At 44.0% G+C, this 60,948-nt stretch overlaps 1 protein-coding gene across 1 annotated transcript; it reads right to left on the reverse strand.

Annotated features, from left to right (window-relative positions):
* Positions 1-16,711: 16,711 nt before the first annotated feature.
* On the reverse strand, positions 16,712-59,773 carry LOC137419631 (E3 ubiquitin/ISG15 ligase TRIM25-like). Its single transcript, XM_078786792.1, has 7 exons — positions 59,687-59,773; positions 57,372-58,040; positions 54,531-54,626; positions 52,923-52,945; positions 40,502-40,629; positions 35,863-35,922; positions 16,712-17,247 (listed from the first exon to the last, which is right to left on the reverse strand). Exons 1-7 carry the CDS (start codon positions 59,771-59,773, stop codon positions 16,979-16,981), a joined length of 1,332 nt encoding a protein of 443 aa, XP_078642918.1. The 3' UTR covers positions 16,712-16,978.
* Positions 59,774-60,948: the final 1,175 nt, after the last annotated feature.

Consider the following 60,948-nt stretch of genomic DNA (forward strand, 5'->3'; position numbering starts at 1 on the left):
AATTTCCTGTTTGGCATTGAGGACCTCCATCCATTGTTGAGACAGCAGAAGCAGCATGTCCAGAGTAGAGTGACCTGGTCTGAAACCAAATTGATGATCAGAGATCAAGCAATTGGAGAAGAGGAAAGATTTCATATCCGAAGCAATGATGGATTCCATGACTTTGCTGATAATTGGGAGAAGGCTGATTGGTCTGTAGTTGCTAGGATCTGTTTTTGCACCTTTTTTGTGCAAAGCGGTGATGTTGGCTGATTTCCAAGCAGATGGCAGTTGACCTTGAGCAAAAGAGAGGGTGAAGAGAACAGAGAGAGGGTGAGATAGAGCAGCAGAGCAGGATTTTAGGACCCGTGGGCTGATGCCGTCGGGTCCAGTTGCAGAATCAGAGTCGAGGGTTGACAGAAACTTTTCCACCTTGTCAGGAGGAAAGGACACGGAGTCCAGGAGCAGCAGGGTACGACTGGGTATGGTGGGTACAGAGAGGGATGGGTTTGGGACACAAGATTTAGAGGCAAACACAGAGTTGAGGCATTCAGCTTTTTCACGTGCGGAGTCAGCTGTGTAGCCGTTTGAGGTAAGGGAGGGGGTGGAGGGGGAACAAACACCAGAAACGGATTTGACCAGACGCCACCAGGATTTGGAAGAGGGAGACAGATAAGAGAGTTCGGTCTTGAGAATGGAGAGATATTGTTTCCTGGCTCTCCTGAGGGTGGACACACACTTGTTTCGGGCTTTGTGAAAGGAAATGAGATTTCCTTCCGTTGGATTTGCTTTCCAGGAGACGAAGGCAAGTTGTTTCTGGGCAACAGCCTCACCACAAGATTCCGTGTACCATGGACGGGAGGAAGGGTATGACAACTGAAGACGAGATGGGATAAATCTGTGCATGAGAGAGAGCAATTTACTTTGGAAGAATTCCCAGGATGAGTTGATGTCAGAGGTGGTGGAGATGGGAGACCAGTCCAGATGATTGATGGCTGCTTGAAGACCGTGCCAGTTGGCCTGAGTGAAATGCCAGACTCGTCGACGCTGAGCAGGCTCCCTGAGGATGGTCAGAGAGATGTCCACTTTAACAAGGACATGATCAGATGATCCGATCGGAGCAGAAGAAGAGCAGCAGACATTTTCAGGGAAGTTAGTCATAACCAAGTCCAGAAGAGAAGATGTTCCGTTGACTGAGATCCGGGTCAGGAAATTGACAGATTGTGTCAGTCCCAGTGAGTCGCAGAAGTCCTTTGCTGAGGTGCCATGACTGGTGAGACAGGAACCCATGCCCATCCAGGTGGCATGATGACAGTTGAAGTCACCACATATGAGGAAGAGAGAGTTGGGATGAGTGGATAGAAGTTGGTCCATGTTGTCAGACAGTGAAATGTAGATGGAGTCATCACTGTTTGGGGGACGGTACAGAACACATATGAACAAAAGGTGGGAGCGGAGAGGAAGCCGTAACCAGAGGTACTCCTGGGGGTGAGGAGGAAAGAGGGCAGTGCAAGGAGAGTGAGGAAGAGAGTTTATGATAAAGATAGCCACCCCACCACCAGGCCGAGGCTCAGGTCTATCATACCGGAGGAGGGAGTAACCAGGAAGAGATATTAAGGAATCAGAGACATCTTGAAGGAGGAAAGTCTCTGTTAAGCATATCAAGTCTGGATTGTCAGAAGCAACCTGTATGGAGAGATCAGTCAGGTTTGAGCGAAGGCCCCGGATGTTTGAGGTCCATACCGTTAATGAAGAGAGAGGGGGAGCATCGGGTACAGGACAGGGGAGGGGAGGAGTAGGGTAAGATGAAGGATGAGACTGGGAGGTAGGGAGAGTAGTTGATAGTGTGTCAGATATTGCAGAAGAGTTCCAAGAAAGGGAAGGATGAGGAGGATGAAAGGTTTGATGGTGAAGGGAAGAGGCACAGTGAGGGGCTGTTTGAGGGGGGGCAGAGGAAAGTAGAAGGTTTGGGGGGGTGGAGGTGTGAGATAGAAGGGAGACGAAGTGGGGAGGAGGCAGCTTGGAGGAGGAGGGGGGAGGAGGGAGAATTGGAGAGGAATGGTATGGGGGGAGAATTGAATGGGAGGGGTTGGGGGGGAGTTTTGAAGGGGAGGAGTGAGGGGGGAGTTTAGGAGGGGAGGGGCAAGGAGGGAGTTTTGGAGGGAAGGGGCAAGGGGGAAGTTTATAAGTGGAGGGGCGAGGGGGGAGTTTAGAAAGTGGATGATTAATGAAAGACGAACATTGATAACAAATTGGGTTTGTTGTGATTTTCAAGTTAGCAATCCGATTCAGAACGATGGAGGAGGGATGGAATGAATGTGAATTTAGACCATGTAGTGATGGAGACGTATAAGATATTGAATTTCTTTTTTTTGAAGTGGAATGAGTTGGAGAGGAAATTGAGAAAAGCCTTTTAAATAGGAAGAAAAACAGCGTGTTGTAATATACCACTGAATAAAACACAGAAGGGGAAAGGTTATACATGTTTAAATAATATTTAAACAGAACTGTGAACAATCTTATATGCACAAAAATTCCAACGGGGGGAGAGCTGAGAGGGACCACCACCAGTCACGTGAACAGGGCAAACGGTGGATGGCAAGGAGTTAATGGGGGCGGGGCGAACAGCACACCTGGACAGAAAATACAGGATGAGACACCAGTACACGTGGAGAAAGGGAAATAAATGTTTGTTTTTTTTTGTTGTTTTTTTGTTTTTTATGGGGGGGGGGGTGGGGGTTGGGATTTAGAACGTTAGACAGAGTATTATGTTCGGGGTAGAAGGGAAAAAACTAGGAGCCAAGCAAAACACGCTTAAGTTCACAAACACCGACGGGGGTACAACGACAAGGCCACACACGAGGAGCAGAACACGATTAATTAATTACGAGTTACAGGAAATTCAAACGAAAACTCACAAAAATCAAACAATATCGCATGGACGATAAAATAACGAGTTGAAATTTGACAATCTGTCTGGGGAAATGGGGGAGAAACACGTGGTCGAAGAACGAACGAACGAATAAGAATGAATAAACGAATGAGCGTAGAGAAGGGATTGGATTTTTTTTTTTTTTTGAGTTGCGATTTACACAAGGAAGTAGGCTATGGGGTGAACAGACAGGGAAAACAGAACGAAAGTTATTGGATCACAAAAACGACGGACAGCTGAGAGAAAAACAAAGCCTCAAGGTTGTACAGTGTACACTGTACAGGGCCTCAAGACACGATACGAATTAACACTATTTTCAATACAGGTATGAAAGATCCGCACCGAAAATCTTCGTCGGGACAATAAACGTACATACACCATAAAATAAATACAGTTATAACGAAAATACAATGGGAACAATTACTTAACTTCGATTTCGATGGAGAGCGTGCAGAGCTGCGAATAAACGAACCCTCGCCAGCAAGCAATTATTTGTTTTATTATTTGTTATTTGTTATTTGTTTTGTGTGTCTGTTTGTCTTTCTGTGTGATTAATGTTCGCTCTTTCACGAGCCTCGATCTTGTATACAAAAAATATATATATATATTGGAGTGATGCTGATCCGATGTAGCAAGTCTGGATGTAATGGGCCCAGAACTGAAGGTGGACTTGCGAGACAAACACACACCATCTGTGATTTACAGTAAGGATGACTCCATTTTCTAATGCTGCTTGCAGACACAACCATTGGTTATTTTCATTATTCATTTCCAGAAGTTTGTCATAGCAACTTACAGCTGATGGCACTGAACAAAAGTGTCGCCAACCAAGCCACTCAGTAGCTTTTACTTCTCCCTATATTGGGTCAAAATATGCAAAAGTCCTTCCGAAAGTGCGAGTCTTCTGCATTTGAGCTTCATCCGTGTGGGCTTTGGACAGCCCTCTCTGTCACAGGTGCTACTCAGCATTGAAAGCAACTGTTCACTGATGACCGATGCAAAGAGGTTCCATTCTGAGTTCCACACATTCACTACGGATGCGAGACTTGGACCCTTACCAAGGGCCAGGGATTGATCCTTAACTACTTCGGAACCAAATCTCTTCGGAGAATCCTTGGCTATCGCTGGTGAGACTTTGTGTCCAATGAGTAGTTGCTGAGAGAGACTCAGATGAAATTTGTTTACTCCATGGTCCGTGAGTGTCAACTGCGGCTGTATGGACATGTGGCTCGTTTTCCGGATGCTGATCCAGCTCACCAGATACCCTCAGGCCTCGTGAGTGAAGGGGGCCAACAGGCTGACCGCGTGTCTCTTTGTTTCAGCAGGTTGATCGGCATCTCAAGGAGATAGGGATGGACCAGTTGTCGGCCTGGGGTGTGGCCAGACGGAGGCCCCTGGAGTACAATCAGAGAGTGGATGCGGCGAAGCACTGCCCCGATGCATGCTCCCATACGTAACCGGCCTGTGGGGTGGGGTCCAGCCCGATCGGAAATGTTCGGGTCCTGTTGGCGGTTACGTCGATTATTATTGTTGTTGTTTTTGGAGGGAGTTACATGGCGGTCCTTGTCGATGTAAAAAAACATAGGGGAAAAATCACTGGGGAAAAACCTCGCTCCGAACTCCTGGGGCGGGTAGAAAATGTCAGAAATCACACAAAAAATCTTCCTTGATGACAAGCCTTAAATTCCCCTTGATAAAAAAATCTACATTGATCAACAAACCTTAACCAAAATTCAATAACGTTTATACAACCCCCTTATAAAAACTGCGTTCCCCGGTGGATGCCACAATACCCAACGTTACCTGCGGAGCCATCCCAATTTACCTAATCCAAATTCCCGTGGGCATTGTCCTTCTGGTAGAGTTTAGTGACATGGATCAGTGGACATTCCCCCAAACACTCAGACATAAACCCCAAAAATCAAAAGCATTCATTCCAACCTTGCAAATCCATGGCTTAAATGTTATTACACATGTGTGATCCTCAATTAGGCAGCGGGGAGGTACCAAACAACCAAGATGGTGGGGACACTTCAGGCTGTGGTGCCTGCAGTTCAAAAACAAGTCACCCGACTCACGACTTTTTCACCCAGCCCCCTCACCCCCCCCCCCCTTCAACTATTCGGTCCCTGACAAACAAACGGCACCCTCTCTGTCGAGGAGGGTATCCGCACCATCTAGGCTATCTTAGCCTCTCCTGGGTCGCTAAGGGTCTCCCTGCCATTGGTCGCCAAAACAGGCCCCCTCCATTGGGTCCCCATTTCCAGACACCACTGGCTGCCAGCGACAAATGACCTCGGGGTGGGGGGGGGGGCACAGTCACTGCTCCTCCAGAGCTTGATTTATTCCTGCTGACACACACACACCTTCCCCACCCACAAAATCCAACACATCATTCCCTCCCCCACTGCCATTCAATTCTCAAACACTGGTAGTGCAAAAATGGTGGTTGTGTTCCAAACTACCATGGCCTGCATACATCTTGTAATCCACATACACTCTCCAAACACAACTCAACCCTTGACACATAACAAACATCAACTCAACAAGACAATTCTGGTTTCCAAACCGATCCATTTACCAACGATTGGGTCACTCTCGCCCGCTCCCATTCTAATTACCCATGTCCCAATTTCTGAGAAAGAACCGAACACTTGGGACAGTAAACATCAAGGACAGTAAACCTTACCTTAAGTGCAGGTCGTTGCAGGTTGGTCGGGTCCAAGAGTATCATCCACCACTCCTAATTTCCCTTTTTCCCATTGGGCCAATCAATTATCCCCAAATTTCTCTCTTTGTCTGGCTGTACTTGCAAGCATGTGGATCCGTCTTCTCTGGTGACCTCGACTACACGACTACACTTGGCTATGACAGCTCAGTCCCTTACCGTGCGAGGGCTATCAGATAAGTTGAACAGCCGAACCGCCAACATAGGCCCACAAGTGTCAACGGGGATGCGACCCACCATTAATAATTTGGCCCTCTGTGAGGACAACATCTCCTCTGGCGTCTCCACTGTGAGGACAACGTCCAACCTGGCCAATGGGGTGAGCATCTGTTGCCAACTATGCCATTACTGCGGCATCGGAATTGGGAAGCACGATCACAGTGTGTGGCACCTCCAGCCAAGCCCCCTGCGCCTCCTCGTCATCCCACATTCTGACCAATTGCAGCCTCTAAGTACCCAACCACATGTGACTTCGCCCAAGGTCTAGTTGACAGTCGTGTTCCACCAGGAAACTCAATCCCAGAAGACATTGGTCGCACATCTCGGCCACCCAAACCACCACATTGACCTCCAGACAGCCCATCTTCATGGCCACAACCCCGCAACCCAATAATGGAGCCGTCACCCCCTTAGCCAGTTGGAGACTGGGTCCTGCTACCCTATATATTTTGTCCCAGCCTCCAACACTTTGGTCGAACACACCTGGATCAATAATGGTGCCACTGTGCAGTGTCCAACATGGCCTCACAAAGATAAGAGATGGTGGTGATCAGCTGTTTTAAAGACCTGGGGAGAGGAGAGGGGTTGAAGAGAGTGTGGGAGTTTGTGGGATATTTTGGGGACAGAGCACAGATAGAACAGGGGTGCGAGGCCAGAGAAGAGTCAATAGAAGACAAAAAGACCACCAACCTGTCTGCGGTGAGAGAGAGAGAAAGGCCCTCAGAATCAGCTTCATCGTGGGAGATACCAATGATTCTGAATGCTTTGGTTTCAACCGCGTGAAGCCGAGCAATGTTGTTTGAAGACCCAAAAGTAACTGGGCGTGCCCAGACCCAAAACACCCCAAAGACCCCAAAAAACCCCAAAGACCCCCAAAAAACCAAATATCCAAAACACCCCAAATACCCAAAACACCCTGAAGAACCCAAAGACCCTTAAATACCCAGAAGAATCAAAATACCCCAAAGACTCTTCAAGACTCAGAGTAAACAAAAGCCCCTGAAGACACTGAAGACCCCCCAAAAAACCAAAGACCCAAAAACAACCCAAATACCCAAAATACCCTTAAAGGCCCAGAGGATCCAAAAGACCCTGAAGGCCCAAAACACCATGAAGACCCAAAAGACACAGAAATGGTCAAAGATGCCTATCCCTCTGAAACGATGCGTGATGAGGGGCGCGGAGCATGCCGAGTCACGCTTGTCTTGCTAATAGGCAACAATTTACAGTTGTAAAAATCTCTAATTCTTCATTGAGACCTATCAGCCACGGAGTTCTTCAAGGATATATACTTGGGCCTCTTCTTTACCTTCGCCACAAAAGGTGGATGGATGTTATGTTTTCACCCATGTCTGTCTGTTTGTCTGTCTGTTTGTCTGTCCATTTGTGAACAATATATCTCAAAAAGTTGTGGACGGATTCGGACAATTTTTTTTTTTTTTTTTTTTGTATTCTGAATCGAGGCTCGTGAAAAAGCTAACATTTACTTCACAAACAAATCAACCAGACAAACAAAATATATAAAAAGAGGGAAATTTGGCAGAGATGTAGTGTATGTGAGAAAGACGAAATTATTAGATGTTGGTGAAGATCAGGATTCGGATCCGGCTACTCTAATTTTTTTAATGAATCATCACCATTGCGAGATATGGCCAAAAACGATACAGAGCAGGATATCTCAAAAAGTTGTGGACGAATTTGGACAAGACTTGGTGGACCGGTTGGGTGTCTGACAAGGACGATTCGATTTGATTTCAGTGAAGATCTGAATATGAATTCGGATATGAGAATTATTTATTTTTAAGTGAATCTTCACCATTGGGAGAGAGGGCCCAAAACGATACATTGTGGGATATCTCAAAAGGTTATGGATGGATTTGGACGAAACTTTTTGGACATGTTGTGTGTGTGCGTGTCAATGAAGAATCGATTCAATTTTGATGAAGGTCCAGATCCGGATCCGGCTCGTATAAATTTTTAAGTGGTTCTTCACCATTGGGAGATTGGGACAATAACGATACAAAGCAGGATATCTCAAAACGTTGTGGATGGAAGATTTTGATGAAAGGTAAATTCCATATTGTGATTTTCTGGTCTACTCTGGGATACAAAACGTAAACTGTTCACCTGGCGAAGGAATGGTCTCCACTGAGTGCTGTTCTAGTTTCTTATAATATGTTAATGCCCTACATACTTGTTTTTCTTCATTATGTTTTTTTCTTTTTTGCTGATGATACAACGATCATCTATTGCAATCCTTCTCATGACTCTTTGATCGACATTCTCAATAATGAACTCATTAAGGTTTCTTTCTGGTTTAAATCAAACAAACTCTCTATAAATCCCAATAAAACCAAGTGTATGTTTTTAGGAACTCCACCAAACCGATGTCTGATACTATTTCCTCTTTCTATATGGACAATGAACCCATTATTTTTATTCATTCGACGAAATTTATCGGTGTTCTCCTGGATGACAAACTTTGCTGGTCGAATCATATTTTATCGATTGCTGAGATTATTTCTAGAAACACGAACTTTCTGTCCAAACTTCGTACCTTCCTTCCTCCTTATATTTTATTGTCCCTCTATAATACCTGAATCCTCCCTTACCTGAACTATTGTAACATTGTCTGGGCACGCTCCAGTTACAATCAGCTGCACTCACTCTCAGTTATTGAAAATCGCGCTATATCGATCTGCACCTTCTCTCACCCACGTGACCAAACTGCACCTCTTATGACCAAACTCAACACATTCACACTTTGTCACATTCATAAATTACATACAGGGATATTTATGTATAAACAAAATAATTAACTTCTTCCACAAGTTTTTTCATCTTACTTTACAGTTGTCCATGATATCCACTCTCATTTCACGAGAGATCACAACATAACTTATTCCCACCTTTTACCCGCACATCTTACTCCATGAATTCTCTAGGTTATTTTGTGCCACGTGTTTGGAATATAAATGATGGAGCAGTGAAGGCCCCAATCGTCTGTGAGTCGGTTTAACTCTTCCTATAAACTACATTTGATCTTGTATTATTATTTGTTTCCTTTCTCGTCGTTCATTTCTTATTCACTTTTACAAGGCTCGCCTTATTGTTATTTCATTCTTTTTATTTGTTTATTCTTGTTATTGTTAATCATTGTATTTTTCACGATTTTTCCTTCATTTTTTTTCACCATTCGGTATCATAATCTAATTTATCGTTTATCATTTATATTGTTGGTCCATCGTCATAGCGATACAAGCCTTGGTTTCTGAATGAGCCTCCATATTTGCTTCCCTTATACATTATGTTGATTATATCCAAAATGAGTTTTTTAAATTCCGAAGTATTACTTCTGAGAACGATCTTCAAAATGTGTTTCAGCGTCAAATCAGGACGGCTGGGTTCGAATACCGACCCAGGTATAAACTGCCATGCAGGTGTTTCGCAGGCAGATGATTCATTAATGTGTTCATCTTCGTTCCATGGATGGTTGTAAAGCCGGACGTCCTCTGTGCTCGCATTAATTGGTGAACGTTAAATATCCCACGGTGTCCTTCACGAAGAGCAGGTAACCCACCTGGAGTGTCATTGATAGATCTCGCCCTGAGGGCACCATCTGTTTGTTCACGGTTTTGTCTCCCGATAGGTACCAGGTAAGTATGATTTGTTCATCACAGGACATGATGCGACACCTTCTCAGGATTCCGTCCACGCGTGATGACGCGACCTTTAACTTTGTGACGTCACCAAGCTTGTTGTTGAATCGTTATTTTATCTATCGGTTGTTACGTCATCACAATAATCTTTTGTATGCGATTCGTTCGCACAGGTGACATGAAAATACCACAAGGTGTACATCCTGACGTGTACAGAGAATTCTCCTCCGGTAAGTTTGTTGTGAATCAGACAGTTTTGTTTAATTGACTATTTTAATTTATTTAAGCGAACAGTTTGTTATCCTGTCGAACAGTTTGTTATATTGTCGAACAGTTTGTTATCTTGTCGAACAGTTTGTTATCTTGTCAAACAGTTTGTTATCTTGTCGAACAGTTTGTTATCTTGTCGAACAGTTTGTTATCTTCTCGAACAGCAAGGTATCATTCTAATTTCAGTTTAATGAATCACTGGTATGAATGTCTAATGTTTGTCCATTTCATATATTTTCAGGTAACCTGTTGAGGAGGTGACATGTTGGATGATGTACGAACGAGGAAACGTTACATCACATGTCAGAGGTTACCCCTGAGACGTTACAAAGAGTTACCCTTAAAGGGATCACAGCACTCTACTGTACAGTGGAGAACAGAACTGATGATGCATTTAGTGTGAGGGAAGAATTGAATGAAGAAGAAGAGCAATCTCTTGAGAAGCTACCTGGATGTCATGTCACATGTGGAAATTGTGAAAGAGTGAAATCATGACGTGTCCAACACATGTGACAAAAATGCAGCAACGAACTCTGAGATCATCAGGTGTAGATCCACCTTGGGTCATCCGGTACTAAATCCATAGACCATAGATATCAGTGCTTCGTTTGTGTGAAGGAATGAGATCGCACAGGTGAACATCAACTACTACCTGTGAGTACAAAGGATCTACACAATGTCATATGGGAGCAAGAAAGGGTACTCAGTGATGATGATATGGTACACCGTGTCCAGGTATATGGTGACAATTGTGCTGACGTGATTGATAATGAGTTCAGGTTCCAAAGTCCTGTTTGTGTACAAATATGACAGTCTCACCTGCAGATGAAACACACCTGTGATCCAGTACATGATGATGCTCTGCAATGGTTCACCTCTTACAAAGATGGTAACTTATCTGAAGATCCGAACAGTATCATCTTTCTGAGTTCACTTCACCACAAATACAGGTGCTGGTTGTCCGTACCTGGTATAGTGAATACCACTTTATACAGGTGCTCCATTCTCAAAAAGGAATGAAGAATACAATGCAGACCGTGGATCAAAGATCATGATAGTCCCACAAAAAGGTAAATCTTCTATAATTTGTTCATCAGGTATGTCAACAGGTTATCTTCTATCAAAGGTTACCTGCCTGAAGAAACGTGCAGAGGAGAGTGGTGACGAATCCACACCACAGGTGATCATCCTGAAAAGAACGTTATCTTCCACCATTCTGCTAAATCATTCCGGAATGATGTGAAGGACACCTCTGAGAAACTGAGAAGAAGAAGAATCGAGAGGGTGATCCATCGCTGTTTATTCATCGCGATGATTCTGCACCTGAATGTGTACCTGTGTCACTCTACAATCACGTGACCTGGATGGTGACTGATGCAACTCCAGAGATTTTTTTTTGTTTTTGTTTTTGTATACTGAATCGAGGCTCGCGAAAGAGCTAACATTTATTTCACAAACAAACAAACAAAACAAACCAGACAAACAAAATATACAAAAAGAGGGAGCGGAAGACAAGATGGGGAGAGAAGGGGAAGCACACAACCACAACATTTGAGAGCAGGGAGAAGTGTGGGAGGGAGAGGGCTTGGGGGCATGAGGCGTGGGAGGGGGGGGGGGGAGAGGTATAAAACACAAGGGGACCGAAATTCGCGGGGGTAGAAAAGATCAAGGTTTTGGATGGGGGAGGATAAGAGATGTTGGTGAACAGCTGTTTTAAAGACCTGGAGGGTGGACTGGGATTGAAGAGAGTGAGGGAGTTTGTTCCAGAGGTGGGAGAAAAGAGGAATGAAGGAGTGAAGGTGAGCAGAAAGTCTTGATTTTGGCAGTTTAACCATAAGAGGGTTGCAGGCAGATCTTGTGCGACCTGTAGGAATATTTGGGGGACAGAGCCCAGAGAGGGCTGGGGGGGGCAAGGCCAGAGAGGAGACGGTAGAAGACGGAAAGACCACCAACCTGCTTGCGGTGAGTGAGTGAAAGGCCCTTGGAGTTAGCTTCATCGCGGGAGATTCCAATGATTCTGAACGCTTTGGTTTCAACAGCGTGAAGACGGGCTAGGTGTGAGGCAGGAGCACCAGACCAGAGGGGAGAGCAGTGTTCCATAGAGCTGCGGATGAAAGCCATGTATGTGGTGAGGAGCTCAGGTGTGCCAAGGAAGGACTTCGCACGATGGAGGATGCCCAGTCGGCGACTGGCTATGGAGGCCAGATTTGAAATGTGGTTTTCCCAGGAAAGATCATGGCAAATAGTGAGACCCAAAAGCTTGAGTGACAGAACTTCTTGGAGAGGATTATTCAGAAAGTGGATGGGAGGGTTTTCCAGTCGGTCTTTTCGGAGAGACATCGTAAGAGTGTGAGATTTATCAGGATTGAAAGACATGTTCCATTTGTTTGCCCAGTCTGTGATTTTGTCCAGGTCTGCAGAGAGTGAGGAGGCTACAGACTGCCGATCTGAGGGATGAGGAATGAAGTGACAGAGAGTAGAGTCGTCAGCAAAAAGATAGAGAGGATTTTCAAGAGAGTCAGAGAGATCATTGATAAAGACCAGAAAAAGCACAGGGCCCAGAACACTACCTTGGGGAACTCCAGCCTGAACAGGAAGAGGAGATGAGAGAAACCCATTCAGGGCCACATGTTGACTACGACCAGAGAGGAAGTCCGCCAGCCATGCATGGAGATTTCCATGGATACCAAAGGAGAGTTTGGTGAGCAGAGCAGGGTGCCAGACCGTATCGAAGGCACGTGAAATGTCAAGGGAGACAGCTCTAATTTCCTGTTTGGCATTGAGGACCTCCATCCATTGTTGAGAAAGCAGAAGCAGCATGTCCAGAGTAGAGTGACCAGGTCTGAAACCAAATTGATGATCAGAGGTCAAGCCATTGGAGAAGAGGAAAGATTTCATATCTGAAGCAATGATGGATTCCATGACTTTGCTGATAATTGGGAGAAGGCTGATTGGTCTGTAGTTGCTGGGATCTGTTTTTGCACCTTTTTTGTGCAAAGCGGTGATGTTGGCTGATTTCCAAGCAGATGGCAGATGACCTTGAGCAAAAGAGAGGGTGAAGAGAACAGAAAGACTGAGTGAAAGAGCGGAAGAACATGATTTTAGGACCCGTGGGCTGATGCCGTCAGGACCAGTTGCAGAATCAGAGTCGAGGGTTGACAGAAACTTTTCCACCTTGTCAGGAGGAAAGGACACAGAGTCCAGGAGCAGCTGGGTACGACTGGGTATGGTGGGTACAGAGAGGGATGGGTTTGGGACACAAGATTTAGAGGCAAACACAGAGTTGAGGCATTCAGCTTTTTCACGTGCGGAGTCAGTCGTTAAGCCATTTGAGGTGAGGGAGGGGATGGAGGGGGAACAAACACCAGAAACAGATTTGACCAGATGCCACCAGGATTTGGAAGAGGGAGACAGATAAGAGAGTTCGGTCTTGAGAATGGTGAGATATTGTTTCCTGGCTCTCCTGAGGGTGGACACACACTTGTTTCGGGCTTTGTGAAAGGAAATGAGATTTCCTTCCATTGGATTTGCTTTCCAGGAGACGAAAGCAAGTTGTTTCAGGGCAACAGCCTCACCACAAGATTCCGTGTACCATGGACGGGAGGAAGGGTATGACAACTGAAGACGAGATGGGATAAATCTGTGCATGATAGAGAGCAATTTACTTTGAAAGAATTCCCAGGATGAGTTGATGTCAGAGGCGGTAGAGATGGGAGACCAGTCCAGATGATTGATGGCTGCTTGAAGACCGTGCCAGTGGGCCTGAGTGAAATGCCAGACACGACGCTGAGGAGGCTCTCTGAGAATGGTCAGAGAGATGTCCACTTTGACAAGCACATGATCAGATGAGCCGATTGGAGCAGAAGAAGAGCAGCAGACATTTTCAGGTAAGTTTGTCATAACCAAGTCCAGAAGAGAAGATGCTCCGTTGACTGAGATCCGGGTCGGGAAATTGACAGATTGTGTCAGTCCCAGTGAGTCGCAGAAGACCTTTGCGAAGAGCCATGGCTGGTGAGAGAGGTACCCACACCCAGCCAACTGGCATGGTGACAATTGAAATCACCACATATGAGGAAGAGAGAGTTGGGATGGGTAGATAGAAGTTGGTCCATATTATCAGACAGCGAGATGTAGATGGAGTCATCGCTGTTTGGTGGACGGTACATCACACATATGAACAAAAGGTGGGAGCAAAGGGGAAGCCGTAGCCAAAGGTATTCCTGGGGGTGAGGTGGAGAGAGGGCAGTGGAGGGCGAGTGAGGAAGAGAGTTTTTTTATATAGATAGCAACCCCACCTCCAGGACGAGGCTCAGGTCTCCTGAGGAGGGAGTAACCTGGGAGTGATACCAAGGCATCATAGACATCATGAAGGAGGAAAGTTTCTGTTAAGCAGATCACATCTGGTTTGTCAGAAGCAACCATAAACCAAAGAGATGAATGAGTCAGGCTTAAAATTGGAACCGAATGAGAGAAATCGGGAAAAGGTGCTCAATATGGGTCAAGGTATTTGTGCACCTGTAGCAGGTATCCCTACGAGCAATTCACACCTTTAAACAAACCAGGAGTAAAGAAGAGGTTAAAATATTGAACCGTTTTATCAATATCGTCAGGTATCAACGAGCCAGAGATGCATCGCTTCCATGTCACGGACTCGTGAGGAGGACCAGGATCAAGGTGAGCTCTTGATTCCCACAAACCTTAAAGGTGGAAAATTCACTCAAAGTGCCATTGATAACCTGGACTTCCATGAACACATACGGGAAGGGACAACAACTCGTGGCAATACCCACAACATCTATCAACATTCAGGTAACGATGACGAGGTATTGAAAGTTGTTACATCAGGACCATAAACGAAAACACCTGGTGAGCTCCATGGGTAGGAATTCAGCACATCCAGACGAAGGTGAGTGGTCTAAACTTGAGCGATCGACAGCAAAGTCGTTCATTGTGCGGCCGGAAACTTGTACAAGAACCAAGAGCGACAAATGTGTCTTGTGTCCATCAAAATGGTCCTCGTACTAAAAAGGTGTGTGGAAGCTGAAAGAGCTGGCAGGTGGGAACAGCACCTTGAGGTATAAACATGCTGCCACACCTGATATCTACTGGACACAGTAAACACGTGGCAGGTATCCCACAATACCTGATGGTGACGAAGAAGCATCCACCGCCAGATATAGGTGCAGAATTCCAACAGGTACATTTCACTGAGTGAAACCAGCGGTAAGTTCAATGGTGTTTGGACTGACGAGGCTTCAGAACAGAACCAGGTATGGTGTTTAATCATGGATTCTTCTTCTTCTTTTGAATGCGGCACAAGGTGTTGGGGTAGCGTCATTGACTGAGTGCAAGGACCTCTGCAGGTTACGGTGGATTTGTTCTGTAATTTGTTCAGGATGCCGGCGATAGCTCACCTGCTCTTCACGAAGGACACCTTGGGATCTTTACCGTTCAACAACTATTGTCGGGAGACGGGATTCCCGTCTAACGTTCATCCGAGGGACGGCACTTGCATTGATGGATCATCCCACCTGCGAAACACCGGGTGAGCCCCTACCGCACATTTATGGATCATCCTACCTGTGAAACACCGGGATGAGCCCCTACCGCACATTGATGTTTCATCCAACCTGTTAAACACCGCGATGAGCCCCTACCGCACATTGATGGATCATCCTACCTGTGAAACACCGGGATGAGCCCCCACCGCACATTGATGGATCATCCTGCCTGTGAAACACCGGGATGAGCCCAATAACGCGCATTGATGGATCATCCTACCTGTGAAACACCGGGCTGAGCCCCCTACCGCACATTGATGGATCATCCTACCTGTGAAACACCGTGATGAGCCCCCTACCGCACATTGGTGGATCACGCTACCTGTGAAACACCCTTGTTTTCAATTCCACTGCACATTGTTCGCGATTGTGACATCACAAAGCACGTTTCGTACATGTTTTATCGCAGGTTTTTCACTCACGATACAAACGTAATACCTGGGAAGATTCGTCATTCAGGTTGTAATATCAACATTCAATGGCGTCGACGTGTAAAATTAAAAAGAGAAGTGAATTGGTGAATGTTTAACATGAAGGTGTTTACCTGTTCTTTGTTTAAATATCCAGGTATAGCGAGATCGAAGTCCCCACTACCAAGAGTTGTCGGGTCGAGTTTCCCCCAATTGGAGAAATTCGAGAGTGAACCCCAACCTGCCCCTCCCGGAGTGCAATGTCGCCCTGAGGGCAGCACCTGTATGATCACGTTATAACTCCCGCCAGGTGAATATGAATTGTTAATGACAGTTAAGTACATGATGCGACGCCTTCTCTGGAATTTGCATTCACGTGATGACGCTAAATTAACTTAGTGACGTCACTACACTGGTGATGAAATGGTGATTTTATCTCTGTGTTTTGATTGGATGGAAGAGATTTCCACAAAGATTAAGATTAAAACCTACGTGAGAAACAATGAGAATGTGAACCCGTCATCGGATGAAAAGAGAGAGTAACACCCAAAAGGTCACCTGGCCATGTTTCGAAAGGTGTGATTCGTGATACCTGATGAACGTTCTGTTAATTCCATCCATGGATCCACATTCCACCTTTGATCCGATCCAAACCCACTGTCACCTTCACGATTAACGCCGGTGCTCCATTCCAGGTAAACACAAAGGGTTTCATCTACCTGGACGGACTTTCTTCACTCAAACATCCCATTCAATGACACGTATGAAGAAGAAGAATCTATTGCATCTGAGGAGAGTGAAGAGTTCGGGTTAAAGTTCATTTCACATCAAATAAGATAAACAATGAACTTATTAAGTTATATAAACTTTATTATAATATAAACAATAATCAGTAATCTCATCATCATGAACATGTAAATGATTTGATTGATTTGACCTAAAATAACCGGATCAGTTCGTGATGAAAGTTTATTTCACCAAATGTACAAAATGAACGGAACCATCCCCAACCCCAATAGCGGGTTTAACGGGGTCCGTGAATTTCCCCCTGAACACGTGCAAGACCTGCGAGTCCCCGAAACACGTCAACTCTCCCGCCTCGCAATCCAAGAAGAACCCAAACCGTTCATGATCCCCCGGGACGGACAGGAAGGGACATTGATTGTTGTGAAATGCGGAGTATTTGTTATTACATTTATATAAACACCAAGACTCGGGATTCATTCCCAACCGCTCTCTCCCCCTTTTCTCCCCATGGAGTTTAAACAGATCCCGATTTCGCACCAACGACTCTTCCCCACATCGACCTCCCAGTAATGGCGACCTGAGGAGAAACAATCACGGGAAACAACTTGTTCATCAACATCAAACCGATCAGGATGTTCCGGGTACTGATTGTCGGTCCTGGTTCGAGTCGCCGTCCTGAGATCCCCGGAGATCTTGATCTGTCGATGTGCAGAGTTTGGGTCCAGACTCGGGGTCCGTCCATCTGCGGACATGACACGGGGTCGCGGACATTGTTAGACAAACGGACAGAAACACAAACCATTTATCTTTATAACAAAAAAACTTTTATTACAACAATTGTTTTGTTTATTCACTTCACGATCAACAACTTTATTTGTTTATTCACTTCACGATCAACAACTTTATTTATTTCGCAATGAACAACTTACATTATTTATTTATTTATTTCACCGAGAACAACTTCGAGGGGAGTGGATCGGGAGGGGAGAAGACGAGGGACGAGATCTGTGAGTGAGGAGAGAGGATGAGGAGGGGACAGAGGTTGAGGGAGCGGAAGAGGTTGAGGGAGTGGAAGAGGTTGAGGGGAGAGGGGTCAGAGGTTGAGGGAGCGGCAGAGGTTGAGGGGCGGCAGAGGTTGAGGGGAGAGGGGTCAGAAGTTGAAGAGGGGGGAGGGGAGGGGAAATGAAAATCCTGCAGGTGTGACACTGTTTAACAGGTCGACACACACATTGATGAGTCACTCTGCACCTGTGAAACACCGGGATGACAGTTTATAGCTCGGTCGGGATTCAAACCCAGGTTAGACACCTCAGAGCGAGTGTGGATACCTCTCAGACATCGTGCTTCACCTGTTACTTTCATCCTCCATTTGCTTTCCAATTCCGGAGATGTCTCCATGAAGCGAACCACCGTATCACCATGGAAACCAAGTGGTTTTAGCACTCCACGTTGATTGTTTTACAGGTGTATTTATCTCACCTGGAACGAAGTTCAGGTGAGCTGGTCCGATGACGCGTCGTCCGTCCGTCCGTCCGTCTGTAAACACTTGAAACTTCTTCTCCGAAACCGCTGATGGGATATGACCAAATTTGGCACAAATGATATTTGTTGTGTTGTGACTAAAGTTTGTTCAAGGCATAAAAACATTCACCGTCTAAGGGGTTTACCGGGGGTCAAGTGGATCCGGGTTTAACCCCCAAAATAGGAATTTGCTTTTTCCTCTGAAACTACACAAACGATTTCGATGAAACTTCACCACAACCTTCATCCCCCATGATGCACCACAGTTTATTCAGGGCAATAAAAAAAAATCTGCTCCTTTGGGGATCTACGGGGTGGGAGGTGTTTCCCCGGGTGAAAGGTGTTGCCCCGGGGTGGGAGGGGTTTCCCAGGGTGGGAGGTGTTGCCCCGGGGTGGGAGGTGTTGCCCCGGGGTGGGAGGGGTTGCCCAGGGTGGGAGGTGTTGCCCCGGGGTGGGAGGTGTTGCCCTGGGGTGGGAGGGGTTGCCCAGGGTGGGAGGTGTTGCCCCGGGGTGGGAGGAGTTGCCCCGGGGTGGGAGGTGTTGCCCCGGGGTGGGAGGGGTTGCCCAGGGTGGGAGGTGTTGCCCCGGGGTGGGAGGCGTTGCCACCCTCCACCCTCCAAAGGGGTGGGCAACACCACCCACCCCTTTGATAATATAGATATAAGATAGATGTTTAGCAATCTACTGACAGCTGAGTTTCTCCATTCTGCTTGGAAGAATAAGATGAAGAAGAAGAGGAAGGGGAAGGGCCTGTGCTTTGTTTACGCCATTTCTCCAGAAGAAGAAGAATGATCATGGCCGTTTCTCTGTCATGTTTACTGAGTTTGAAGAAGAAGATATATCAGAAGCAGATCATTTCTCTGTCATGTTTACTGAGTTTGAAGAAGAAGATTTATCAGAAGCAGATCATTTCTCTGTAATGTTTTCTGAGTTTGAAGAAGAAGATTTATCAGAGACAGTTCATTTCTCTGTGATGTTTTCCGAGTTTGAAGAAGAAGATTTATCAGAAGCAGCCCGTTTCCCTGTAATGTTTTCCGAGTTTGAATAAGAAGTTTCTCGTTGAGTATGAAATGCAAAGCTCGAACCAACATGATGGAAATCCAACACGAGGTCGATGGACGTTATTTTTATACTGGAAGAGTCGACCTGTCGCTTCACTGATGGACCAATTAGTCATCATGTCTCTTGCTGCTAGAAGGGGAAGGAGTAGGGAAGAGGAGGAAGGGAGGAGGAAGAGAATGGAGGGAAGGGGTGGGAGGAGGAGGGCAGGGGGAAGGGGAGGGAGGAGGAGGAGGAGGAGAAGGGGGGGAGGGGGAGAGGAAAGAGGAGGGTAGAGGGGAAGGGATGTACTGCATTTATTTGGGGGGGGGGGGGCTTTTACAGGATCCTCAATTTGGGGGAGAAGGAAAGGAGAACAAATTTACCCATGCAAACAGAGCTTTAACATCAGCGTTGCCCAGGTAAATAGAGAAATTGTAATAACCTCTGCCACCACACATTTACATAGTGTTTATGCCTTCGCACCAGACCCCACACTTCCTCTTGATGCCGAGGGCACATTTCCGTTGTTAACCTCCCGCTCCCTCCCCCCCCATTCCCCCGCGTGATGCCGTGCCCACATTGCCGATATCACCTCCCCGCCACCCTACTGCCCACACCCACAAGTGATGCCATGGCCACATTGCCGATATCACCTCCCCGCCACCCTACCGCCCACACCCACAAGTGATGCCATGGCCACATTGCCGATATCGCCGATATCACCTCCCTACCGCAAACACCCACAAGTGATGCCATGGCCACATTGCCGATATCACCTCCCCGCCATCCTACCGCCCACACCCACAAGTGATGCCATGGCTACATTGCCAATGTTACCCTCTCCCCTTCATAAATGTGTGTTTGTACCCTGAGTCTGGAGATTGTGGCCGTGGATAAGGAACAATGGCGGACAGACAATGGTGTATATATACACTACTCACAATAAGTTAGGGATATTGTCAGGTTCTTCGGTGTGGTTGGTTTTGTGTATTAATTATGTTGAAAAAGGTTGTTGGTCCTAATTCCTATGGTCCTAACACCACTCATTTCCTATGCCATCTCCAGGCATTGCAAATCGTCATTGCCGGGCACCGAAGGGGGCTCGGCAGTGACACACGCTGAAAGAGAGTACTCAGTTTTCACTCTGGTTGTTTGTTTGTTTGTTTGTTTTCTTGTTTTCTTGTTTGTCCGGGCGATATCTCAGCCATCCTTTGAGCTAGGAAGCTGAAATTTCGGCACAGTAGTGAGCAAGTCCTTTATCAAAAATGATATTTTTGGTTTTTTGATTAATCAATTAATTGAGGAGTTATTTAATTATTAGCGATTAATTAAGTACTTATTTAATTAATTAAATTTCCTTTCTCTTCTGACCATTAACTCAGGCACCTTTTGAGTTAGGAAGCTGACATTTGGACATGCCAATGACCAAGTGATTTGGCTGCAAAGGATATTTTTGATTTATTAATTAATCAATTAATCGATTAATTATTTAATTATTCGATTAATGACAAAAAATTTTTTTTTTTTAAGTTACAGATTCTGATGAAATAGTGGTAGTTTATGTGTTCTCTGACCAAATTGATTAATAATTTAATTTTTTTATGATTATTATTTATTTCTTTTCATTATTAATCATTTATTTATTTTCTTTCTCATTTGGCCAATATCTCAGGCACCTTTTGAGCTGGGAAGCTAATATTTGGACATGAGTGACCAAGTGATGTGGCTATCAAGGATATTTTTGATTTATTGATTAATCATTTAATCGATTAATTATTTATTGATTAATCGATTAATTATTTATTGAGGAATCAATTAATTATTTAATTTTTTATTAATGACTTATTTAATTAAATTTCTGAAAGATACATCTTCGGATGAAGCACGAGTGGTTTAGTTATGCTATTTGCCAATTGATTATGAAAATATTTTGTGATAATCTTTTATTGATTTTAATTATACAATTAATCAATCAATTAGTGTACACCTCTCCCTCCCAATGCAGCCTCAATGAGCTGCACTGCGGTATTGCCGGGCGCCAGAGGCGCCCCGGCAATGCCGCTCTGTAGGATATTTAATTATTTGGCATGGGAGCTGTGTACTTTGAATGTATACACAAAGAATTAAGTTAAGCACCCCCCCCGTTTTTTTACAACCTCGCACATTACAAGGTTGTTGTCGTCAAAACAGTGTAATATACCCATGATATTGCTATATTTTCTGGAGAAGTGATATTATGGTCACATAAAAACATAACAATCATGCCGTTTTCAATATTTTATTCTGAATAATTTAAGGTGAAATTTATTGGGAATTTTAGGCATATTTTCACCTCAATTTAAGTATGGAGCTATAGGTCCATCACGGACAGTGTGGATGACGTTTATGTTTTCTAACGTACAGTCATTGTTCTGAGAAGACCTCTAGCGATCTTTGCGTCAATAACGTGTGTAGGACCCACGTGATCGGATCACTGACTCAACCCTACGTCTCATAGACCCTGTAAGCCGTCATATGCGTTGCTGTGGCAGGTTGTTCCATTCCCAATGTAATGCACGTTCCAATGATCTCACAAGGTATGATCTCACATACCTTAGAATATATGCCAATGTATACATATACACAAAGAATATATATTAGGGGGTGCTTAACTTAATTCTTTGTGTAGGTGTGCTTAACTTAATTCTTTGTGTATATGTGTATTTGTTGTACACCACTCCTTTCCTATGCCATCTCCAGGCATTGCAAATCATCATTGCCGGGCACCGAAGGGGGCTCGGCAGTGACACACGCTGAAAGAGAGTACTTAGTTTTCACACTGGTTGTTGTACACCGCTCCTTTCCGATGCCATCTCCAGGCACTGCAAATCGTCATTGCTGGGCACCGAAGGGGGCTCGGCAGTGACGCACGCTGAAAGAGAGTACTCAGTTTTCACTCCGGTTGTTTGTTGTACACCGCTCCTTTCCTATGCCACCTCCAGGCATTGCAAATCGTCATTGCCGGGCACCAAAGGGGGCTCGGCAGTGACGCACGCTGAAAGAGAGTACTCAGTTTTCACTCTGGTTGTTGTACACCGCTCCTTTCCTATGCCATCTCCAGGCATTGCAAATCGTCATTGCCGGGCACCGAAGGGGGCTCGGCAGTGATGCACGCTGAAAGAGAGTACTCAGTTTTCACTCTGGTTGTTTGTTTGTTTGTTTGTTTGTTTGTTTTCTTTATTGTTTGTTTGTCCGGACGATATCTCAGCCATCCTTTGAGCTAGGAAGCTGAAATTTAGGCACAGTAGTGAGCAAGTCCTTTGTCAAAAACTGTATTTTTGATTTTTTGATTAATCAATTAATTGAGGAGTTATTTAATTATTAGCAATTAATTAAGTACTTATTTAATTAATTAAATTTCCTTTCTCTTCTGACCATTAACTCAGGCACCTTTTGAGTTAGGAAGCTGATATTTGGACATGCCAATGACCAGGTGATTTGGCTGCAAAGGCTATTTCTGATTTATTAATTAATCAATTAATCGATTAATTATTTAATTATTCGATTAATGACCCAAAAAATTTTTTTTTTTAAAGTTACAGATTCTGATGAAATAGTGGTAGTTTATGTGTTCTCTGACCAAATTGATTAACAAGTACAGATACATTCAAAGTACAACGCCCCCATGCCAAATAATTTAATATGCTACAGCGCGGCATTGCTGGGGCGCCTCTGGCGCCCGGCAATACCGCAGTGCACCTCAAAGAGGCTGCATTGGGAGGGAGAGGTGCACACTAATTGATTGATTAATTGTATAATTAAAATCAATAAAAGATTATCACAAAATATTTTCTTAATCAATTGGCTAATAGCATAACTAAACCACAGGTGCTTCATCCGAAGATTTATCTTTTAGGAATTTAATTAAATAAGTCATTAATAAAAAATGATAAAAATCAATTGATTAATCAATAAATAATTAATCGATTAATCAATAAATAATTAATCGATTAAATGATTAATCAATAAATCAAAAATATCCTTGATAGCCACATCACTTGGTCACTGTCATTGTCCAAATATTGGCTTCCGAGCTCAAAAGGTGTCTGAGATATTGGCCAAATGAGAAAGAAAATAAATAAATGATTAATAATGAAAATAAATAAATAATAATCATTAAAAAATTAAATTATTAATCAATTCGGTCACAGAACACATAAACCACCACCATTTCATCAGAATCTGTAACTTAAAAAAAAAAAAAAATTAGACATTAATCGAATAATTAAATAATTAATTGATTAATTGATTGATTAATTAATAAATCAAAAATAACCTTTGCAGCCAAATCACCTGGTCATTGGCATGTCCAAATATCAGCTTCCTAACTCAAAAGGTGCCTGAGTTAATGGTCAGAAGAGAAAGGAAATTTAATTAATTAAATAAGTACTTAATTAATCGCTAATAATTAAATAACTCCTCAATTAATTGTTTAATCAAAAAACCAAAAATACCGTTTTGGACAAAGGACTTGCTCACTACTGTGCCGAAATTTCAGCTTCCTAGCTCAAAGGATGGCTGAGATATCGTCCGGACAAACAAACAAACAAACAAACAAACAACCAGAGTGAAAACTGAGTACTCTCTTTCAGCGTGCATCACTGCCGAGCCCCCTTCGGTGCCCGGCAATGACGATTTGCAATGCCTGGAGATGGCATAGGAAAGGAGCGGTGTACAATAATTTAATTTTTTTATGATTATTATTTACTTATTTTCATTATTAATCATTTATTAGGTTTACTCTCCATGAAATGGAGAGTAACCTATTATTACTGCTAGAGTTTTTCTTATTATTCTTCCACCCTATTTTGCACCTCTGAAAACTTCATAATTAAGTTTCTCAGCAACCGCTGGTCGGATTGACAGGAAATTTTCATCAAATGATCGGCTAGGCACGAAGAATTTTTTAATGCTAATGTTGACGTCATAGGTCACGTGGTATGGGCGCCATCTTGTAAAACACCTTCAACTTTGCCCCTCTGTATCTCCGAAACGGCTCAATGGAAAAATTTGAGGAATGGCTCATTCTAAAGAACTCTGCAATGGGAACAAAAAACATGTGTATTGAGTATATCAAAAATGCTAACGTTAAGAGGTTAGAATTCGTCAAACACAGTTTTTCTCCCCTGAAAAAGAGATTTTTCCCCCAGATGCTTCGTTAAAAAAAACTCAGATTGTGAAAATTTTCGAAGTCATACGTCACATGGTTCGGCCGCCATCTTGTTTTCCGTGAAAAAACACAAAAAACCCTTTTTCTCCGCAACGGCTGAACGGATCGAGCCCAAACTTGGCATGCGTATTCGGATACCCATGACAAACAAAAAAGCCAGCGAGCACGACGTCATCGGACACGTGGTTTCAGAGTTATGACGTTTTCAAATCTCAAACTAGAAATGGAATCACCTCCATAATTTGTGGAGGTATCGAGTGGAAACTTTACACAAATATTCCTCATGGGGGGATGTTTAATCGTTACTTGAGACGTTTTTTTAAGTCACATGGTTTGGCCGCAATAAATAATGGAAGTTAAATTTTAAAAAGCTTGTAACTCTTGAACCACTGCATGGATCGACTTGAATTTTTAAGGCAATGTAGCTCTCATCAGGTGGAACAAGTGTACAAAATTTCAAGATGATTGGATGTACGGTCGCGAAGCTAAAGTCTTTATTGTTGAAAGAAGAAGAAACACACCATTTTGTCCTCGCAGGCCATGACATCATCCGACATCAGTGCGATTGCCATTTTCAGTTTTAATTTCCTTTAAAAAACATTTTCTCTGCAATAATAGGGCCGATTGAGATAAAATTTTCACCATAGGAGGGACTCAGTCTGTAGAATATTTTAATGGTAACTATGACGTCGCAGGTCACGTGGTTCGGCCGCCATCTTGTTTTTCGTGAAAAACACGAAAACCCCTTTTTCTCTGCAACGGCTGAACAGATCGAGGCCAATCTTTGCACGCAGAATCGCATGCCCATGACGAACAAAAAAGTCAGCGAGGGCGACGTCATCTGACACATGGTTGCAGAGTTATGACGGTTTAAAGCATGAACCTTTAAAACGTAGCTCCTCCCTCATTTTTGATCCAATCGAGGAGAAAATTCACAGATCTGTTCAGCATGTCAGTCGACTAAAATGTCATTTTAGAATTTGCGATAGGTCACGTGGTTTGGCAGATATCGTTAATTAAACGATTTTTTTTTTAAAAATGGATATCTCTTGAATCGCTTTATTGATCGACGTGAAACTTCATACTGTAGTAGAAGTTATGAAGAGTAACAAGTATGCAAAATTTCAAGATGATTGGATGTACGGTCGCGAAGCTATAAGTCTTTATTGTTCAAAGAAGAAGAAACACACCATTTTGTCTTTCCATAACGTGCTCACGATAACGCGATCTCCCGCGGTCATTTGAACTTGAAAAAAAATTATAATTGCAGATTTGTCAATAGATGAGGCATATTAACAAACAAATGAAACAGATTTGCTCAAATTCTGACTATTTTTAACTCGATCGTATTTCACTGAAAGTAATGAGGGACTGAAGAAGAAGATGTCCATCCAGGACGTCATCATTATAACGCGATCTCCCGCGGTCATTTCAACCTCCAAAAAAATTATAATTCTAGATTTGTCAATAGCTGAGGCATATTAACAAACGAATGAAACAGATTTGCTCAAATTCTGACTATTCTGACTTGTTCTCAAACTCAAATGGCAGTTCTAGCGTGGAACGCGCCGCCGGTAATATATGATAATTTATGCAGCACGACATGGTCATCACGGGGAACAAGGCGCTTTTGCGGCGCAAAACGGCTCTCTCAGGGTCAAACTCGGTATCGTTGTCAGCGCACGGTTAAGCCCTGCAAGAAAAAGTTTATTTTGTAAAAATCGAGCCACGCGTTCAAAATATATGACTGGTTATGTTCGCCAGCACGTCTCTGATCGAATCGGCTCGAGTTAAAACAAACACGTCCGTTGTCGGGTCCGTCTGAGACAACCATTGGGCCTAGAATGCTGGGACTGGTCTCGTTGGATAGGCCTGGATCAGATCTAGAAACGCTGGAAGCTGCACCTCTCTGTGATAATCTTGTGGACCGCGAGAAGAGATCGTGCGACACCATCGCAACTGCTTCCAGCACTTCCGCATTTGACCATTTCATGAACACCATACGCCCCGCCCATCAAAGCGCGTACGTAATACACGAAAATACAGTGGCCCATTTGCGCTGGCCGCCACCATATATATGTCTGACCTTGCAACCTGCTTATCTTGAAAAATAAGCGTGTTTGTGTGTAGAGGGGATGTGTGTGTGTGTTTGTGTGTAGGTGGGGGGGGGGGGGGTTGGTTGTGTATGTGTGTGTGTGTGTGTTTGGGGGTAGGGGTGTGGGTGGGGTTAGGGGGGATGTGTGTATGTGTGTGTGCATGTGTGTGTGTGTGTGTGTGTGTGTGTGTGTGTGTGTGTGTAGGGGGGATGTGTGTGTGTGTGTGTGTGTGTGTGTGTGGGGGGAGGGATGTGTGTGTGTGTGGGGGGGGGGGGAGGGATGTGTGTCTGTGGGTGTGTGTGTGTGTGTGTGTGTGTGGGTGTGTGTTTGGAAAGGTGTGCATGTGGGGGGAGGGGTGTGGGTGTGTGTGTGGGAGGGGGTAGGGGGGGTGTGTGTGTGTGTGTGTGTGTGTGTGTGTGTGTGTGTGTGTGTGTGTGTGTGTGTGTGTGTGTGTGTGTGTGTGTGTGTCGGGGTTGTATCCAAGGGGGTTGTGTCAAAGCATGTCCAATGAAAGTGGGGTTGTATCACAAGTGGGGTTGTATCAAAAGTGGGGTTGTATCAACAGTGGGGTTGCATCAAAAGTGGGTGCGAGTAAACCGGTCATCACTGCCAGCAGTTTTAAAGTGGCAATTCTAGTTTATTTTCTTTCTCATTTGGCCAATATCTCAGGCACCTTTTGAGCTGGGAAGCTAATATTTGGACATGACAGTGACCAAGTGATGTGGCTATCAAGGATATTTTTGATTAATTGATTAATCATTTAATCGATTCATTATTTATTGATTAATCAATTAATTATTTAATTTTTTATTAATTATTTATTTAATTAAATTTCTAAAAGATACATCTTCGGATGAAGCACTCGTGGTTTATTTATGCTATTAGCCAATTGATTATGAAAATATTTTGTGATAATCTTTTATTGATTTTAATTACACAATTAATGAATCAATTAGTGTGCACCTCTCCCTCCCAATGCAGCCTCAATGAGCTGCACTGCGGTATTGCCAGGCGCCATAGGCGCCCCGGCAATGCCGCGCTGTAAGATATTTAATTATTTGGAAGGGGGGCGGTGTACTTTGAATGTATGTGTACTTGTTTGTTTTCTTGCTTTCTTGGTTGCCCGGGCGATATTTCAGCCATCCTTTGAGCTAGGAAGCTGAAATTTCGGCACAGTAGTGAGCAAGTCCTTTGTCAAAAAGGATATTTTTGGTTTTTTGATTAATCAATTAATTGAGGAGTTATTTAATTATTAGCGATTAATTAAGTACTTATTTAATTAATTAAATTTCCTTTCTCTTCTCACCATTAACTCAGGCACCTTTTGAGTTAGGAAGCTGATATTTGGACATGCCAATGACCAGGTGATTTCGCTGCAAAGGCTATTTTTGATTTATTAATTAATCAATTAATCGATTAATTATTTAATTATTTGATTAATGACAAAAAAAATATTTTTTTTAAGTTACAGATTCTGATGAAACAGTGGTAGTTTATGTGTTCTCTGACCAAATTGATTAATAATTTAATTTTTTTATGATTCTTATTTATTTATTTTCATTATTAATCATTTATTTATTTTCTTTCTCCTTTGGCCAATATCTCAGGCACCTTTTGAGCTGGGAAGCTAATATTTGGACAGGACAGTGACCAAGTGATGTGGCTATCAAGGATATTTTTGATTTATTGATTAATCATTTAATCGATTAATTATTTATTGATTAATCAATTAATTATTTAATTTTTTATTAATTATTAATTTAATTAAATTTCTAAAAGATACATCTTTGGATGAAGCACTAGTGGTTTAGTTATGCTATTAGCCAATTGATTATGAAAATATTTTGTGATAATCTTTTATTGATTTTAATTATACAATTAATCAATCAATTTGCGTACACCTCTCTTTCCAAATGCAGCCTATATGAGCTGCACTGGGGTATTGGCGGGCGCCGGAGGCGCCCCGGCAATGCCGCGCTGTAGCACATTTAATTATTTGGCATGGGGGCGGTGTACTTTGAATGTTTCTTTACTTGTTTTCTTTCTTGTTTGTCCGGGCGATATCTCAGCCATCCTTTGAGCTAGGAAGCTGAAATTTCGGCACAATAGTGAGCAAGTCCTTTGTCAAAAACGGTATTTTTTGTTTTTTGATGAATCAATTAATTGATGAGTTATTTAATTACTAGCGATTAATTAAGTACTTATTTAATTAATTAAATTTCATTTCTCTTCTGACCATTAACTCAGGCACCTTTTGAGTTAGGAAGCTGATATTTGGACATGCCAATGACCAGGTGATTTGGCTGCAAAGGCTATTTTTGATTAATTAATTAATTAATTAATCAATTAATCGATTAATTATTTAATTATTTGATTGATGACAAAAATTTTTTTTTTTTTACTTACAGATTCTGATGAAATGGTGGTGGTTTATGTGTTCTCTGACCGAATTGATTAATAATTTAATTTTTTTATGATTATTATTTATTTATTTTCATTATTAATCATTTATTTATCTTCTTTCTCATTTGGCCAATATCTCAGGCACCTTTTGAGCTGGGAAGCTAATATTTGGACATGAGTGACCAAGTGATGTGGCTATCAAGGATATTTTTGATTTATTGATTAATCATTTCGTCTCTTAATTATTTATTGATTAATCGATTCATTATTTATTGAGTAATCAATTAATTATTAATTTTTTTATAAATGACTTATCTATCTATAATTCCAGTAATCTCTGTGTGTGTGTGTGTCTGTATGCGACCGCTGTTTCTCGACAACTACCGGTCCGATATACTTGAAACTTGCCAGGTATATTGCTGGGGACCCGAGGATGTGCCTTTTCAAGGTTTGAAATTAATCGGACAAGTAGTTACCGAGCTATGGCGATTTCTTTACCAAACTCCGCAAGCCGTTCGCTTTGGACCAAACCATTTCATGTAAATAGAGGGGGGGGGGGGGGATTGTCACCGTACTCGCAAGCCGATCGCTTTGGACCAAACCATTCCATGTAAATAGAGGGGGGGGGGGGGGATTGTCACCGTACTCGCAAGCCGTTCGCTTTGGACCAAACCATTTCATGTAAGTAGAGGGGGGGGGGGGGGATTGTCACCGTACTCGCAAGCCGTCCGCTTTGGCTTTGCGAATGGACCAAACCATTTCATGTAAATAGAGGGGGGGGGGGGGATATAATTTTGTACGGGCATGCCCTAGTTTAATTAAATTTCTAAAAGATACATCTTCGGATGAAGCACTAGTGGTTTAGTTATGCGATTAGCCAATTGATTATGAAAATATTTTGTGATAATCTTTTATTGATTTTAATTGTACAATTAATCAATCAATTAGTGTGCACCTCTCCCTCCCTATGCAGCCTCAATGAACTGTGCTGCGGTATTGCCGGGCGCCGGAGGTGCACCGGCAATGCCGCGCTGCAGCATATTTAATTATTTGGCATGGGGCGGTGTACTTTGAATGTATCTGTACTTGTTGTACACCGCTCCTTTCCTATGCCATCTCCAGGCATTGCAAATCGTCATTGCTGGGCACCGAAGGGGGCTCGGCAGTGACGCACGCTGAAAGAGAGTACTCAGTTTTCACTCTGGTTGTTTGTTGTACACCGCTCCTTTCCTATGCCATCTCCAGGCATTGCAAATCGTCATTGCCGGGCACCAAAGGGGGCTCGGCAGTGACGCACGCTGAAAGAGAGTACTCAGTTTTCACTCTGGTTTCTTGTTTGTTGTACACCGCTCCTTTCCTATGCCACCTCCAGGCATTGCAAATCGTCATTGCCGGGCACCGAAGGGGGCTCGGCAGTGACGCACGCTGAAAGAGAGTACTCAGTTTTCACTCTGGTTTCTTGTTGTACACCGCTCCTTTCCTATGCCATCTCCAGGCATTGCAAATCGTCATTGCCGGGCACCAAAGGGGGCTCGGCAGTGACGCACGCTGAAAGAGAGTACTCAGTTTTCACTCTGGTTTCTTGTTTGTTTGTTTTCTTTCTTGTTTGTTTTCTTTCTTGGTTGTCCGGACGATATCTCAGCCATCCTTTGAGCTAGGAAGCTGAAATTTCGGCACAGTCGTGAGCAAGTCCTTTGTCAAATACGGTATTTTTTGTTTTTTGAATAATCAATTAATTGAGGAGTTATTTAATTATTAGCGTTTAATTAAGTACTTATTTAATTAATTAAATTTCATTTCTCTTCTGACCATTATTAACTCAGGCACCTTTTGAGTTAGGAAGCTGATATTTGGACATGCCAATGACCAGGTGATTTGGCTGCAAAGGATATTTTTGATTTATTAATTAATCAATTAATCGATTAATTATTTAATTATTCGATTAATGACCCAAAAAAATTTTTTTTTTAAGTTACAGATTCTGATGAAATAGTGGTAGTTTATGTGTTCTCTGACCAAATTGATTAATAATTTAATTTTTTTATGATTATTATTTATTTATTTTCATTATTAATCATTTATTTATTTTCTTTCTCATTTGGCCAATATCTCAGGCACCTTTTGAGCTGGGAAGCTAATATTTGGACATAAGTGACCAAGTGATGTGGCTATCAAGGATATTTTTGATTTATTGATTAATCATTTCATCTATTAATTATTTATTGATTAATCGATTAATTATTTATTGAGTAATCAATTAATTATTTAATTTTTTATAAATGACTTATTTAATTAAATTTCTAAAAGATACATCTTCGGATGAAGCACTAGTGGTTTAGTTATGCGATTAGCCAATTGATTATGAAAATATTTTGTGATAATCTTTTATTGATTTTAATTATACAATTAATCAATCAATTAGTGTACACCTCTCCCTCCCAATGCAGCCTTAATGAGCTGCACTGCGGTATTGCCGGGCGCCGGAGGCGCCCCGGCAATGCCGCGCTGCAGCATATTTAATTATTTGGCATGGGGCGGTGTACTTTGAATGTATGTGTACTTGTTTGTTTTCTTGTTTGTTTTCTTTCTTGTTTTCTTGGTTGTCCGGGCGATATCTCAGCCATCCTTTGAGCTAGGAAGCTGAAATTTCGGCACAGTAGTGAGCAAGTCCTTTGTCAAATACGGTATTTTTTGTTTTTTGAATAATCAATTAATTGAGGAGTTATTTAATTATTAGCGTTTAATTAAGTACTTATTTAATTAATTAAATTTCATTTCTCTTCTGACCATTATTAACTCAGGCACCTTTTGAGTTAGGAAGCTGATATTTGGACATGCCAATGACCAGGTGATTTGGCTGCAAAGGATATTTTTGATTTATTAATTAATCAATTAATCGATTAATTATTTAATTATTCGATTAATGACAAAAAAAATTTTTTTTTTAAAGTTACAGATTCTGATGAAATAGTGGTAGTTTATGTGTTCTCTGACCAAATTGATTAATAATTTAATTTTTTATGATTATTATTTATTTATTTTCATTATTAATCATTTATTTATTTTCTTTCTCATTTGGCCAATATCTCAGGCACCTTTTGAGCTGGGAAGCTAATATTTGGACATGAGTGACCAAGTGATGTGGCTATCAAGGATATTTTTGATTTATTGATTAATCATTTCATCTATTAATTATTTATTGATTAATCGATTAATTATTTATTGAGTAATCAATTAATTATTTAATTTTTTATAAATGACTTATTTAATTAAATTTCTAAAAGATACATCTTCGGATGAAGCACTAGTGGTTTAGTTATGCGATTAGCCAATTGATTATGAAAATATTTTGTGATAATCTTTTATTGATTTTAATTATACAATTAATCAATCAATTAGTGTACACCTCTCCCTCCCAATGCAGCCTCAATGAGCTGCACTGCGGTATTGCCGGGCGCCAGAGGCGCCCCGGCAATGCCGCGCTGCAGCATATTTAATTATTTGGCATGGGGCGGTGTACTTTGAATGTATTTGTACTTGTTTGTTTTCTTTCTTGGTTGTCCGGACGATATCTCAGCCATCCTTTGAGCTAGGAAGCTGAAATTTCGGCACAGTCGTGAGCAAGTCCTTTGTCAAATACGGTATTTTTTGTTTTTTGAATAATTAATTAATTGAGGAGTTATTTAATTATTAGCGTTTAATTAAGTACTTATTTAATTAATTAAATTTCATTTATCTTCTGACCATTATTAACTCAGGCACCTTTTGAGTTAGGAAGCTGATATTTGGACATGCCAATGACCAGGTGATTTGGCTGCAAAGGATATTTTTGATTTATTAATTAATCAATTAATCGATTAATTATTTAATTATTCGATTAATGACCCAAAAAAAATTTTTTTTTAAGTTACAGATTCTGATGAAATAGTGGTAGTTTATGTGTTCTCTGACCAAATTGATTACCAATTTAATTTTTTTATGATTATTATTTATTTATTTTCATTATTAATCATTTATTTATTTTCTTTCTCATTTGGCCAATATCTCAGGCACCTTTTGAGCTGGGAAGCTAATATTTGGACATAAGTGACCAAGTGATGTGGCTATCAAGGATATTTTTGATTTATTGATTAATCATTTCATCTATTAATTATTTATTGATTAATCGATTAATTATTTATTGAGTAATCAATTAATTATTTAATTTTTTATAAATGACTTATTTAATTAAATTTCTAAAAGATACATCTTCGGATGAAGCACTAGTGGTTTAGTTATGCGATTAGCCAATTGATTATGAAAATATTTTGTGATAATCTTTTATTGATTTTAATTATACAATTAATCAATCAATTAGTGTACACCTCTCCCTCCCAATGCAGCCTCAATGAGCTGCACTGCGGTATTGCCGGGCGCCGGAGGCGCCCCGGCAATGCCGCGCTGCAGCATATTTAATTATTTGGCATGGGGCGGTGTACTTTGAATGTATGTGTACTTGTTTTCTTTCTTGTTTGTCCGGGCGATATCTTAGCCATCCTTTGAGCTAGGAAGCTGAAATTCCGGCACAATAGTGAGCAAGTCCTTTTTCAAAAACGGTATTTTTTGTTTTTTGATTAATCAATTAATTGATGAGTTATTTCATTATTAGCGATTAATTAAGTACTTATTTAATTAATTAAATTTCATTTCTCTTCTGACCATTAACTCAGGCACCTTTTGAGTTAGGAAGCTGATATTTGGACATGCCAATGACCAGGTGATTTGGCTGCAAAGGCTATTTTTGATTTATTAATTAATTAATTAATCAATCAATCGATTAATTATTTCATTATTTGATTGATGACCCCAAAAAATTTTTTTTTAACTTACAGATTCTGATGAAATGGTGGTGGTTTATGTGTTCGCTGACCGAATTGATTAATAATTTATTTTCATTATTAATCATTTATTTATCTTCTTTCTCATTTGGCCAATATCTCAGGCACCTTTTGAGCTGGGAAGCTAATATTTGGACATGAGTGACCAAGTGATGTGGCTATCAAGGATATTTTTGATTTATTGATTAATCATTTCATCTCTTAATTATTTATTGATTAATCGATTAATTATTTATTGAGTAATCAATTAATTATTTAATTTTTTATAAATGACTTACTTAATTAAATTTCTAAAAGATACATCTTCGGATGAAGCACTAGTGGTTTAGTTATGCGATTAGCCAATTGATTATGAAAATATTTTGTGATAATCTTTTATTGATTTTAATTATACAATTAATCAATCAATTAGTGTACACCTCTCCCTCCCAATGCAGCCTCAATGAGCTGCACTGCGGTATTGCAGGGCGCCGGAGGCACCCCGGCAATGCCGCGCTGCAGCATATTTAATTATTTGGCATGGGGCGGTGCACTTTGAATGCATTTGTACTTGTTTTTGTTTGTTTGAAGTCTATTGATTATGTCAGTATGATTCTACCTGCTGTCCTGTCTTCTGGCAACCATTGTAATTGGTTTAAAATACTTTTAGTCAGTGCAGCATACTGGTTATTCTTCCAGGTGAGCGCCAGGTGTATTGCCCATAGTTTTTACTCTTGAAAGGAAGGAACGAAATAAAATAGACTCAATCTGAGGAGGGAGCAGGGGTGTTACACCCATTACCAAGCTGCTTGGAGTGTGCTTACCAAGCTGTTCAAGCAAGCTTTATTACACAGAAACCGATCTGTTCTGACGCAGGGCATACTTGAATTGAGTGGACAAAATGGGGGGAATTAAGACCCCAAGCTGAGCGACCTGAACGCAGGCTGACCAAAGATAAGCCTGCTAGTGTAAATTATCTTAAACAAACACAAACACCCAGTTTTCATTCATGTAATCCCTTGGAGGTGGAGAAGTATGTATGCAAAGTTTGTGGGTGGTACGTTTCATGGTTTTGGAGTGATGGAGGAGATGGGGGACGGACACACACACACACACACACACACACACACACACACACACACTTTTATTATTATAGATATATGATTCCACAATGTTTGTTGATGTAAGATGTTTATGTGAGAGATTGGGAAATATCTTACAAGTTCCTTCAGGATTGCAAATATAATCTGGGAAGAACGAGCAATTTATACCGGATTATGTTTCAGAACGAAGCAGTATTTGTCAAGAAAGATTTTGTTCTGATTAGATCGTTGGTGAGAAGGGGAGGACGAGGAAAAGAGGGGAATGGGGTAGTGGGAAAGAGAGAGAGAGAGGAGGATGGGGTAGTGGGGAAGAGAGAGAGGGGATGGGGAAGTGGGGAAGAGAGAGAGAGGGGATGGGGGTAGTGGGGATAGAGAGAGGGGATGGGGAAGTGGGGAAGAGAGAGAGGGGGATAGGGTAGTGGGGAAGAGAGAGGGGGATAGGGTAGTGGGGGAGAGAGAGGGGGATGGGGTAGTGGGGGAGAGAGAGGGGATGGGGTAGTGGGGGAGAGAGAGGGGATGGGGTAGTGGGGGAGAGAGAGGGGGATGGGGAGTGGGGGAGAGAGAGGGGATGGGGTAGTGGGGGAGAGAGAGGGGGATAGGGTAGTGGGGAAGAGAGAGGGGGATAGGGTAGTGGGGAAGAGAGAGGGGGATAGGGTAGTGGGGGAGAGAGAGGGGGATAGGGTAGTGGGGAAGAGAGAGGGGGATAGGGTAGTGGGGGAGAGAGAGGGGATGGGGTCATGGCGAAGATAGAGGGGAGGAGAGAGGGGGATGGGGTAGTGGGGGAGATGGAGGGAGAGAGAGAGGGAAGGGGATGGGGGATGGGGGATGAGAGATGAGGGAGGACAGGATGGGGATTAAGAAAGGCCTTTAATCAGCAAACACAAGTTTGGACTATCCCCTCCTCCTGGTTGGACATCGTTCAATGAAACAAACTTTGGGTTTTGTGACACTTGACAAGAGGGAAAATCGAGTTGGAAAATAACTAAGTGGAATAGAGTGAAGGAAAATATGAACAGGGAAATAAAACAGAAGAAAAAGGAAACAATGAAAAGGAGAAAATATGGAATTTTAAATAATCTGTATATGGAAGGAAGAAGAAGAACCCCCTCCCCATTTCCCTTCACTTACAAAGTTTTCTCAAGTTGTTCTGATCCAGCTCCACCTTCTCCGGATGCTCCACCAGTCCTTCTGTGGAAATGATTAAAGATTAACAAAAATTACAAGATGTGAAATTCTATTGTTTTTTTGTTTATGAAGATTTATTTTATCTTTTAACGAAAAATCTAAATACAACAAACATGGGGGAAGAGAAATGGAAATTTTGATGAAGGAAATTTTGAATTTAATTGATGTTTTTTTGAATTTGAATTTTGAATTTTTTTTTGAATTTAATTGAACATAATTTTAATTGATGAATGAAGGAAATTTCACAACATTGTTCTTACATTTCCCTCTAATGTTCTAAAATCGAGTGATCGCTAATTCGTTTTCTCCACAAGATAGAATGAATCTTTCGTTCTTCACTGGAATTAAACATCACATGATTCCAGGAACATGCGAATTATTCAAGGTGCATGTGAATGATTCAAGGTACAACATTGTCCATAGGTAAGGGAGTGAGGAAGTGAGTGAGGGAGGGAGTGAGGGAGTGATTGAGTATGAAAACACTTCAGTCATTATCGCTTGAACCAAACACTAAGTTTGGACATGAGCTTCATATCTGATGCTTCATGAAGGTGAATTAATCACATCAAAATCTGCGCTCAATAAGGGGAACTATGGGGGGTTTGACCCCCCAAATAGGTATTTGCTCTCTTCTCCGAAACTACACACACAATTTTGAAAAACCTGATCACAACCTTCATCACCCATGATGTACCAAAGTTTGTTCACAGCATTAAACATATCATAGTCTGAGAGGGTCCGTGGGGGGTTGAGCGACTGTTGCTCCTAATCCAGGTGAGCTTCAGGACCCGCGGTCCTATTTTATTTTTTTAGTTTCCCTGGATTGACCCAATGGTTGATCGATCCAAAATGGAAATGACTGAATTATTTTGTCCAGCCTTTCATAATGTTCATTGATCAGTTGTTTTTATCATAAGAATGAATAAATTATTTGAAGATGGAAGTGAGAACACCTCATCCATCTGACATGTTCCACATGACGCATCACTGTGTAATCACTGTGTGTGTGTTTCATGTTCAACACCTGGAAATATTAACCAAAAGTTTCTGCTACGTTTATGATGATCCGTGAACACTTCACTGCACAGAATTCATTTTAACAACTTTTACATAAAGATTCTCCACTTTTACAAAACCTTTACAATTACACTTCATGAGAAGAATAAAACAATGAATGAATGAATGATCAGTAACATCGACTTGGATGTTAAATTTTGCACAAACACCAAGTTCATGTCCTGGTTCCTCACAATCTCAACTAATGACCTCATTCACCTGTAAAATGTTTGTTTTCTGCACAAAATAAGATTTCTCTCCCTCACGGGCCGATCCGCCAACAATCCCGGATTACAACTTTGTGGATTTCATGTTATGAATTTTACAATTTATGAAAAATGATTTAAATGATGTTAGTCTTGTATTTCTGGCCCATAATGTTTCCTTATCATAACAAAATTAACTAGCACGGCACCTGGTAGAGCACATACCTCCACCAGGCTGAACAGTTTATGTTTTGTATCCACTGAAGACCGGATCTGGATCCAGACCTGAACCAAAGTCGAATCAGCTTGTTATTGTCGCACCCAACCAACTCATTCACCAAGTTTTGTTAAAACTCATTCACAACTTTTTGAAATATCGTGGTATGCGGGACATCGTTTTTGGCTTCACCAAATCGTATGAATTCGGCCTCGTCACACTCCCAACCTATCCACAAGATTCCGTCCGAATCCATCCACAACGTTTTGAGATATCCTGCTCACAGACAAACAAACAAGACAGAGACAGACACATAGACAAGGGTGAAAATACAACCTCCATCCACCTTCAGAAGCAGAGGGAATACGTGGAATGTAAGAAAGTTATTTCCTGGAAATTTATATTTCGGGAGTAGAACATATTTTACTTCCTCATTCGCGTCATCACCGATTTTTCCAATCACAACACTTTGATTTCCTGAATCCCTGCTGGAATTCCAACCTATAGGAAAGGATAACATGAAAACGAGATTTTAGGTGGGACGAAGAGCAAAAGCAAATTAAAATGGCCTCCAAATCAAGCTCCAGACGGTGTATCCTCCATCGCTCAAATTAATTACTTGACAAACCTGAGACTTCATAGAACATGATACTCCACGCCGTGTTCAAGTATTTACTTCAATTTTAATAATATAAACAATTTAAAGATCATTTTTAAAATCTGGAAGTTTAACGCAACTACACTGTACTAGCATGACTACACTGTACCAACACGACTACACTGTACTAACACGACTACACTGTACTAGCACGATGATGCTGTATTAACATGACGACACTGTACTAACACGACGACACTGTACTAACACTGCACTGTACTAACATGACTACACTGTACCAACGATGGCACTGTACTAACACGACGACACTGTACAAACGACGAGCACCAACACGACCACACTGTACTAACACGACGACACTGTACTAGCACGACCGCACTGTACCAGCACAACGACACTGTACTAGCACGACGACACTGTACCAACACGACGACACTGAACTAACCCGACCACACTGTACTAACACGACTACACTGTACTAGCATGACTCCACTGTACCAACATGACTACACTGTACTAAGACGACGATGAGTCACAGTTGCGGAGATGGAGGCTTTATTGATCACCGTAGACCACAGCATCAATCGGCATCTTCCAGAAGCGTATCGGTGGCCTCTTCTTCACCCTCTCACGTGGCACTCCCTCTAATCATCATCATCATCATCATCATCAACGATATTGATATTTGTGGGGCCGATGACCCCATGATGATTGTTTCCATGGATGGGTTTCACAAAGTACACTTATGCAGTACTGCGCATGTACGATATATTTATTTGGCATTGGGGGGGGGGGGGTGCATTGAATGTATCTGGACATGTTTAGATATTTGGCTACAGGATAAAAACATCTTCAAAAGCATGAAACAAGAAAATTTCACATCTTGTAGTTTTTGTTAATCTCTAATAATTTCCACAGAGGGGCCGGTGGAGCATCCGGAGAAGGTGGAGCTGGATCAGAACAACTTGAGAAATCTTTGGAAGTGAAGGGAAACGGGAACAGGGTTCTTCTTCTTCGCTCCATTTACAGATTATTTAAAATTCCATATTTCCTCCTTTTCATTCTTTCCTTTTTCTTCCATTTTATTTCCCTCTTTATAGAACGGCTTCGGGGTCACGACCAAAATAAATCTCTTGCTAGATGTCGACATATATCATGGTTATTGAAGGTATTATGAAGGTGATTTGTGTTATAGTGTTAAAGTTTATAATTGATTCAATTTGAATAAATATTTAAAGGTATATTTATGAATTGATTCAGGATTTTACTGCCGTTTTCCCCAGTGTCTATTACATCACCCCATCTAACACGTTACATTAGTTCTTCATGCCTGTTGTTTATGTGATTTTTTTTACCCCATTTCCTCCATTCTTGATCCCTCTGCTCTCTTCGATCTCCGACCATCTCTAATATATCGAGGATGAATCCCTTCTTACAGTATTTCCTTCTGATCAAACTCCCAAAATCTCGACTTACCGCAAATATCTGACATTTTATCTGATTTGTGGAACTGCTTTCTGGAGACGATTCAATCCAAATTTTCCTTCCAGAAACTTCAAGTACGTGTTACACCAACATATTGTGACATCTCCCATCACTACCTGCAAATATTTCTGCCCTTGTGAACCCCACCTCTCCCAAGTCCCGTGGTTTCACATGTTTCCTCCCCTCCCATCTTTAGTTTTCTCCTGTTCGTTGGATACCTTGCTTGTTGCATCTACCTGTTGTGTACACCTGTTTCCCCACTGAAACCATGTTTGCGTTTTGCCCTCTGTAACCTCACTCATCGTGAGCCATGATTTGGAACATAATAAAAATATTATCATTTGTTCCTTTTCTAGAATCTTTAAAGGTGGATGGAAGTTATGTTTTCACCCCTGTCTGTCTGTCTGTCTGTCTGTCCGTTTGTGAACAAAATATCTCAATAAAGTTGTGGACGGATTCAAACAAAATTTGGCAGAGCTGTCGTGTATGTGACAGCGATGAAATGATTAGATTTGGGTGAAGATCCGGATTCGGATCCGGCTCGTAGAATTTATTAAGTGTTTCTTCACCATTGGGAGATAACACCAAAAACGATACACAGCCGGATATCTCAAAACGTTATGGACGGATTTGGACGAAACTTGTTGGACAGGTTGTGTTTATGAGAAGGAAGAAACAATTCAATTTTGGTGAAAGTCCGGATCCGTATCCAGCTAGTAGAATTTTTAAAGTGATTCTTCACCATTGGGACATAGGGCCAAAAACGATATATAGCAGGATATGTCAAAAAGTTGTGGATGGATGATTTTGATTAAATGTGATTCTGTATTGTCATTGCCGTGTCTACTCTGGGATACAAAAGGTAAAGTGTTCACCTGGCAGAGGGATACTCTCCCATGAGTGCCGTTCTAGTCTCTTCCTGTTTCTCTTTCATATTTGTGCCACGTTTTGTGTTCCCTTATTATTTTCTTTATAAAATGTCCAGTTTGTGTCACTCACTCTGTATCTTCTCAAGAAAGTTCTTATTGAGTGTGATGAGCCCGTCCACGTTCTTCTCCTCCTTCGAGAAGTCCAGAACTGGGAGCGGTGTCCTCTTCACAGATTTAAAGTCTGACATGGTCTCGAGCCTTGGAATAAAAAGGAAAAACATCAGTTTTAGAAATTCTTGGAGGAGAGAATATTGTTAAATTAATACATTTTTACAAATCAAAACAAGTAATCTGGAAAAGAATTGTAAATAATTAAAAATAGAAAATAGATCGAGTGAATTTTTGTATTAATTTGTATTTTTATTCAGAAGTCGAGATTCCAGATGAGCCGAATCGAGAATAAAGTAAACAGGTAGAAAAAAAACGATGAACAGGATGGAAAGAGAGTGTCGGTGAGGGTTGTAGAGAATGAGGTGTGCGTTGGGGAAAGAATAAATCAATGATGAATGAGATGATTGAAAGATGAGATGAAGAGCACGAGGCAAGAAGCATATTTGTTGAGTCAGTTGGTCATGGACTCGGCTTCCTGGCAGGAGATGGACAGAACAAAGGCCATGTGATGGGATAGAAAACCGTCTGTCTGCAGAGAGAAGACCTAACTGAGAATAATCCAACAAGGTGTTTGTGGTGGGACTTGGGACAACACCATTCTCAGAAGTAATGTTTGTTACCATCTGTTCGTGTTCCCATCTGAGCTCCTCGGACAAGATGCAGAGAATCCAGGTTCAAATGTTATACAGTCACGTGAAAAAGTAAGTACACCCCATGTAAAGTTTTGACTTTTTCAACATATTTCAACATACAGATATTTGATCTTCATCTATCTATAATTCCAGCAATCTCTGTGTGTGTGTGTGTGTGTGTGTGTCTGTATGCGACCGCTGTTTCTCGACAACTACCGGTCCGATATACTTGAAACTTGCCAGGTATATTGCTGGGGACCCGAGGATGTGCCTTTTCAAGGTTTTAAATTAATCGGAGAAGTAGTTACCGAGCTATGTCCAAAAAACGATTCAACCAATCAGAGAGCAGCGAGCTATCACGTGTGCCGAACGTGGCGAACAGACTCTGCCTCGGACGGCACATTTGAGAGCGTATTCATTTATTTCCCGTCGGCAAACTATGTTGGCGCTATGTTGGCGTTAAACTATGTTTTAAAACTAATTAAAACTAATTTGCGATTCTTTCGCTTTGCGATGCGATTTGCGATTGCGTTAAACTCGCTCGGGCGTTAAACTATGTTTTAAAACTAATTAAAACTAATTTGCGATTCTTTCGCTTTCCTGTGCGTTTGTGCACGATATGGCGATTTCTTTACCAAACTCCGCAAGCCTTGGACCAAACCATTTCATGTAAATAGAGGGGGGGGGGATTGTCACCGTACTCGCAAGCCGTTCGCTTTGGACCAAACCATTTCATGTAAATAGAGGGGGGGGGGGGATTGTCACCGTACTCGCAAGCCGTTCGCTTTGGACCAAACCATTTCATGTAAATAGAGGGGGGGGGGGGGGATTGTCACCGTACTCGCAAGCCGTTCGCTTTGGCTTTGTGAATGGACCAAACCATTTCATGTAAATAGAGGGGGGGGGATATACTTTTCGATATATATATGGTACGGGCATGCCCTAGTCTATCTATAATTCCAGTAATCTGTGTGTGTGTGTGTGTGTGTCTGTATGCGACCGCTGTTTCTCGACAACTACCGGTCCGATATACTTGAAACTTGCCAGGTATATTGCTGGGGACCCGAGGATGTGCCTTTTCAAGGTTTTAAATTAATCGGACAAGTAGTTACCGAGCTATGGCGATTTCTTTACCAAACTCCGCAAGCCGTTCGCTTTGGACCAAACCATTGCATGTAAATAGAGGGGGGGGGGGGGGATTGTCACCGTACTCGCAAGCCGTTCGCTTTGGACCAAACCATTTCATGTAAATAGAGGGGGGGGGGGATTGTCACCGTACTCGCAAGCCGTTCGCTTTGGACCAAACCATTTCATGTAAATAGAGGGGGGGGGGGGGGGGGATTGTCACCGTACTCGCAAGCCGTCCGCTTTGGCTTTGCGAATGGACCAAACCATTTCATGTAAATAGAGGGGGCGGGATATAATTTTGTACGGGCATGCCCTAGTTTCAACAATATTGATAGATAAAGGTGATATTGTGGCGGACACAAAAGCCCACTGGCGTGGTGACATCATTCCGCGCACCAAGTGGGCGGTGGCCACGCCCGAGGGGTAGGCGTGGCCTCTTGATATACACCGGGTGCGCAGCCCGGAGCGCGCCAGTGTTACAGTGAGCTCCTGAAATAAAGACGCTTATAAGTTACCGCTTGTCCGCTTCCTCCTTGCTCGCAAGCAGCGCGCGTAACGCCGCGCTTTACTGGTGACCCCCTTGACGTTGGATCTGCCAGAGCGATCCTTCCACATGCGACGCCATTGCCATGGCCAACTTCATCAAACTTCCCGAATTTTGGGAGGCTCAGGCCGAAGTCTGGTTCGTCCAGGCCGAAGCCCAATTTCAGCTTTGGCGCCTCACCGGCGATGACACACGCTATTGCCACGTCGTCGCCTCCCTCGGGCCCGGCACGGCCGCTCGAGTTGTGTCTGTCCTTCGCCATCCACCGGACGGCCACAAGTACGAGGCACTCAAGCGGTTACTCCTAGCCACGTTCGGCCTCACGGACGACGCACGGGCCGACCGCTTCCTGGATCTCCCCGAGCTCGGTGACATGCGCCCGTCGGTCCGAATGGACCATATGCTGTCACTGTTGGGCGACGAAGCCCCCGGTTCTCTATTCCGGGTGCTTTTCCGTCGCCAACTTCCAGCGCAGGTTCGCCTCGCGTTGGCCGGGACCGGGCTAACGGAACCCCGAGCATTGGCAGCCGAGGCGGACAAGTACTTCGCCGCTTCGGACACGCGGGCGAGAGTCGGCGTGGCCATCACGGCCCTCGTGGCTGATGCTGCTGATGCTGCTGCTGATGCTGCTGATCCACAGCATCAGCTTATACAGCATACGCAGCATGCTGATACGCACCTCGTGACCGCCGCCACGCCCCGCCCACCGCCGCGGCGAAAACCACCACCGTGGGGAAACCCGCCAACTCCACCAGCCTGGCGGAGCCAGCCGCGCTCCTCCATCTCCACCACCTGGCGCTGGTTCCACACCAAGTTCGGCCACGAAGCTCGGCAGTGTCATCCGCCATGCTCCTTCAACAGGTCGGGAAATGCGTGGGCCGGCGCTCAATAGTGGCGATGAGTGCCGGCTGTTCGAGCAGCCTGCTGTTCATAACGGACACCTTCTCCGGGCGCCGTTACCTGTGCGACACGGTAGCGCAGGTGAGTGTCATTCCCGCCGGCACGTCAGACAAGCACGCCGCGGGTGGGGGCCCCACGCTGCTTGCCGCGAACGGGACGCCCATCCGTACGTACGGAAAACGCTGCCTCTCTCTGCGGTTCGGAGGGCAGGTTTTCCGATGGACGTTCGTCACCGCCGACGTGCCCATGGCACTGCTTGGCGTGGCCTTCCTCTGCGCTAATGGGCTCCTGGTCGACGTCAAGCGCAGACGTCTTGTCCAGGCCGAGACGTTCAGCTCGCTCGCTTGTGCGTTGCCCAGCTCAACGAGCGGCTTGCCAAGCGGCTTGCCGAACGGTTCGGTTCTGGCCACGTTGGTCTGTACGCTTCCGGCAGCAGACGCATTCACCCGCCTCCTCACCGGCTTCCCGGCCCTCACGCGGCCCACCTTCTCGGCGGGGGACGTCAAGCACGGGGTGGCCCATCACATCCCCACCGTCGGGCCACCGGTCTACGCCCGGGCACGCTGCCTCGAGCCGACGAAGCTGGCGGTGGCAAAAGCGGGGTTCGCTACCCTGGAGCGACTCGGCATCGTTCGGCGCTCAGAGAGCGCTTGGGCGTCACCGCTGCACATCGTGCCGAAGCCCGGCGGGGATGGCGACCGTGCGGGGACTATCGCCGTCTCAATGACGCCACGACTCCCGACCGCTACACCGTCCCCCACATTCAGGGCTTTTCCACCCGTTTGGCGGGCATGTCCTTCTTCTCGAAGGTGGACCTCATACGCGGCTACCATCAGGTCCCCGTCAGGCCGGAGGACGTCCCGAAGACGGCGGTCATCATGCCATTCGGACTCTTCGAGTTCCTGCGCATGCCCTTCGGTCTGAAGAATGCGGCTCAGGCATTCCAGCGACTGATGGACAGCATCCTGCGTGACTTGGATTTTGTCTACATCTACCTGGACGATATCCTCGTTGCCAGCGCGTCCCGCGAAGAGCACCTATGCCACCTCCGCACGCTCTTCGAACGCCTGGGCCAGCATGGCCTGATTGTGAACCCCGCAAAGTGCCGGTTCGGCACCACCACAATCGATTTTCTGGGGCACCGTGTCACCAGGCACGGAGCCGTCCCCCTGCCGGCCAAGGTGGAGGCGGTGAAGGGGTTTCCGCGCCCCCGCACGATCAGAGAGCTGCAGGAGTTTCTGGGCATGGTGAACTTTTACCATCGGTTCTTGCCCCGTATCGCCCAGCTCCTGCGCCCCCTGCACGAAGCTCTCCGAAGTAAGCCGGGCAAAGGCGACGTTACCTGGACCGAGCAGATGGACACGGCGTTCACAGGCGCGAAGCTCGCCTTGGCTAACGCCACCATGCTCGCTCACCCGGTGCCCGATGCACCGATCGCCCTCACCACCGATGCCTCGGACTACGTGGTGGGCACGGTGCACGAGCAATGGGTGCGTGGAGCTTGGCACCCGCTGGCGTTCTTTAGCCGGCAGCTTCGCCCGCCGGAACGCCGTTACAGTACCTTCGACCGCGAGTTGCTCGGGCTTCACTTGGCGGTCAGGCACTTCCGCCATCTGCTCGAGGGCCGTGCGTTCACTGCCTTCGTCGACCACAAGCCGCTGAGCTTCACGATGGGCAAGGTCACCGAGCCGTGGTCGGCCCGGCAGCAGCGTCACCTCTCGGCCGTGTCCGAGTACACGACGGACATCCAGCATGTCGCGGGGAAGGACAACCCGGTGGCGGATTGCCTTTCCCGGGCCGTCGCCCATGCAGTCCACCTCGGCATCGACTATGCCCGGATGGCAGCGGACCTTGCGTACCGCCGTCACGGGCCTCCGCATCACCGAGGTGGCGTTCGATGGCGCGGGCATGGCCCTCTTGTGCGACGTCTCCCTCGGGCGTCCTCGCCCCATCGTGCCTGCGGGCTGGCAGCGCCAGGTGTTTGACGCCATCCACGGCCTGTCCCACCCGGGCACGAGGGCCTCCCAAAGGCTGATCGCCGACAAGTTCGTCTGGCATGGCCTCCGGATGGCCGTCCGCGGCTGGGCCAGGACGTGCCTCGCGTGCCAGTGCGCCAAGGTGCACCGGCACACCCAAGCCCCGTTGGCCCCGTTCACGGTGCCGGAACGCTGGTTTGACCACGTCCACGTGGACCTGTTGGGACCTCTGCCCCCCTCGCAGGGTTTCACCTACGTCCTCACCATGGTGGACCGCACCACCCGGTGGCCGGGGGCTGTGCCCTTGGCGTCGACGATGGCGGCCGATGTCACGCAGGCTTTCATCGCCACCTGGGTCGCCCGGTTCGGCGCCCCCTCTGACATCTCGTCTGACCGCGGCCCCCAGTTCACCTCGGAGCTCTGGGGGGCGGTCGCGCAGGGGCTCGGGGTCCGGCTGCACCGAACCACGGCCTACCACCCCCAGGCTAACGGCCTGTGTGAGCGATTTCACAGCTCATTGAAGGCCGCGCTCCGGGCCACCCTCCGCGACGGCGGCTGGGTCGACAGGCTCCCCTGGGTCCTGCTGGGCCTCCAGACGGCACCCAAGGAGGACCTGCGCGCATCCGCGGTGGAGTTGGTCTTTGGGCAACCGCTGCGGGTGCTGGGCGAGTTCCTCCCCGACTCCACGGCACCATGGTCCGTGGCACAGCAGCGCTCCGCTCTGCAAGAGACCGCCCAGAGGTTCGCCCCGGTGCCAACGGCATGCCACGGGCACCCACCGACGCACGTCGCCCCGGAGCTTCGCACGGCGGAGTACGTCTTCGTCCGCCACGTTGCCCACCGGACACCACTGCGGCCCCCGTACGACGGGCCTTTCCGCGTGCTGGAGACCGGGGCGAAGCACTTCACCCTGGACATCGGCGGTACTCCTGACCGCGTTTCGGTAGACCGCCTCAAGCCGGCACACCTCGACATGGACCATCCACCGCCAGTGGCCCGACCCCCACGTCGGGGCCGCCCCCCTGCGGGCGGACCCCTGGCACCGCCCAGCCCCGCCACCACGCCACCCCCCTGTCCTGCACCCATCCCAGGGGCAGCCAGGGGCATCCCAACTGGCATCCCTGCCCCCCTGACGCCGCCGATCGCCAGGGGGCGCTTCGGCCGGGTCATTCGTCTGCCCCGCAAACTGGCCCTCCAGGTGCGCGGGAATTCTGGGGGGGCGCGTGTGGCGGACACAAAAGCCCACTGGCGTGGTGACATCATTCCGTGCACCAAGTGGGCGGTGGCCACGCCCGAGGGGTAGGCGTGGCCTCATGATATACACAGTGCGCGCAGCCCGGAGCGCGCCAGTGTTACAGTGAGCTCCTGAAATAAAGACGCTTATAAGTTACCGCTTGTCCGCTTCCTCCTTGCTCGCAAGCAGTGCGCGTAACGCCGCGCTTTAATATAATATAACAATTATCATGAAACATTTACATTTTGTAGTCCATTGTATAATTTAAATAAACCTAAATCCAAATTTTGCATGTGGAAAAAGTAAGTACACCCCTACATTTATCACTCCTTGAAATACCTAAAATTAGAATCAGGTGCACCAGCTCAGGTGCAAATGATGAGAACATCGTCAGAGAGGATCTTGGAGGAACCTGTCTTATTTAAACCTCAGACATTTAGTTTGGTTTGCTCTTTGTTGTTGAAGTGTGCAGCGTCACTATGGCTAGATAAAAAGAGCTCTCTGAGGCCTTCAGAAAGGTGGTTATAGATGCGTACGAGTCTGGGAACGGATTTAAAAAGATCTCCAAACAATTTAAAATCAGTCATTCGACTGTCCGGAAGATCATCTACAAGTGGAGAAAATTCCAAACAACTGCCAAATTGTTCAGGTCAGGCCGCCCCAGCAAGTTCAGCCCGAGAGCAGACCGCAAGATGCTGAAAGAAGTCTTTAAGAACCCCAGAAGGTCATCACGGGACCCACAGGCAGCTCTTGCCACTGTTGATATCAAAGTGCACGAGTCTACCATTAGAAAGAGGCTGCACAAATTTGATCTACATGGGAGGTGTGCCAGGAGGAAACCTTTGCTGTCCAGAAAGAACATCAGGGCAAGACTAAAGTTTGCCAATGAACACGTAGGCAAAGACCAGCATTTCTGGAACAATGTGCTCTGGTCAGATGAGTCAAAGGTAGAGCTATTTGGCCACAGTACCAGAATACATGTTTGGCGAAAACCAAAGACAGAATTTGACCACAAGAACCTGATACCAACTGTAAAGCATGGTGGTGGAAATACAGGGTCCGGCTGGGAGGTGACGATTTTCAGAAAACTCATACACAATTATTTTTAGTCGAATTTCAATTTTTTTTTTTTTTTTAGACTACATATATAATGCCATTTAATACACTGTAACAAAGACATTTTAAAAATGTAATTCTTGTTTGAATTGGGTATAACAATGCAAGTGGGGGGTCTAGCGCATGCGTGATGGCTGTTGGTTACTGGTTGTTAGGCGCCATTTCAGTAGCCATGGAGCTGTGGACGATTGAACATCACGTCTTTGTTGTTGAGACGTTTATTCAAATGGGTAGTTCGATGGTGCTTACACAGCACAGATTTCGTACTCACTTCAATGTTGGTCGACGTGGCGCCGTTCCGTCTCGAAACACAATATTGAAGTTGGTAAAAAAACTTCAGGACAACTGGATCTGTGAGGCCGGGAGCAGCTCGGGGAGGTGATCGAACCGTTAGGACCCCGGAAAACATCGAAAGGGTTCGACAAGCTGTGGAAGCCAGCCCTCGTCGGTCAGCAGTACAGCACGCTCACGCTCTACGGATGTCAGACAGATCAGTTCGTCGAATTTTGCACTTGGACCTTCATTATCACGTGTACAAAATCATGGTGGTTCAAGAACTGCAGCAGAATGATTTCGTACGGCGGTTTACATTCGCAGAAAGAATGCTGGAACTGCTTAGGGATGCTGCTGTGCTGAGACATGCTGGAACTTTTCCGCGCGTCTGCAAGAATGCTTGGACAAGAACGGCCGCCATTTAGATGATGTCATTTTTCAAACATGAATTACATTTTTTTAATGTCTTTGTTACAGTGCATTAAATGGCATTATATATGTAGTCTTAAAAAAAATTAATGAAATTCGACCAAAAATAACTGTGTACGAGTTTTCTGAAAATCATCACACCTCCCTGTATTATGGTTTGGGGCAGCTTTGCTGCATCAGGGCCTGGGAAGCTCACCATCATAGAATCCACTATGAAATCTTCATTGTACCAGAGGGTGCTTGAGGATAATGTGAGGCCATCTGTCGGAAAGTTGAAGCTCAACCGAAGGTGGACCTTGCAACATGACAATGACCCTAAACATACCAGTAAATCCACCAAGGAATGGCTGAAAAGCAAGAAAGGGAGGGTTCTGGAATGGCCAAATCAAAGCCCGGATCTAAATCCCATCGACATATTGTGGGGGGATTTGAAACGAGCTGTGCATGCAAGAAACCCGTCAAACATCACACAGCTGAAATAATTCTGCATGGAGGAGTGGGCAAAAATTTATCCCAGTGGATGTCATCGACTGGTAGACCGTTATAAGAAACGCCTACTTGAGGTTGTTTCTGCCAAAGGGGGCAATACCACCGATTAGAGCCAAGGATGTATTTACTTTTTCCACATGTGAAATTTGCATTTATGTTCATTTAAATTATACAATGGACTACAAAATGTAAATGTTTCATGATATTTGTTGTATTATATCACCTTTATCTTTCTATATTGTTGAAATGAAGATCAAATAGCTGTATGTTGAAATATGTTGAAAAAGTCAAAACTTTACATGGGGTGTACTTACTTTTTCACATGACTGTAAACCATGTTTTTGTCCATTGTCCATCAATCTCCATGTAATTCCTGTATCCAGGTTCAAATGTTATAAACCATGTCTTTGTCCATTGTCCATCAATCTCCTTGCAATTCATGTATCCAGGTTCAAATGTTATAAACCATGTTTTTGTCCATTGTCCATCAATCTCCATGTAATTCCTGTATCCAGGTTCAAATGTTATAAACCATGTCTATGTCCATTGTCCCTCAATCTCCTTGCAATTCATGTATCCAGGTTCAAATGTTATAAACCATGTCTTTGTCCATTGTCCATCAATCTCCTTGCAATTCATGTATCCAGGTTCAAATGTTATAAACTATGTCTTTGTCCATTGTCCATCAATCTCCTTGCAATTCATGTATCCAGGTTCAAATGTTATAAACCATGTCCATTGTAGATCAATCTCATTGTAATTCAGGTTGATGTACACCATCTACTAAAGCAATTGTCCTGTACTGTTAGACAGTATACCATGTTCCGTGCATGGATGACACTTGCACACCTATGATACCATATGTAAGAAATTGTTTATTTTCTCTGACTCTGTAATGTTTGTTGGGTGGGATGTTCATTGTGAAAGTTGATGAGTGGGAAGATGACAAGTGCACCACTGGTCAAAAGTTTTAGAACACCTCAATTTTACTAGTTTTTATTGAAATTTATGCAGTTTAATGTCTCAATGTACTCTGAAATTAAGCATAGAACAAATAAACAATTGGAGATAAAAAAAGAAATCATAGAATCATTGCAAAGAAATTGCAAGGAAAGCCAAGGTGTAAGTGAGTACAGTTTCCCACACCATCAAAAGGCACTTGGAAACTGGAGGAAACTCTGACAGGAAGAAGTCTGGCAGACCCAAAGCCACAACAGAATCAGAAGACAAGTTTCTGTAAGTCAACAGCTTGCGTGATAGGCGGCTCACAGGACAACAGCTTCAAGCACAGCTGAACACTGGTCGAAGTAAGCAAGTCTCAGTTTCAACTGTGAAGAGAAGACTTCGAGCTGCAGGTTTGACAGGTCGAGTGGCAGTAAGAAAGCCATTGCTAAGATGGCAAAATAAGAAAAAGAGGCTTGCCTGGGCCATGAAGCACTCTGCCAGTGGACTACGGAAGACTGCAAAAGTCGAAGAAGGTCTTGTGGACCGATGAATCAAAATTTGAAATCTTTGGTTCATCACGCAGGGTTTTTGTACACTGTCGAATCGGCAAAAGGATGGTTCCTCAGTGTGCTACACCAACTGTCAAACATGGAGGAGGAAGCATGATGGTCTGGAGCTCTTTTGCTGGATCTAGAGTCGGCGCGTTGCACAGAGTGACTGGCACCCTGAACCAAAAGGGCTACCACAGCATTTTGCAGTGCCATGCAATACCCTCTGGCATAAGCCGAGTTGGTCAGGGGTTCATCCCACAGCAAGATAATAACCCTAAACACACCTCCAGGCTATGTCAAAACTACCTTCAAGGAAAAGAACAAGACAGTAGGCTTCAAATCATGGAATGGCCAGCGCAGTCTCCAGACTTAAACCCCATCGAGCTGGTGGGGATGAACTGAACAGAAGGGTGAAAGAAAGCAACCTTCAAGTGCAACACATTTGTGGGAACTTCTGCAACAGTGTTGGGAACAACTTCCCGAACTATATTTGATTTCCATTGTAGAAAGAATGCCACGAGTGTGTTCAGTGGTTATATCTGCAAAAGGTGGCTACTTTGCTGAGTAAAAAAAATTTCATTTAAATTTTGTTAAACAAAATGATTCTATGATTTCTTTTTTATCTCCAATTATTTATTTGTTCTATGCTTAATCTCATAGTACATTGAGACATTAAAGTGCATAAATTTCAATAAAAACTTGAAAAATTGAGGTGTTCTAAAACTTTTGACCGGTAGTGTATTCTTGGAGAAAATGCCAGGAGCATAGAAAAGGCCCCTCTATATGGTATGTGCCATGCGGCAAATTATAGTAAAGAAGGGACATTCTGAAAAAATCTCGTATGCATGCTGGACTACCCTTGTGTTCTTCGGAGGAACCAAGAAATGGTCGAGAAAAGTTCCTATAAAGGGGCGCCCTGCATCTGGCAAATAAAATACATTTGCTTCTTCTTGCAGCTGTATGAATCAAATTGGCACCGCATTATATGTCAATATACATATTATTATACACTGTATCAATATTCATATTACTTTGAATTTCTCCGAGCAATGCCGGGTTCTTCAGCTTGTGTTTTATATTTTGAACACAAGAACACAAATCCCTTTGTTAGCACTTCCAAAAACCTCCAGTTTAGCAGTATTTGGAGAAACGCAAATTTCCGCTATATTGACCAATCAAATTTGCCGTTCACGCTTTCAACCTTGGAAAATATCGAGGCCCAGACAAAAAATATATAGATCGTGCTCGGAAACGCAAACCAAGAGTTGAAAAGACCCTTCCATGCCCTTTTCTCAAGACAGTGTGGGGTAAGGTGTTTTATGAATTATCTTTAGAAGTGGTTTGGAAGGGAACGAGGAATAAATAGAAAGAGCAGTTGAAGAAGAAGGTGAGCAGAGATCATGGATGGACATGGAGAGAAGAAGGTGAGCATAGATCACAGATGGGCATGGAGAGAAGAATCAATAAGACCAAGTGGGACACGAGCAAATTAGCAGAACAGAATATTTAAGGATGTTTGAGACTTCGAGTGTATCAATGAACACAGTAGATCTCAACAATTTAGAAGTCAATCGTTTTAAGTTGATGAGGATGGGAAAGTATAAAGAAAAGGCCAGAAAGGAATGAACTAAACAAGATAAACTCAAATGAGGATCAATGAGGATTTAAGGAGCCTTTTAAAGTTTGTGTCCAATTAATAACACAAATGAACTTTATAATGACCCTCCTCCCTAAATTAACCCAAAACTGTTCATTTATAGATCAGAAATGGGGAAGGAAATCGCGTGAGGAAAATAATCTAGTTCACGAGGACAACTGAGTAACCTGAATCAGTTACATCTTGTTCACCTCGTGTGTCCTTCTCTCACACTCATTCTTTCCCTAACCCTCATTCTTTACCAAACCCTCATTTTTTCCACTAACCCTCATTCTTTCCTTAACCCTCATTCTTTCCCTAACCCTCATTCTTTCCCGAACCCTCATTCTTTCCCGAACCACATTCTTTCCCTCATCCTCATTCTTTCCCTCATCCTCATTTCTCAAAGTCTCCCTTTATTTTGTCTCATTTTATTATTTAGTAAATATATTTAAATATTTAAAACACGATTGGGTCAAAAACATCAGGATGTGCTGATAATATGTCGGACACCAATGCAGTCTCACCTTTTTATCAGGTCCTTGGAACCCTGAAAAGGATGAAAACAAGGAATGAGTTCAATATATTTGAATGAATGAATGATTGTTTTTATTTATTAAATACTAGAGAGTTCACAGAACATGACACCCCACGCAGTGTTCAATTACGTTCTCCAATTTTATCAGTGTCTATCAGTGTCTATCAGTGTCTATCCGAAAGTCTATCAGTGGCATAGCCGGGCTTATTTGATACTTTAGTTGAAGAGGATAGTATGACCTCGGTGGGGATACCAGTTTCCAAATAATGTAGGTATTTTATTTTTTTTGCATTGAGACACTGCTTTGTTTATTTTATGTTTCGAGTTACAATGAACCAACCATACATCGCTTTGACCATAATGACGAACTCTTCCTATATAAACATGCGGTTCCAAAGTAACTTGGCAGCATGTGAAAAGCGACTGAGAAACAGGTGAAGCGGCCGCTTCCATGTTAGATTCGGCGCGCACTCTTCACACATAAACGTGCGACTGAGAAAGACGTGTAGCGGCCACTTCCGTTTTGCAGAATTCAATCTTTTTTCAAAATGGGCGCCATGTCCTGTTTAGATTTTGAAGATTTGCGTGTGATATGATTCAACGGATGTTTATATGAATCGTTTAAAATAAAATAAAGCCTTCAATTTCTGATATTTTGCCTTTTCATTTGGGCTTCCCAATTGAAACCCCGCCCTTAGGGCGGGTACCGTTGCTAGTAATAATAATGCAATAATATAAGCTAAAAGGCTAAATTACAGTCAATTTACAAATACTGCATTTTGATAACAATAATAACATCAGATGCAGCAAGGTGCACACAGTCCATGCTGGCATGGGAGGGAGGGTGCACCTCGCCGGCACCGACACCATCAGAGGATCGGTCACTACATAACCAAGTAGGCCTCAGAGGCAGAACCCAGCACCGAACCGTACAATGCAGGGAGCTCAAGGTGTCTGGAGACATGATGAATTCATATTGAAGCATTGGAACTCCAACATTTGCTAAATTTAAATATGAATTAAAATAAACTAAAAACAAAACTGCAAAATGTTTCAATGATATGTTCGGCCTGAACGAAATTGGAGTCAAAATGTGTGAGGAGTTAGCCACGTACCACCGTAATGACATCAGACGTAATCACTTCACCTTTTCATGTGACCAGATCCTCAGCTCTGATTGGTATACGTTTGAGGGGACGTACATACATACATACGGATGGGCAAACACTGATCTATACGGCTTTGCTCTATGGGCTACGCCATAAAAATTAAAAGTCACAGAACGTAGAGAGAGAAAGAGAGGAAGACAGAGAAAGAAAAGGGTAACATTTGATGTTTGTAACTCGACTCGTGGTCTGTAAAATGAGACTTTCACCTGTTGAACCCAAAAATACCATCAGTTTATCTTTTGAATTTCAATCCGTACTTGTGCCAAGTTTGATTAAAACCCCTTCAGTGGTTCTCCAGTTATCGTTGGAGAAAAAAAAGAAAAAAAACATTGATAACTGACGCACACACGGAAGGAAGAAAGGACAGCAGGAAGGACATCATCGTACATCCCTTCACAAAACAACGATGACTTATTGGTGATTCCCACCTCTGTTTGCCCTTCCTCTTCCTGAACATGCCGTAGTTGGGATGCAATGCTCTCCATTGACTGTGACACATGAGGATACTTTGCAGCCAAAACACCCTGCACAGAATAAAGAAACAACAGAAGTGAAGAATCATGAACCGGTGGTGGATTAAAAAGGAACATCCTGCACAAAATTATATAAATACTAGCAGAGGGAACCACACCTTGTGTGGAAGGAACTTAGAAGATACAGGATGATTTGTAATACGGGCTAACACGGGGTGGTGCTATACGATACACATTTACATCTAGAGAATTGGGGTCTTCCCCCCCACCCTGAAACCCCTAACCTGTAGGTTTGAAAATGTTTTCTTGCATCTCCATTTGCCAAGAGGATTTGTATGCAATATTATGGGGTTACTACCGGTTGGGCCGATTCTTTTGGTGGACAAACAGACAGAAAATACAACTATATATAGAGATGGGATATACATTTGTGATAAGGAGCACAGTTAATGTGATGGGAATTTCATTAAAATTTCGAAATCATCTCTTCTCTTTAACTCTAGAGCTGTATGAGAAAAAGTCCCAGGATGACATTAATCACAAAAACTGTTTCTCAGCTGTCTTGGCAGTAGATGGCTGGGGAGGGTGCCGTGGGGGGCTGACGGTTATTTGCCCATGCCCCATTCTGCAGATGGAATTTGAAAAATACGGTATATTAAAATTATATGAAAGAGAGAAGTCGGATCAGCGACATTACCTCGTGTTCAACAGAAGCAAAACCCCCTTTTCAGCCTCTTACAGGGGACAGATCCGGATGAGGAGCACAATCCCATGAGACCTTACTGTCGCGTCCCAGTGTGAGCACCCCTGGGGAGTGGGGACGGATAGCCAATTGAGCTTTTACTCCAAGGCGTTCAATCTAATGGCGGTGTGAATATGCGCGGGGGATGAGGGCAGCGATGGGTAACGAAGCTCTTACCTTCATGGGTCCCACTGGACGTCTTTGAACCTGTGATAATCAACTCAAACCCGACACGGAATTATAATGCAAAAATACTGGCTTTATTGAAAGAAATGTCGGTAACAAAAGAATGCACGGTAAAACTAAAATTCTAATTCAGGGAGCCTCCATACGGACTCGTATACAAACAAGGGGAATGATAAAATAACAAGAGAAAAATGACCACAGTGTGGTCACCAGCTGCGACGTGTGGAATCATGAGGATATCTGTTGCAATATTGCGCGCATGCATATTGTGTATCATGTATGCGCATGCGCTGTTCAAAAAGGTACCCCAACATCAACAACAACAACAACAACAACAACAACATCAACACGGTCCGCTCATGGAGCTGCTCGTCACAGCTAAAAATAATTCATGTTTCTGCCAGCACTCAGCTCTGGTCTCGACGAGCACTTTGGGAGCTTGGTGGTTATTGAAGCTTGAAGGCACCCCATGGGAAGCGCACAAGATGGCGGTGGCACCACACCCTTAGTAGCCACCGGCGTGAGGCAAGCAGATAACACGACCTCCTTCGGCTCGCTCGCGGCCCCTTCCGCCTCTGAAGAACAACAGCTGCGAAAAACGCCTCCCTTTCACTTGCAAAGCTCCCAAAAGGCACCCAAAAATCTTTCACCGATCTCCTCACAGGCGACCACACAGGTAAAACGTGACCGCCTACGACCAAAGCCAGGACCAAGAGAGGGACAAATGTCTGGACCCCATTCTTTTGTTCTCAAGGTTCTGATTTCATCGCATGACATCGCTGCCTGCTCCCATCAGCGAGTCCCTCTCATCACTCGACAATACCAGACTGATCACTGCTCTTCAGGGTGTGGCCTCACGGACCTGCCTGCTTGATGTTGTGATGTGGCCGCTGACAGCACCAGCGGTACTGTTTAATGTCCTGTTCTGGTTGGCTTTTATTTACTGTTTATATTAAGTGTAGCGTATGTTTTAGTGTGTCATAAGGAACAAGGGGAAAAGTACAGAGGCCATTTACATACGGGGAATTTACCATTAATCCCTAACTAATTAACATAACCACACCCCTCATCATGGGAACAAAGATAAACTCTTACACGACATACGGTCTAACAGCTCCCTACTTATGGTACATCGGGTTTCTTATTCTTCATTGCGACATACAGACCATGGTAATCTATACAATTCTACCTGGCCCTATGGTATTTCATTGCCCTGTGGTATGGCATTGCCAGATAACCCTATAAACATAACAATACTTTCCAGGGCCTACTTACTGGAACCTTTCCAGTGGATACATTTAATACTCCGGATATGCGGTTTAACCACAGGACAGGCTTACCTGAGGTTCTAGCAACAGGCCCTGATGCGGTGTACCAAATTTGGTCCATAATCGTTGAGGTAGTTGTGGAGATGTTTTCGTGAAAATGATGGATTTGGGAGGGGCCCATGGCCCCCTTTCCAGGTGACATTTCCCATAAGGAGCACAACCTATGGTTAAGGGCATGGTCCCGATGCCTCTTGGCAAGTTTGGTCGGGATCTGTCTCATGGTTTCTGAGATGATGATTTTAAAATAAAATACCAATATTTAAGGCAGAACCTTTTTACCTCCTCTAAAGGGGCACTCACACAGATGGTGAGCACAATGGGTGGGACCTTGCTGGCCTGATAAATCGTTACAAATTAGATCCATAATTGGTCGGGTAGTTTGTGAGGAGATATTTTCGTCAAATGTTGATGGACGTACATATATACACACGGACGGACGACTGGGCACCTGGACACATTCTATGAGCTTATTTCACGGAAATAACCAAAATAGTATAGATATAACACATGCAATAAGTATTTTTTCACTGATTTACTCACCTTCAGTTCAGTATGAGGAATCTCCAAAGCAACAACGTCGTGGTCCCGATGTTGTCCACCTGTGCACGTGACGCACATCAAGCTCCCATCATCCTTACAATAGAGTTGCATTGGCTTTCTGTGCTCAATGCATCTTAGTTCCTCAATCTTCACTCCAGGATCCACCAGTTTGTGCCCTTTCTGTTGATGAGGCTTCAGGTGTTTCTCACAGCAGAGGATCTCACAAGGTACACACCTCTTGGCTGCCTCTCCATAACAAAGCTCACAGTAAATCTCACTGCCCCCCGATTTCATTCCTTCCTTAACATTCACATCACCATGTTCTGTAACTCGGACCTCCAATCCAAACTTTCCCTTTTTCAACTTCACATTTTCTACCAAGTTGGCAATGATCACATTCTTCTTGAGCTTTGGTTTTTGTGGAAAAACCTCACGGCAATTTGGACAAACACAACCTGTCTCTTCTTCCCTGTTTTCCCAGGATTTCTCGATACACACACGACAAAACGAGTGGCCACATGGCAAAGCAACGGGCTCCTTGTAGAGTTCAAAGTACACTGGGCATGTGAGTTCATTCAAAATAACTCCAATATCAGAAGAAGAAGAAGAAGAAGAAGAAACCATTTCCTTGGGGTGAGAGAAGAGTGTGAAGCAGGGTTGAATTGAAACCTGCAAATGGAGATTGAAAATTAGAAATATTTAAGTAATGGAAGAGCAAGTATATATACATATATAAATAAATAATTAATGTAGCATGCTGAAATTACAACGCTCTCATTCCAATATGGAATGTGTTGACAAATTTCTTCTGTCACCGCTAATCTTCCCCAGAGAGTCTTATTTATTGAACTGCAATATTTATTGCAAATAATTTGTCGGATGTAATCGATAACTTTGTATTTACTGTAATCCTGTGTGTTGTGTTGAATGGGTGAATCCATCATTTGATGGGATTTCCCTTGCGTATTCACATAAAGAACAATCCCCGTGTATTAACATTCGGAATAATCATTCAGGTTATTAAATGAAATGACAAACTGGATAAGATCATCAGAAGGTGCACTCGATAATCACAAACAGGTGACACAACAGAGTGCCAGGTGTCTCATGACAATGTACGAGTGTCGACAAATACATAAACAGAGATTATAATGAGATTTCATGAGTGAAACATCTGATCCATCACTCAATGGGAGTTTTCGTAAAACGAAGTTCGAAAGGTTCACCTGGTATCATCACTTCCGGTTCCAGTCTCTGAGCTGTGGATGTGCGATTTTCACCTCTGCCAACTTCCTCAAAGATAAGTTTCCCGGTCGTTTTTGTTGTTTGTTTTGGTGTATAACTAGCATAACTAGTATAACTAGTCCCACTCCTCCCTCCGGGTCTGCAAAACAGGTGTTCACCACCATCTCTTATCTTCCCCCATCCGAAACCTTGATCTTTTCTACCCCCGTTAACCTACCTCAAACCCACCTCCTTCAAATTCCGTGTTTTTTTCTTCTCCAAAATCCGTTGTAGTGTCCATCTTGTTTATCCCATGTACGTTTACCGGATTCGAACCATTAACCGATTCAAACGTTTACCGGATTCGAACCTTTAACCAATTCAAACGTTTACCCGATTCGAACCTTTAACCGATTCAAACGTTTACTGGATTCGAACCTTTAACCGATTCAAACGTTTACCCGATTCGAACCTTTAACCGATTCAAACGTTTACCGGATTAGAACCTTTAACAGATTCAAACCTTCAACAGATTCGAACCGTTAACTGATTCAAACGTTTAACGGATTCAAACCTTTAACCTCGCACCCAGTCCTCCCTCTCGCTTCCACAAATCTCCCGATATCCCTGTTTTCCACTGTTGTTGTACTTCCCTCTCACCCCCTCTCGCTCCCTTTATTATATGTTCCATATGTTAGCTCTTACATGAGCCTCGACTTGGTATAAAATAAAATCATCCGTGTCCCACACCCAGCGTCTCCACCATGTTTCGTCCGTGTCCCACACCAGCGTCTCCACCAAGTTTCGTCCGTGTCCGTCCACAACTCTTTCAGATATCTTGTTCACAAATACATGAACAGACATGAAAACAAAACCTCCATCGATCTGACGGTGGTGAAACGAATGAACCTGCATCTCTGTCTGCCTCTCACTCCCTAAAACTGACGTCATCCTGCCGAACCACACGGATCTTCCCGATCGCACTCTCCACACTCCTTCATTACCAGAGTGAACCAAACACGATCATTGTACAACCTTTCTCATTAATAACTGATAACTCCTTAACCCGGGTACGAGTACGGACATGTTACCTCTCCTGCTGATGAAGATTTTGAATCGCGTAAAAACTTCCGCGAACTGAGGTCATAGGGGGTGGAGCCTCGTTCAGTGACGTCCATGAACAACGTGATGACGCAGCCTCGTAGAATGAACGTGTGAACGCCCGCACATTCGAGTCTCCCAGCAGGTCACGTGATTATTTTAATAACATAAGCTGGATTTTTCACCTTGTTTTTCACCGTCAGTTTATTTTCTTGTGAATGAATAACCGAATGAGGGAACATTCCGCGGGGGTTTAAACCTTTCATGTGATGATAACGTTTATTTTAAACCCGTTTTATTTTTTTATTTTTTTTTATTTTTTTTTGTATACTGAATCGAGGCTCATGAAAGAGCTAACGTTTATTTCACAAACAAATCAACCACACAAACAAAATATACAAAAAAGAGGGAGCGGAAGACAAGATGGGGAGAGAAGGGGAAGCACACAACCACAACATTTGAGAGCAGGGAGAAGTGTGGGAGGGAGAGGGCTTGGGGGCAGGAGGCGTGAGGCGTGGGAAGGGGAGGGCGGGGGGGGGGGGGAGAGGTATAAAACACAAGGGGACCGAAATTAGCGGGGTAGAAAAGATCAAGGTTTTGGATGGGGGAGGATAAGAGATGGTGGTGTGAACGGCTGTTTTAAAGACCTGGAGGGTGGAGTGGGATTGAAGTGAGTGGGGGAGTTTGTTCCAGAGGCGGGAGAAAAGGGGATTGAAGGAGTGAAGTGAGCAGAAAGTCTTGATTTTGGCAGTTTAAACCATAAGAGGGTTGCAGGCAGATCTTGTGCGACCTGTAGGAATATTTGGGGACAGAACCCAGAGAGGGCTGGGGGGGGGGGGGGGGGCAAGGCCAGAGAGGAGTCGGTAGAAGACAGAAAGACCACCAACCTGCCTGCGGTGAGTGAGTGAAAGGCCCTTGGAGGTAGCTTCATCATAGGAGATTCCAATGATCTGAACGCTTTGGTTTCAACAGCGTGAAGACGGGCTAGGTGTGAGGCAGGAGCACCAGACCAGAGGGGAGAGCAGTATTCCATAGAGCTGCGGATGAAAGCCTTGTATGTGGTGAGGAGCTCAGGTGTGCCAAGGAAGGACTTCGCACGACGGAGGATGCCCAGTTGGCGACTGGCTTTGGAGGCCAGATTTGAAATGTGGTTTTCCCAGGAAAGATCATGGCAAATAGTGAGACCCAAAAGCTTGAGTGACAGAACTTCTTGGAGAGGATTATTCAGAAAGTGGATGGGGGGGTTTTCCAG

The sequence above is a fragment of the Myxine glutinosa genome, chromosome 1, assembly GCF_964187855.1.
Source record: "Myxine glutinosa chromosome 1, kmMyxGlut1.1, whole genome shotgun sequence".
Classification (NCBI taxonomy): domain Eukaryota; kingdom Metazoa; phylum Chordata; class Myxini; order Myxiniformes; family Myxinidae; genus Myxine; species Myxine glutinosa.

Bases quoted from the DNA above. Each gene is read 5' to 3' on its own strand.
- LOC137419631 (XM_078786792.1), bottom strand. From the start codon at position 59,773: ATGGACGTCACTGAACGAGGCTCCACCCCCTATGACCTCAGTTCGCGG. The intron at 58,041-59,686 runs GTAACATGTCCG...CTCCATTTGCAG, and splicing joins AATCTTCATCAGCAGGAGAG to GTTTCAATTCAACCCTGCTT. The intron at 35,923-40,501 runs GTGAGTGACACA...TCATTTCCACAG, and splicing joins CTTTCTTGAGAAGATACAGA to AAGGACTGGTGGAGCATCCG.